The sequence below is a fragment of the Papaver somniferum genome, chromosome 7, assembly GCF_003573695.1.
Source record: "Papaver somniferum cultivar HN1 chromosome 7, ASM357369v1, whole genome shotgun sequence".
Classification (NCBI taxonomy): Eukaryota; Viridiplantae; Streptophyta; class Magnoliopsida; order Ranunculales; family Papaveraceae; genus Papaver; species Papaver somniferum.
Genome location: NC_039364.1, coordinates 63700120 through 63772208, shown reverse-complemented (window position 1 = coordinate 63772208; position 72089 = coordinate 63700120). Strand labels below are relative to the sequence as shown.

The 72089-nt window shown below is 36.8% G+C and overlaps 4 protein-coding genes, 2 non-coding genes and 1 pseudogene across 9 annotated transcripts; 5 read left to right on the top strand and 2 right to left on the bottom strand.

Annotated features, from left to right (window-relative positions):
- The first annotated feature begins 18203 nt into the window (after positions 1-18203).
- Positions 18204-23788, top strand: LOC113294696 (annotated as a pseudogene).
- A 979-nt stretch (positions 23789-24767) lies between these two features.
- On the top strand, positions 24768-27906 carry LOC113297469 (mitochondrial uncoupling protein 1-like). Of its 3 annotated transcripts, none has more exons than XM_026545951.1 (10): positions 24768-24962; positions 25102-25235; positions 25586-25801; positions 25897-25975; positions 26211-26344; positions 26424-26522; positions 26633-26737; positions 27164-27238; positions 27362-27448; positions 27578-27906. In XM_026545951.1, the coding sequence occupies exons 2-10, from the start codon at positions 25152-25154 to the stop codon at positions 27605-27607; spliced, it is 909 nt and encodes a 302-aa protein (XP_026401736.1). In that variant the 5' UTR covers positions 24768-24962; positions 25102-25151; the 3' UTR covers positions 27608-27906. The 3 variants fall into 3 exon arrangements, with proteins under 3 accessions (XP_026401736.1, XP_026401737.1, XP_026401735.1); XM_026545952.1 differs by having other exon boundaries at positions 24774-24957; XM_026545950.1 differs by lacking the exon at positions 24768-24962 and having other exon boundaries at positions 24969-25235.
- Positions 27907-28338: 432 nt separating this feature from the next.
- On the bottom strand, positions 28339-31999 carry LOC113297467 (probable proline transporter 2). Of its 2 annotated transcripts, XM_026545948.1 has the most exons (7): positions 31672-31999; positions 31321-31545; positions 31131-31228; positions 30735-30924; positions 30297-30421; positions 29234-29449; positions 28339-28776 (listed from the first exon to the last, which is right to left on the bottom strand). In XM_026545948.1, the coding sequence occupies exons 2-7, from the start codon at positions 31466-31468 to the stop codon at positions 28396-28398; spliced, it is 1158 nt and encodes a 385-aa protein (XP_026401733.1). In that variant the 5' UTR covers positions 31469-31545; positions 31672-31999; the 3' UTR covers positions 28339-28395. The 2 variants fall into 2 exon arrangements, with proteins under 2 accessions (XP_026401733.1, XP_026401734.1); XM_026545949.1 differs by lacking the exon at positions 31672-31999 and having other exon boundaries at positions 31350-31480.
- A 4113-nt stretch (positions 32000-36112) lies between these two features.
- LOC113294695 lies at positions 36113-37651 on the top strand. The gene is made up of 2 exons (XM_026543074.1): positions 36113-36850; positions 36944-37651. Exons 1-2 carry the CDS (start codon positions 36113-36115, stop codon positions 37649-37651), a joined length of 1446 nt encoding a protein of 481 aa, XP_026398859.1.
- A 12677-nt stretch (positions 37652-50328) lies between these two features.
- LOC113300898 lies at positions 50329-50424 on the top strand. The gene has a single exon (XR_003336002.1). It is a non-coding gene; the product is annotated as a small nucleolar RNA snoR26 (small nucleolar RNA).
- A 301-nt stretch (positions 50425-50725) lies between these two features.
- Positions 50726-50805, top strand: LOC113300897. The gene has a single exon (XR_003336001.1). It is a non-coding gene; the product is annotated as a small nucleolar RNA U31b (small nucleolar RNA).
- A 6799-nt stretch (positions 50806-57604) lies between these two features.
- Positions 57605-60065, bottom strand: LOC113297466. The gene is made up of 4 exons (XM_026545947.1): positions 59557-60065; positions 58927-59105; positions 58036-58390; positions 57605-57813 (listed from the first exon to the last, which is right to left on the bottom strand). The coding sequence occupies exons 1-4, from the start codon at positions 60007-60009 to the stop codon at positions 57724-57726; spliced, it is 1077 nt and encodes a 358-aa protein (XP_026401732.1). The 5' UTR covers positions 60010-60065; the 3' UTR covers positions 57605-57723.
- Between the last annotated feature and the right edge of the window lie 12024 nt (positions 60066-72089).

Genomic DNA, 72089 nt, shown 5'->3' with positions numbered 1-72089 from the left:
CAAATCATCTTTGCTTCAATTGTGTCTTGTGTAGTTACATAAGATTTCCTTGCAATTGAACAACTCTCTTAAGTAGTTCATTTGAGTCAATTGAACTAGTTATGGTGAAGAAGAACATGGTTGGTATGAAACACTCATATGGTTAACCTCTTTGGGTAGACTATTGTTGAACCAACAATGTACACGTTTGAGTGCGGTTAACAAACCTAGAAGCGTACAGTCATTTGTGTATGACAAGCTAAGTTTTCGATCTAACGGTTGAGAAATATTAGCTTGAATCTAAATCCGGTTTTCATCTAACGGTGAATATTGATTGCTTTGTAACTAAGGCAAAACCCTGATTTGAAAGGCTGTATAAAGGAGACATCTAGTATTGTGCAAAACTAATCCCCACACCTTACGTGTGATACTAGTTTGCGTGCTAGAGTCTTTTCTCCTTTAACCTTAGGTTTTCTTCTTCTAAAACCAGGTTAACGACTTAAAGACTTCATTGGGATTGTGAAGCCAGACCGATACTATTTTTATCGTAGTTGTGTGATCTGATCTTGCATCTTCTATCGTAACAGCACAATCATATTAATTGGCTTGAGATTGTTTGATTTCTCCGATAGGCAAGATATAAAGATTAATCACAAACATCTTCGTCTCATCGTTTGTGATTCTGCAACATCTTGTTTCGCTACCATACGATTAAGATTGTTGTGAGGTGATTGTTTAATCTAGGTTGTTTTCCGGGAATATAAGACCAGATTATCAATTGGTTCCTGTTCGCCTTGATTATTATCAAAAGACGGAACAAAAACTTTAGGGTTTTCCTGTGGGAGACAGATTGATCCTTTGATAGACTTGTTTGTGTGAGACAGATTTGTTTATTGTTAAAGCCTGCGATTTTGGGTCGTAGAAACTCTTAGTTGTGGGTGAGATAAACTAAGGGAATCAAGTGCGCAGTATCCTGCTGGGATCAGAGGCGTAGGGAGTATAACTGTACCTTGGATTAGTGGGAGACTGATTGGGGTTCAACTATAGTCCAGTCCGAAGTTAGCTTGGAGTAGGCTAGTGTCTGTAGCGGCTTAACACAGTGTGTATTCAATATGGACTAGGTACCGGGGTTTTTCTGCATCTGCGGTTTCCTCGTTAACAAAATTTCTGGTGTCTGTGTTATTTCAGTTTCCGCATTATATTTTTTATCTTTATAATTGAAATAATACAGGTTGTGCGTTTAGATCATCAATTAGATTAATCCAACCTTTGGTTGTTGATTATCATTGATAGATCCTTGGACATTGGTCTTTGGTACCGTCCAAGTTATTCCTTGTGTTTGATTAGGACTCGCTGATTTCTATTAGCTTGAGTAAATCAAAACAAGAGAGAGATATTAACTCCTTGAGATGCTTTTACCTAGATTGAGTCTGACTGTCTAGTTGATTCTCTAGAAAGTGTTTCGGAGTTAGTCCATACAAATTGATAAGCGAAATATTGGGTGGTGTTGTTAGACCCCCGCTTTTTCAATTGGTATCAGAGCATGCAAACACATTAAGACCTCACAAGTCTGTGTTTATAGCGATCTGACTCTATGGATAAGAGTACTATATCTGATAAACGCAATACCAGAAATACGAGTTATATCTCGTCTAATTCTAAAAAGAAGGGGTCTACTATCTTGTACATAGATAAACCTTCCACACTGACGAGACAGACTAAACGACATGTGTTCTTCCGATAACCTTTCAATTGAACGGGAAACAGCTGAAGAGAGTCAATTGATTCTAAACCATGCTAGAATCCAAGCTGATAGATTTAATCGGTTAAAACATCATGTCGATGTTCTACTTGGTGTAATAAGAGATTGCAAATCCAAAGGAAACTCTGATGTTCAGTCATCGTGTACGTCTCTTGAAGCTAGTCTCAGAAGAGATGCCTTGGAAATTGAACACCGCTTGAGTAAACTCTTTATTCAAGAATGCTCAAAGCAATCCAATATACCAAGTAATTCTGACATAAAAGATGGTTCGTGCTCAGAAACAAAAACAGAAACCCCTTCTGGTAAAACGAATATGCCTGAAGTCACCATCAATCAAAAAGGCTGCACATCAAATGAAGGGATAAAATCTTCTAATGATGTTTTTAAGACTATACTATCTAATCATTCTGATGATCAGAAAGTATGTCTTGTCTGTGAAACAAAGAGTTTGGTGAAACAAAAGGGAACCGCTAAGTTGAAGAAAAACTCCTTGGTTAAACTTCAACACACCTAAAATTTGATTCTTAAAGGTGTAACTGACATTCGTATGTCTAAACCAATTGGTTTTCGTACCCACCCTGTGTATGTTACCAGGAAAGTCAGTTCAATGAGTTCCTCAAACACTCGAGAACAAAACAGACATCTGAATAAACATCGTCTAAAGGAAGATCGTGTGATGATCTCTAAAAATAACTTTGCTCCTGTTGAGAAAGAAAGTTCAGATGAAAGAAGAAAAGTTGATGAAATGAGAGATAATCTGAAGAAGATAATTGAAGGGTATAAAGAATTCTTCAACATGTTGTCTTCCTCATCAAACCTAAATTCTTCTGGTAAGAACTCAAACTATGTCTCCTATTTTGATGACAGTAAGTTTTATGATAATTTCTCACATAACAAGGGATCATTTCCTCGTCTCGGAAGGAAAAAGAAACTTGGCCATAAATACAAATCTCTTGATTAGCATATTGCTCATACTTGTGCTAATTAATCACAAGGTTTAAAGAGCTTACTCATAAAAAATCCTGTTGAGTAAGATGTGTTGATATTCAGGTATACTTTTGGCATGCACATCTATTATGTTGAGCTATCTTCTTATCGTCCATAGCAAAACGATTGCAGACTGGATGTGCTTAGAGTATTATTTTGGTCTAAAGTTGTTTTTTATTTTCTTTAGGAATTCCTCCGTTGAATCTTGTTTCCTGCTACTTCCAGATTCAAAAGTGCTTTTCTGAGTTTATAAAGCCGTGTTTTTATGTAGCATTTTTTTTTGGGGCTCTATTTTTTCTTGGGTCTTGTTGTACTCGAATAGATACCCGTGTTCTGGCATGAGTCAACTGTTAATAAAACCCTAGAATTTCTTCTCTAAGAGACCCTTATATACCAACTTGTGAGTTTCAAAAGTCACGTACGCATACTCTAGGTTGGTTTCTGGGTTATCAAGTATGTCTTCTTCTTCATCTTGCTATGGTGGTTTCGCAAGAGAATTCCTTGTCAAAGAAGTTTTTGTCGAGTCTAAGAAGAAAAGAACTCTTGTAGATGAAGATCATCCCAATGCTTCGTGTTACTTTGCCTATGTCCATGAGGATGCTGAAAAGGATGATATGATTTCTGCTGAAGTTGTTCACGACTTTCTTAAGTATTTTGGAGAAGCAAAACAAGAGCTCATTACTACTCTGAAAAATCTTGATGCTTTGAAAACTGAGTTGGAAAAGGTTATTGTTGACCTTGGTCTCATAAAGTCATGCATCAATGATCTTCGCAAAGAGAATCACCACTCCGATGTTGCAATGAATGTTGTCGTTCACAATCTCAAAAACCCCATGACTCATGAAGTTCCTGAACCGTCCATATGATCTTAGTTCGTGTTCGGAAAGTGTACAGGAGTCTGTTTTCTTTTAGCTTGTTGATTTACTATTTTTTCCTAGTACGTCTTCTTTTTGGTTTAGTTGGAAGAATAACTAGTGCTTTGAATAGCGATGATTGTGATTACACATAGCTATTGTTTTCATCTTCTTGTGTTTTAGGTTTTTTGGTTTAAATTCTAAAACTATTTGGAGGATGATGTTTTGCAATATTTATGATTTGTTATATTGCAATTTGTTATGGGATTTTGGTGTTTACGTCCGTGAACTATGTTGTCCCATATTTTGTCAAAAGTAAAGTCTTTCACGATCGGTATACATGTATTGGTTTGAGGATGAATAGACTTTTGACATTTACAAAAGTTAAGCCTATACTGTCAATCTTTGACGGAAAATAGGTTAAAATCTTTTGTATCCAAGGATTATTGCTATTGTATATGCTTGTGCAAAAGAATGAATCCTTGTGTATTCCACGGTATTGATCTTCATTGATCCATCTTTTTGTATTACCGTGAGGCTCCGTGATGTGTCTTATGTTGAGCACGATATAACTAAGTTGATTATTTTTGATTAGCTTGGTTGGTTGTTCCGTAAGGTACGTTATGTTGAGCATTTAGAACTAAATTAATCATCTTCTTGGTTATTTAATTATTACTGCACAAGTTCTCTTGTGTTGAGTATATGAACGATTAATCCAATCACTCTCTTGTATGGTTATCTTAGTCGTTGCTCCGTAAGTTTACTTATGTTGAGCACAATGAATTAAATTGATTAATTTGTGGTTAATTTGATTATGTATTCCGATTAAATTATTCATGGGTTTACTTTTGAATAATTTGATTGAGTTTTGGATATAAAAATCATTCTCATGGTTTTGGTGTCCAATAAAAATCCTCCGTTTCTCTTGAAATTAAGGTCGCTCATTGTTGTTCTTTCGGGAATGACATCAAATGGGGAGGAGTTCTTTTGAACTTGTGCTTAATGGTCATATCTTGAGGGGTGTGCGGTTGTGGAATTTTAGAGGGGTTATCTTGTATCTTTAAACTCCTTGATGAATACTGTTAGCTTCGGCTATATGATTGCATCTAAATAAGATGATGTGTGTTTCTTTCTCTCAGTCATGAAATGTCTCTTGCGGAAATTTCATTATGATCCCGTTCTTGTACCTTTGCCAATTTTATTGACAAAAAGGGGGAGAATTAATATGTAGTTCACACGACAAATACATATGGTTTTCGGATCATTGTGTAAGGGGGGGTGGTTTTCATGTGAGATGGAGTATTGACTAAGGGGGAGTGATACATATCACCATAGTATTATTGTTGAAGTTGTGATACAATTGGAATTTGACACTGTGTAATAATGCTATGACACTGTATAACAATGATCGAGACCGATGCTTTCTCATTGTTATAGCTACGGATCTTCAACAACGGTGATGCTAAACTTACAACCTTTGGGATCATTGGAGTACTTGGAAGTGATGAAGATTTCGAGGAATGTTGAAGATTAGACATGTGGAATAGGAGCTACTAAAGTTTCATTATCTTTTTTGTATTCCATATGTATTGATAGTTTTGTCACTAAAATTGACAAAGGGGGAGATTGTTAGAGCATTGCTCGGTCAAACTCGCATGCGTTGCTATCTCAAGCATGTTTTTCAATGTTAGTGATCAAAACTATAAGTCTTGATTTCTAGTCTTTTATAGCTAAGTATCGAACTAGGATAGTAAGTGTAGTTGAGCTCAAGGACTTCATGGCGATTCATCATACAAGTAGAAGATCTACTCGAGGAACCGGTGGAACTTCTCGACAAAAAGGTATATGGAGACTTGAACTTATCTGTCACTCAAAAGTCTATCTATTCTATCTCCTACTCTTTGAGACAAAAGTCGTATGCTATATATATATAGACTAGATCATACACATTTGGTATTTCGAGGCGAGTATAACTCACCTATCTATATCTCGAAATGTGTGTTGGTAATCTTTTCGCTTCGACCAAGTTTATCTTTACCTAGTGACCAAAGTCATGAATGTTTCAATCACTTTAAAAATTGCTTTGACGAGAAATAGTGTAACAACTATATAACATCCTCTAAGAATGTTTCAATTATTGGAATGAGAGTTTAGATTACATAACCAATGGATTCCTTGAACCGAAGTTTTCGAACTTTGTTGATCAAGAGAAACGGAAGAATGGTAAGTGCCAAGTCCGCGAACTGCCGAAGTTCTCAAACACGAGAATTTCTGCTGGAGTTGACAAACTACTTGCGTGAGCCAAGTCTGCGAACCCAGTCCGCGAACCGGCGTAGTTCTCGAACCCGAGAATTTCTGCTGGAGTTTGTAAACTCTATCCGGTGTCTTAAGTCCGCGAACCTAGTCTGCGAACTTGAGAAGGTTATATATCTAAAGATGATTTCTGAACTTAATCTTAAAAGACTAAGGAATGCATTTGAAAACTGTGGCTATTAAAGTTCATGAACTGATTCGAGTGAATCAAATCATCTTTGCTTCAATTGTGTCTTGTGTAGTTACATAAGATTTCCTTGCAATTGAACAACTCTCTTAAGTAGTTCATTTGAGTCAATTGAACTAGTTATGGTGAAGAAGAACATGGTTGGCATGAAACGTTCATATGGTTAACCTCTTTGGGTAGGCTATTGTTGAACCAACAATGTACACGTTTGGGTGCGGTTAACAAACCTAGAAGCTTACAGTTATTTGTGTATGAAAAGCTAAGTTTTCGATCTAACGGTTGAGAAATATTATCTTGAATCTAAATCAGGTTTTCATCTAACGGTGAATATTGATTGCTTTGTAACTAGCGCAAAACCCTGATTTGAAAGGTTATATAAAGGAGACATCTAGTATTGTGCAAAACTAATCCCCACACCTTGCGTGTGATACTAGTTTGCGTGCTAGAGTCGTTTCTCCTTTAACCTTAGGTTTTCTTCTTCTAAAACGACTTAAAGACTTCATTGGGATTGTGAAGCCAGACCGATTCTACTTTTATCGTAGTTGTGTGATCTGATCTTGCATCTTCTATCGTAATAGTACAATCATATTGATTGGCTTGAGATTGTTTGATTTCTCCGATAGGCAATGTTAGAGCATAACTCGGTCGACCTCGCATGCGTTGCTATCTCAAGCATGTTTGTCAATGTTAGTGATCAAAACTATGAGTCTTGACTTCTAGCCTACATAGCTAAGTCTCGGACTAGGATAGAAAAGTGTAGTTGAGCTCAAGGACTTCATCACGATTCATCATAAAACGACGAAGATCTACTCAAGGAACCGCGGAACTTCATCAATAAAAAGGTATGTGGAGACTTGAACTTATCTATCACTCAAAAGTCTATCTCTTATATCTCCTACTTCTTATGAGACAAAAGTCGTATGCTATATAGAATGGATCATACACATTTGATATTTCGAGCCGAGTATATCTCGTCTTTCTATATCTCGAAATCATGTGTTGGTAAAGCGTTTTGCTTTGATCAAGTTTATCTTCACCTAGTGACGAAAGTCATGAAAAGTTTCAATTACTTTGGGAATTAATCTGACGCGAAACGGTCTGTAAATAATGGCTATATAACGTCCTCTGAGAATGTTTCAATGATTGGAATGAGAGTTTAGATTACATAACCATGTATTCCTTAATCCGAAGTTTTTGAACTTTGTTGATTGAGAGAAACCGGAGGAATTGGCTTTGCCAAGTCCGCGAACCCAGTCCTCGAACTCAGTCCACGAACTGACGGAAGTTGTCGTACCATGAATTTCTGCTGGGATTTTCCAAAAACTCGTTTGCGTGTAAGTCCGCGAACTGGCGAAAGTCTCTTTGCCGAGATTTTCTGCTGAGTTTGGAAAACTCCACCGGTTGTCTTAAGTCCGCGAACTTGTTTGTGAGCTTAAGTGGTTATGATCTAAAGATGTGCTCTGAACATGAAACTTAAATTACTAAGGAATGATTTATGCAAACCGTGGCTATAAATTTCATGAGCCGATTTAATCGAATCGAATCATCTTTGTTTCAATTGTGTCTTGTGTAGTTACATAAGATCTCATAGCAATTGAACAACTCTCTAACAAGTTCATTTGAGTCAATTGAACTAGCTATGGTGAAGAAGAACAAGGTTAATATGAAATGCTCATATGGTTAACCTTTTGGGTTACTATGTTGAACCAACATACACGTACACGTTTGGGCATGGTTTCCGCAAACCCAGTAAACGTCTACCCAAGTATGTGTGACAAGCTAAGTTTTCGATCTAACAGTTGAGAAATATTAGTTTGAATCTAAATCAGGTTTTCATCTAACGGTGAATATGGATTGCTTTGTAACTAAGGCAAAAATCTGATTTGAAGGCTATATGAAGGAGACATCTAGCATTGTGAAAAACTAATCCCCACACGTCTGTGTGATACTAGTGTGCTCGCTAGAGTCGATTCTCCTTTAACCTTTGGTTTTCTTCTCTAAAACCAGGTTAACGACTTAAAGACTTCATTAGGATTGTGAAGCCAGACCGATACTACTTTTATCGTAGTTGTGTGGTCTGATCTTGCATCTTCTATCGTACGAGTACAATCTTTGATTGGCTTTAGATCGTGAGAGTTCTCCGATAGGCAAGATAAAGAAGTCACAAACATCTTCGTCTCACTGTTTGTGATTCCTCGGCAAACCGCCTGTGTAGTCAGGAAGGATTGTAGAGAGGTGATTGATTAATCTAGGTTGTTCATAGGGAATATAAGACCGGATTATCAATTGGTTCCTGTTCACCTTGATTTCATATCTTAAGACGGAACAAAACCTAGGATTTATCTGTGGGAGACAGATTTATCCTTTGATAGACTTTTCTGTGTGAGACAGATTTGTTTATTATCAAGTCTGCGATTTTGGGTTGAAGCAACTCTTGGTTGTGCGTGAGATCAGCTAAGGGAATCAAGTGCGGAGTATCCTGTTGGGATCCGAGGCGTAGGAGTACAACTGTACCTTGGATCGGTGGGAGACTGATTGGGGTTCAACTATAGTCCAGTACGAAGTTAGCTTGGAGTAGGCTAGTGTCTGTAACGGCTTAATACAATGTGTATTCAATCTGGACTAGGTCCCGAGGTTTTTCTGCATTTGCGGTTTCCTCGTTAGTAAAACTTCTGGTGTCTGTGTTATTTCTTCCGCATTATATTTTATATAATTGAAATAATACAGGTTGTTCGTTCGTGATCATCAATTGGAAATCCAACCTTTGGTTTTTGATTTATATTGATTGATCCTTAGACATTGGTCTTTGGTACCGTCCAAGTTATTCCTTGTATTTGATAAAGACTCGCTATTGTTTTTAGCTTGAGTAAAAATCAAATCAAGAGAGAGATATTAACTCCTTGAGATACTTTTATCTAGATTGAGTCTGACTGTCTAGTTGATTCTCTAGCAAAGTATTTCAGAGTTAGTCCATACATATTGCTAAGCGAAATATTGGGTGGTGTTGTTAGACCCCCGCTTTTTCAGGTAAGATATAAAAAGTAATCACAAGCATCTTCGTCTCGTCGTTTGTGATTCCGAAACATCTTGTTTCGCTACCATACGATTAAGATTGTTGTGAGGTGATTGTTTAATCTAGGCTGTTCTTCGGGAATATAAGACCGGATTATCACTTGCTTCATGTTCGCCTTGATTATTATCAAAAGACGGAATAAAAACTTTAGGATTTTTTTGTGGGAGATAGATTGATCCTTTAATAGACTTGTCTGTGTGAGACAAATTTGTTTATTGTCAAAGCCTGCGATTTTGGGTCGTAGCAACTCTTAGTTGTGGGTGAGATCAGCTAAGGGAATCAAGTGCGCAGTATCCTGCTGGGATCAGAGGCTTAGGGAGTACAACTGTACCTTGGATCAGTGGGAGACTGATTGGGGTTCAACTATAGTCCAGTCCGAAGTTAGATTGGAGTAGGATAGTGTCTGTAGCGGCTTAATACAATGTGTATTCAATCAGGACTAGGTCCCGGGGTTTTTCTGCATCTGCGGTTTCCTCGTTAACAAAATTTCTGGTGTATGTGTTATTTCAGTTTCCGCATTATATTGTTTATCTTTATAATTGAAATAATACAGGTTGTGCGTTTAGATCATCAATTAGATTAATCCAACCGTTGGTTGTTGATTATCATTGATAAATCCTTGGACATTGGTCTTTGGTACCGTCCAAGTTATTCCTTGTGTTTGATTAGGACTCGCTGATTTCTATTAGCTTGAGTAAATCAAAACAAGAGATAGATATAACTCCTTAAGATACTTTTACCTAAATGAGTCTGACTGTCTAGTTGATTCTCTAGAAAGTGTTTCGGAGTTAGTCCATACAGATTGCTAAGCGAAATATTGGGTGGTGTTGTTAGACCCCCGCTTTTTCACGGAGCACATTACTAAATTCTTAAGGAGTTTCTAATAACTCGTATGGGATGTTAGGCTTAAGTTTAGTTTTAGTCTTAAGTTTAGTTTTAATGGATGTTGTCAAGTTTAAGTTTTAATATAATGAAAAAATTACTACAAAGTTTTAATGTAATGAAAAACTAGAACAATTTCATTCACCATAACCGAACTACTACATCTTCATTAAAATTAAAGCTGATACATTAATTAATTAAGTGGCACTACTTCATTGTGATCTTCATCATCCTCATCTTCAGCTTGACCTCCAAATTATTTTTCCAATTTTCTCTTGTTTCGTTTTTCTTCCAACTCCTCTGCTAACCTGTCCATCTACATCTACCGTACCATCACTTTCCTGGGGGTCATTGTTGAGGTGTTTGCATTTAGAATCTTATTCTTGTCATAGTCTGAAACAAATTTCTCTTGATTTTGTCGATGTTTTTTCATCTCCCTAGCTAATCAATAAATACCGGTCTACTGCTCTTTGTTTTTCGACGGTCTTCTGATGATCTATTAAGGTATCCAAAAAACCTTCACTTGCTTCTCCTTCTTGGGCAGCTTTTCTCGCTGCTCTTGTAGTGTTTCTTCCTAATAATTTTCTTTTAATCGCAACATTGACATTCGAGTTGGAATTATTGTCTATTGTGGTTTCTGGTGAAGAAAATGGATTCTCTTGGGGGGGGGGGGGGGGGGGGGAGATGTTTGAGATGGTTGTGAAACTGACGTTGAAGGAGAAGAAGTGTATGGTGAACTTGCAGGTACATTCTGCATGTTTGCTAACATTTCTGGATTATATTTAGGCAACACTTTCAAAATATGATAACAACTTTCATAACCAAAATTTTTCCCATGTTTATGGTGCCAATCATTTCGACACTTTCGTTCGACATCAACATCGACAAGACCGCTCGCTCGAGCACGAACAACTTGCATTATAGCAGCAACATACAAGGCAACTTGGACATGATTACAACGGAGCGACCGGACAATCCATTTGCATCACGATCATTGATGTTCATAGTTTCATCACGAAATTTAGCAAATATGTTATCTCACAACTTGGTAGATTGTTGTTGGGCACCATCAGCACTATCTTGTGTAAAGAACACATAGTTTTTGCAAATGCTTTCATCTTGGGCTAAGGTAAATTTTGGACCTCTAATCTTCCTGCTTCCAACTTGCGCGCAGTTCCTTGCAGGTTATCCTCTTTTTGGTTGAACCTCAGGCCTTAAATCTTCATCTTCGTGGTTAGTCCAATCTTTATTACGACGAGTTTCCTGAATTACCATGTTATGCATAATTATGCAAGTGAGCATAGTTTTATGCATTTCACAAGCAGTTAGGATAAGGCCCACGAATGATGGCGAACTTCCGCTTCAAAATTCCAAAAACCCATGCCACATCCTTTCTCAATTCAATTTGTCTACTATTAAAATACGTGTATGAACGACCCAATTCACCGACAAGGAGCTGAAGGTAACATTGAATTAAAGCTCACCATTTTAGATAGATTCCATCCACAAGATAATACCCATAAGACCATTTACAGTGAAATTTACTTTAAGACTAATTTTATACTTAAAAATCTTCAAAAAAAGGCGACTTGTGCAAAACATTTATGTCATTTTGAGACCCTGGAAATCTAAAAAAAAGCATGCCATATCCAACAATCATAAGAAACAGTAGCTTCAAGGATAATGATAGACATATTTATATGTCTAATATGATCTCCATTGTATGTATTGTTAGTGCTCGATTTTGTATTTATTATGGCTTTTTATGTCTTTGTAGGTGTTTTTCAAAACATAAGCTTTTGCAGCGAAATTGGCTCGGAAAGTGGTATTTGTACTCCAGGAGAAAATACTAAAGGCACCTAGAATATGCGTTAACGACACCCCGGAAATACGTTGGAAGCACCCCCAAAAAAGTGTTGTTGGCACCCAGAAGATATGTTAAAGGAACCTGGATAATTTACTATTGGCACCCCCATTTTGGTTAAGGGGCACTCTAAATGATATGGGCCGCCCACCTATTATTTGCACCCCATCAGAGGATATGTTGCGCCCCCAAAGTTAGCAGCTGACTAATCCAATAGATTGACTAAATACAGAGGCACTAATAATCTAAATCAAATACTTAAGCATTCAATTAAGAAATTCACTACAAAACTTAACCCAAAAACTAGCCCCACTCTGAAATATATATATACAAGAACTCCTTTCAAATGATACACATACAATAGTCATTTGGTTTACAAATAGAATATACAGCATAATAAACATAACCGAAGTTAACCAACTAACGGACTCAACTCCTCGAAGCCTTCGCTGCACAACTCTCATCCCTAAAAGGGGTGACCAGTAGAAATAACATTTAACTTTCAAGAAATCATTGGAATGATTCGAAAAATAATTCATGTTTTATCTAAACATTAGAAGACAACCGATTCACAGAAATAAACAATCATGCATATGAAACTAACTCCTTCTTCAAACAATATATAATATTGAGTGCCAAATTCCACACCTAATAGGTAATATTGATGTTGACCAATTCCATTTACACCCAATAGATATATAATATTGATGTCGAGCAATTCCTTTCACACCTAATAGATAATATCGATGTCGATCAATTCCTTCCACACCTATTAGATATATATGAAGGAGCGTATCATATATACCATAGATGGAAATTCTCATTTCCCAAACAATTCATAAAGACAAACAAAGCATTATAACTCCTTTCCAAGCAATGGAAAGATTAAAAGAATCATCAGTACTTTCGGAATTTAAAATAAAACAATGCACGGAATACACAATTAGATAATGCATGAATTTGTTAAACATAAACTTTTGTAAAAGAAAACAACAATAATCACAAAAGAGTTAAATGTAAATTCCCACCTCTTGATGACTAGCCAGGCCTACCTTGAGATCCACGATCCACTGGTTCATCCTTTGAATCGATCGTTGTTAATAACTAACTGTTAATCACACAAGAACTCTAAGAATCTAGCCACAATGGCTCACACAAGAATCATACAAGTCTATCTAATGGTTCCAAGCACATTTATGGTTCTACCCATTTTCATTCTCTATCTTTAGTATAGAAAAGGTTTACTAATTCAATTATATTGGTTCTATAACTCATTAGATAAGTCTAATGAATATCTACAACTTTGTAGAAGGAACCGAAAGCTAATTCGGACCGTAAGGGGTCCAAACATCAAACTAGGAAATCAAGTCCTAAGCCCAAGTCCACAAACAAGTCCATTAATCCAAGGCCTGGTCCATAAAGAACCATTGTAAAAGCTCGTAGCTTCATTAGTGAACACTTAGCACAAAATAACATGCAACATGCCACTACAAATAGAGTTTGTCGTAGAAATATACATTGGTTTCGTCCACCTATTGATGTTGTTACCATTAACGTATATGGTTTTTATTTGTATTCTAACAACACTAGTGGAATTGGACTAATGGTTCGAAATTGTGCAGGTGAGCAACAAGCAGCAGAGTGCATCTACTTGACGGGGATAAGGAATGTTGTGCAAGCGAAGTGTATGGGTTTGTGGGAAGCCGTGAACTTGGCGCAGAGGTTAAAGCTGGAGAAAGTACACTTTGAACTTGACGCAAAGACAGTGGTGGAAGCAGTCAACAACAAAGCTTCTATCGATTGGCAATTATTTAATTTCGTAAAAGATATTCAGAGTTTTTTTAGTAGATTTCGCTCTTGGAAATGTTCATACATTCCAAAAGAAGGCAATAAAGTTGCAGACATTCTCTCTAAACTAGCTAGAGAAAATGCATTATCAGTAGCTTGGTCTAGTTACTCTCCTGTAGAAATTAGATCACAGCTCGCTCGAGACAATTCTCATGTACTGAACTAATATTTCTATCAATACATCACTTCTTGTTTCAAAATAAATAAAAAAACCAAGGCATGGTATGTCTGATCAACTAACGGTCACTAACGTTCCACGTTTGGTCAGAAGGAGTCAACTAACAGTCAACATCTAAGTCCAGGTCGACGTCAGTCAAAGGTCAAGGTCAAGGTCAGGTTCTGGTCAAATGATCAAAATATAAATCGGTCAAGGTCCACTGAGTTGAGTCTGGTCACTGAGTTAACTCAGTCAGATACACTAAGTCAGATGAGAATAAGATCAGTCAGCCATGAGGTTTGTACGCTCAGTCAGAGATCATGACACGAGGTTTGTACGCTCAGTCCAAATCCTAAATGAATTTCACACGCGCGTCTGAAGCTAGGTCAAAAATATGCACAATTATGATTTAACGATTTTAGCCTTTCGTCAAAAATCCACCATCAACAGATATAAAAATGAAAACAAGTAAAGTCATTTATTACTAACCTCAAGTTGAAGGATGATGTCATCGTTGATGTCGATACGTCTTCGGAATCTTCAGGTCTTCAGAGTAATACTTGTATATCTCAACATTTTTAGACTTCCTATCTAACCTAACCAAGTTAACTCTAGTAATTAATCTAATCAAGCGACTTATGAGTTTTGATACTAGAATATGACAACCAACCTTGACATACCAATGTGAAAAAGCGAGGGTCTAACAACCACATCCAATATTTCGTTAGGCAATCTGTATGGACTAACTCCAATAATTCAAAGAGAATCAACTAGACAGTTAGACTCAATCAAGGAAAATACATCCAAGAGTTATATCTCCGTTTCTCAATGTAATCAGCAAATCAAACATATAGAAATCTGTGAGCCTGATTATTATGAGAAACAACTTGAACGGTACCAAAGACTAATGTTCAAGTGTCAATCAATTTCAATCAACAACCAAAGGTTGGATTTAACGATTGATTGAACTACGCACAACCTGTGGTATTTCAATTATATAAAATATAATGCGGAAAAGAAATAACACAAATACCAGAAATTTTGTTAACGAGGAAACCACAAATGCAGAAAAACCCCGGGACCTAGTCCAGATTTGAACACCACATTGTATTAAGCCGCTACAGACTCTAGCCAACTACAATTTAACTTCGGATTGGAATGTAGTTGAGCCCTAACCAATCTCGCACTGATCAAGGTACAGTCGCATTCCTTACTCCTCTGAATCCCAACAAGACTCTACGCACTTGATTCCCTTAGCTGATCTCACCCACAACTAAGAGTTGTTACGACCCAAAGTCGAAGACTTGATAAACAAATATATCTCACACAAAAAAGTATATTGAATAAATAAATTTGTCTCCTACATAAATACCTACGAGTTTTTGTTCCTTCTTTTGATAAATCAAGGTGAACATGAACCAATTGATACACCAGACTTATATTCACGAAGAACATCCTAGTAATATCAACCACCTCACAATGATCTTAACCGTATGGAAGCGGAACAAGATATTGTGGAATCACAAACGATGAGACGAAGATGTTTGTGACTAATTTTTATCTTACATATCGGAGATTGAATCTCGAGCAAATCTTAGAAAAGATAGTACTCAATACGATAGAAAAAAGTAAGATCTGAACGCACAACTACATAGAAACTAGTTAGGCGTGGCTTCAGAATACCAATGACGTCTTTAAGTCGTTACCTATAATGGTTTTAGAAAAACCTAGGTTAAAGGAGAATCGACTTTAGTCGCAATTAGTATCACACAGGAGGTGTGGGGATTAGGTTTCCCAGTTGCTAGAGTTCTCCGTTATGTAGTCTTCAAATCAGGGTTTGCAATCAATGTTACCTTGGTAACAAAGCATTCAATATTCACTGTTAGATGAAAACCTGATTGGATTCAAGCTAATATATTTCAACTGTTAGATTGAACTTAGTTTGTTACACACAAATGAAATGTGCCTTCATTTAGATATGGGTAACCGTATTTAAACGTGTACACTTGGTTGGATAAACAATAATTAACCGAGGTTATCCATATGAACACTTTCATAAAAATAATCAACCTTGTTCATCTTAATCACAACTAGTTCAAAAGACTCAAATGAAACTAGTTATATAGTTGTTCAATTGTTTATATTCTCATAGAAGTATACAAGATACAATTGAAGCAAAATCGATTTTGATTCATTCGAATCAATTCATGAACATTATAGCCACGGTTTGCAATAGATTGCATTCCTTATTATATAAATGTATTTGTTCACGAATAAACCGATTTTAGAACTTAACCCACTCAGGTATGCAAACGGGTACGCATACCTAGAGTTCCCGAACCTGGTCAGTTCGCTAATATGCAAACGGGTACGCATACTGTCGTTCACGACTAACATCAATTGAATTAGTATGCAAACGAGTGCGCATACTTAATTCCTGGACCTGAACTGTTACACCAGTACGCACACGGGTATGCATACTAAGTTCCCGGACTTCAAAAGTCAAACCAGTACGCATACGGGTATGCATACTATGGTTCCCGGACTTGGAGTAACTTGCAACAGTTAGCATACAAGTATGCATACTGTGCTATATCCAATAATGGTTAATTGTTCTAAACTCCATCTTAATCATTGAAACATTCTTAGAAGACGAGAATAGCTGTCTCACACAAACTATTAGCTTCAAAGCAATTTTCAGTGATTAATAGATCAATACGAAACATTCTGAGTCTACATCAAATGACTGTCTCACACAAATCATGTAAGATGTTACCAGGAAATTTTCACATGATCATCTTTTGACTTTCGTCAAGAATAAAAGATGAACTTGGTTAAAGCGAAAGCTTACCAACACAAATTTCGAGGAATATGTAAGCGGGTTAAACTGAGCTCGAAATATTAAATGTGTATAATATAAAGTCTATATAGCTACATGACTTTTGTCTGAATAGGAGATACAATATAAAAGACTTCTGAGTGATAGATGAGTTCAAGTCTCCACATACCTTTTGTTGATGAAGTTCCACAAGCTCCCCTTAGTAGTTCTTCGTCTACAATCGATGAACGCCGTGAAATCAAAAGCTCGACTACACATTCTATCCTAATCCGAGACACAACTACAAGTAGACAAGAAATCAAGACTTATAGTTTTGACAACTAAACTTGACAAACAAGCTTGAGATAACAACGCTTGCGAGTTTGACCGAGCAGTGCTCTAACAGTCTCAAAATGTTTGTTTTGAGTGAGATCTGACTCATCTGACTCAAAAATATGTGAGTCAGTGACTTGGTCCCATGAGTCGGGGGTATTTCTATACCTGACTCAAGCGAGTCCGATTTAGGGATTAGTTATGAGTCAGAGGTCGAGTCATATCTGACTCAAAATAGAAAACAAAAGGTCTAACATCTGACTCGCATTGATTCAATGGTCGACTTAGATTCAGATCACGAGTCAGATGCAAACAAACATGGTATAAGTTTTCATTTTTGTTTTGTCTTCCGCACTTTATTCAGTAACCGTCGTTCTAAGTTGGGATCTACGGATCTGGAACAATTACCCCATAGCCTAGTTAGCTTAGCGATTCTCCGTATCATTCAAGAATGATTCACGGATTTTTACGAACTGAACAGAAACGAATGGATCAACCGTCTTATTAAAACTGGAAACCAGGTACGTGTATTTTACCAACTTCCCGGTTTATACACGGCATTGCCGTCCCAAACAAGAATTCGTGTGACAAAGTCGTTAGCAAACATTCCAGCGAAGCCCAAACAATCAAGTTAACTTTCAGAAGGTTTTTATAAAAATGTTATTGAAATGGTTCAAACCAACGACCCGAAACTCTCCCTCCATCTGTCCGACCATTATGCCCGATGTTGTTTTTGATTAAAAGTATATATATTTTATATATAATACAATAAAACCAGAAAATTCTTTCACTTCATATACAAAACGTTACATTTTCACCCTAAATATTTACTAGTTTACTATACATATAAGCCGAATATTGTGTGCCGAACTCATATCTCTAAAATTAATTATACACGTACGTATGCCGTTCCGATTTACTGATGAATCACGAACCGTTGACCGGATTTTTGGCCGAATTAAGTTCAATAAATATGAATCCGTATAATACTCATACGTTTGCGGATCCGTATGTATGCCGAACTCTGAATTGCTAAATGGCCCCATAGTAAACAAATGGATAATATTGAGCAACCACCTTTATACACGGGGGGTAATGTACCCCCATCAAAGGCACTAAAATCTTTCTTCTCTGCATCTCCTCCAAGTTTCAATATTCTTCGAACTAGGGCATATAACTTTTGGGGAAAATCTTTTGTTTCAGTACTTCTTGATTTGATCTAAAGGAGCTAGGCTCAAAAATGTCTGTTCAGGAATATCTGGATAAGCATTTGCTTTCTCGTAAAATTGAAGATGCTGTAAATGCTGCTGTTAGAGCTAAGGCTCCAGACCCTGTATTGTTCATCGTAAGTCATTTTAGCCCTAACTATTCACTAATCTTCATCATTATTTATCTGAGATTTTTTAATTTCTTGACTTAGTGTCTTTTATATAATTTTAAAAAATTCTGTTTAGTCGAATCATACGAGGAAAGCAGTTCGTTGTGTGATCACGAAGATTAAAGCTAGGCAAATCCTAGATAGCAGAGGGGTTCCTACTGTAGAAGTTGACCTTTACACGAATAAAGGTATGTTTAGAGCTGCAGCTCCGAGCGGAACTTCTTCTGGAATGTAGGTTTTAGCAATGTTCGCTAGTAATTAAAAAGTACATTTGTTTTTAGATCTTTGTGAAGATTCTTATATACATATGTTAATCTCAGGTATGAGGCTCTTGAGTTACGTGATGGTGACAATGGGAAATATCTTGGAAAAGGTGTTAGCAGAGCTGTTAAAAATATCAACGAGAAGGTCTCTGAAGCTCTAGTTGGAATGGATCCAACACTGCAGTCCCAAATTGACCAGGCTATGATAGACTTGGACAAGACTGAAAATAAGGTATGAGAGTTTACTTTGTACTTGGGTATCTCTTACATCAAAAAAATTTGATATTTAAGTAGTGGGCAACTATACTTAACAAGAAATATAGTGGTGGAGACTGTTGACAATAGCTTCTTGCACACACTTAGCAGCTCTAGGATACAAATGAAAGGATGATTTTGGTGAGGATTGTCTCCAATATATTGAGATCTATTCAGGAAATGCATGTGCCATATGTATGGTTTTGGTGAGGATTGTCTCCAATTCATTAAGATCTCTTCAGGAAATACTTGTGCCATATGTAAACTCCAGCTAGTCGCAACTCGGAAATTGATTACATCAGCAGCCTTTTCATGCTTTAAAGAAGAGTTTTGTGAAATAAGGCTGTTTGCTCCGAGGAGTAACATAGTCTTGTCGGGTGAAAGGCTTAGAGATTCAAAAGATTGAAAACATTGATTTGATAGAAGTGTAAATGATATAATGTCGTAGGTTTTACCTTACACCACGCTGACAACAACCTTGCATCACTGTGAATGGTTAAGCACCGAACCTTGCTTTTATTATTTTTCTTGCAGGGTGAACTTGGCGCAAATGCTATACTAGCCGTTTCAATTGCTGCTTGTAAAGCTGGTGCCACCGAGAAGGAGGCATGAGTGCTACCACAACATTATCTCATTTCTACTCAATTTTGAAGAATAAAATGCTTATTCTAAGAGCTTTCATATGGTCCATTGCAGGTTCCACTTTACAAGCACATAACAGATCTCTCTGGTAAAACCAGCCTCGTTCTTCCTGTCCCTGCCTTCACAGTTATTAGTGGTGTAAAACATGCGGGAAATAATTTGTCCATCCAAGTATGCTCTATATAGATTCAGGTTACAAAGCTTTTGTTTATCTGTTAATATCTGCTCAAAAAATATCATAAATACGTTGAATTTGATGTGAAAATTGGAGCCATCAGAAATTCTAGTGAGACGATTGTGATCATCTAAGCTAGCTATGAGATGAGAAATTCCGGTTTGCATAATGCAATAGCTACTAAGATGCATCCTTCAGACTCACACCCACCATTCAATTGCATCAAATTGTGTCAGTGCGACTCCGCATAAGTTCTTGGTTCATGAATATACATTTGAAACAATGATACATTCAGTTCACTAAACTTTAATCGAATCAAATTTTTATCTTCAGTATATCTAATTCCATTACCTCTTATCTCGTGAGAGAGAAAAGCCTTTTCGAGGTTGGTGATAGATGTAGTATGCCTAGGTGCTCGGTTTACTTTTCAACACCCTTTTGATAGATGATTGTGTAGATATAATATCGGGTTAGACTGGTTGATAGCTATTATAATATTTTAAGTTCACATCCTTCTTGCTTGTACCTCTTAATTTGCATTGTCATGGTATCACTTTTAAGTCTCAAGTAACACGACAAGCTTTCATTTGTTTATGAGAGATATACATAAAAATTGGGCCATTTGGATCTCGAATAGAATGTAACAGCGAGCTCTTATATTGTTATAAAGTTTGGAATCTTTGGATCTCGGATAAGAATGTAACAATGAGCTCTTATATTGTTTTAAAAATGGAATTACCTCTTACCTCTAGGGCATGCATTAGCAAATGAATTATTTAGTGGCTAAACATAACCCCTGAATTTTATGGTTTTTATCTGATTACTATTTCAGTTATAAAATCACAGACATAGTTACTCCCAGATTCTAGTTTCCCTTAACTTCGTTCAATTTGAATTGACAATTGAAATACAATCAGGAAATCATGATTCTCCCTGTTGGTGCAAACTCATTTGAAGAGGCAGTGCAAATGGGCTCCGAAACCTATCATCATCTAAAGGTAATTTCTCTAAAATATCCGTGTCTTTGTTATTTGTATTCTGTATTAAGTTGCTTGAGAGTTTAGATAGATAATGTATGTTTGCCTGTATATTTGATGATACAAATAACTTTTCTAGGTCTTGCATTAGTCGAGATGTCTGTATGGCCTGGTTAACTCAGAAAAGCTGGGCATATAGCCGCCTGTTTATTTATATGATCTGTAATACTAAAATTTGCTCATATGAGTTGTAGCCTTGTTTTTTTTTTTTTTTTTTTTTTTTTTTGTGTGTGGTTAGATCTATTCAAGTTGGTAACAGTCACATCTTTCCGATGAACTAAGAAGCATCACATCTCTGATTCCCATATCACCAAAGTGTAATGGTGTTATATTTTATACCTAATAAAGTTAATGCTCCATAAACATTCAAGTTATTGTTCGTAAGTAATTTTCAAACATCTTCCCTGCTTTTTTAAGCTACAGGATGACCTTTTGGTGCTACTTCACTGAATCCTTCAGTGTTAAAAGTACCTTTACTGGGGTTTGTTATCAGTTGAATCAAGTAACTGTTGGCTGGATCTTCACCTAGTTTCAAGAATCTGAATCCCAAGAATAACCTTCTTGTCCTGTCCCCTACTTGTCATGAATTCTTCATGCAGTGTCTGTGGATGACTTACAACTTTCCAATATAAATGAAGTTTAATAGTCGTTTGTGATTAGTAATTCAATGGGGTCTCTCTCTTTAGAAACCTCTTCATGATAAGCAACATAGTACATGAAAGGTTGGGGGTTATTAGGTGCCACATTGCATAGTGCAAGTACCATCCTGATGAGGGCACTTATTTTCGGTTCAGTGCAGCACATTGTCACGAAACGTTGGGGTTATTAAGTGCCATATTGCATAGCGCAAGTTCCATCCTGATGAAGGCACTTATTTTCAGTTCAGTGCAGCACATTGTCACGAACTATCTGTTTTTCCGTTGAATGTGTCCTATGTTTTTTCTTTCTTCAACTCATGCGTCCTGCTTATTAGATAATTCTAATCCAATCTCAATCAGAGCAGGCTATTATTATCGAAAAGTACAGAAGAAATGGATGCAATGTCGGTGAAGATGGTGGATTTGCTCAAAATATCTCAAGGTAAGACGTGTTAAATCTTGCTGCGCGTGGAAGATAGTTTATGGTGATGATTTGGTTGCTGAGATTTTTGTTCTGCCAGTTTCACTGAAGGCTTGGATCTCGTCAAGCAGGCAATTGACAGAGCAGGTTATAGTGAGCGGATTAAGATAACCATGGATGTTGCGGCTACTGATTTTTGCATAGGTGAGGATTAATTCTTTTCCAATTGATACTGCTAACGTAAAAGCATTTGACTATATGTTAGTTTTTAACTGAAGAAAAAAGATGTGTTAATTCTTAGGTACAAAGTATGATTTAGACTACAAATCTCCCAATAAATCGGGGCAGAATTTCAAGACAGCAGAAGATATGGCCGAGCTGTATACAGAATTCTGTAAAGGTAGTGCTTTCTTAGTTCTGCTGAAGTTTGGGTTACTCTGTTATTTTTATAGAGATCTATCATCCTAAAATTGTTCATTGTTCTTTTATTTGTTTGTTTTTGCCAGTTTACCCAATTGTGTCTATTGAGGATCCGTTTGACAAGGATGACTGGGAACATACAAAGTTATTTACAAGCCTTGGGATTTGCCAGGTCTGTTATCTTTCTGTTGGAGACCATAAGTCAGTAAAATATTTCTACATAAAATGTCCGTTCCATGCAGGCAAGCACCATTTGATATCTCATCTAGGGGATCACCAACAGAACTTATACAATATCCACACAGGAGTCCATTTATTAGATCTATCTCTGCCCTTAGTATAATCACCCCCGTGGTATTGATATTTGGCGCGAATGAGCATCTTTATTTGACCAGTCACTTACTGATGTTTATCAATGATAATCTCTAATTGAAATTTCATTGGGAACATTGTCAGATATAGCTTGTGGTTTGTCTTGCCTTTTTGCCATATTCTGGCCAAGTTTGGTCGATGATGTCATCATATTTCGTGATTTCCTTTCATAGAACTGTATCATGCAAAGTAAAAGCAAAGACAACTTTACAGAATTATTTTTCCAGGTTGCTGGAGATGACTTGTTGATGTCAAACCCGAAACGTACTGAGAAAGCAATAGATGAATTCACTTGCAATGCACTCGTTTTAAAGGTATTCTTACTGATTTTCTTCCTTCTCTTTTCCAAATTTGGTTGTAAATAAGTCCATCTGTAGTGTACCCAAGTCCATCAACCTTCTTTTTTCTTTTTTAGTGTTTTGACTTTTGAAATTCCTCTAGTTGCTTGTTCTCTGTCTGATAATCCCTACCAGTAAAATTTTCTGCTTCTAACCGTAGACGGTTACTTTTATAATTACAAGAAAAGAGGAACAGTCACTTTTCTTGCATAATGATCAGTGCATGTTACTTTTAGCAATGGCCATGTAACCTTGAGGAACAGGGCATCGAAAGTTGTATTCTCAGTGTCTTGTAAAACTGGATTGTATTGGCATCAGCACTACTACTACCATATGTTCTTACAATTTTAGTGTGGGAGGAAACAGGTGAATTAGATTGGAACTGTTACTGAAGCCATTGAAGCTGTGAAGCTAGCTAAGGATGCCAACTGGGGAGTAGTAACTTCCCATAGATGTGGGGAGACTGAAGATTCCTTCATAGCTGATTTAGCTGTTGGCCTGTCCACTGGTCAGATTAAAGCAGGTGCACCTAGCCGGGGTGAACGGCTTGCAAAATATAACCAGGTTCACTTTCTTTCTTCTGATATACTGCATCCGTTCTCAGTTGTCAGCAGATCCTTCTGGTTTACAGCTATTTTTCCTGAGTCAAAACGAACACAAAAGAAACTGGTTTTTGAATGATCATAGATTGAATTCCTGACCTTCCTATTATTATTTTTCCAGTTGCTTCGGATAGAAGAAGAGCTGGGTGATCAAGCAGTTTACGCTGGCGAAAACTGGAGAGTCCAATGATCTGATCACGTTATCTTTTCTTTAGTCTTATTGATCGTCACCCGCTGGGGGATCAAGAGAACAACTTCTTGTGGTGCATATTCTGTTCAATTGGTATTGTTGATAAACTTGTGTGTTTTTTTGGAGGGGCCTTTTTGTTAGTAGGCGGGGATGCTATACCCTCTTTTCTCTAGGATGATCATAATCTCGTATAGAATGGAAAACAACCAACAGATGTATCGGATGCATGGAAGTATAATAGAAGTCACAAATAACAGATAACCAGAAATATAACTTTACCATTTGCCTTTTCAATACTGTTCCTACTTCTGGTATTTTGTTAAAGTTTTTTTTGAACAATGTTGGTACACCGACCGGGAAAAACCCCAAGAGAAATCCTCTGGACGCTTTTTGGGCAAGCGGGATGAGTGCCAAGTGTTTAACCTTCTACCCTTGGATATAGCCTAGGAATTTCCGGCTGTCAATCTGGAATTATTGTTTTCTTTAACACTGTAGCTCAATCACCTGAAGCTGAAGGTACTTTTCTCAGACTTTGATATTTGCAAGTAATTTTCTCTACAACCCCAGGGCAAAAATCGTTTTGATATTTGCAAGTGGTTTTCTCACTAACTGAATTTTGATATTTACAAGTAATTTTTTGTCTACAATCCGAGGGCAAAACTCTCCGATCAGTCCAGAGACCATACTATATGCGGATTTACTTATAAAATGGAGTACAAGGAAGAAAAGTTATTCATCAAATCAAAGTGATTAGTGTACCAAAAAAATAAATAAATGCTTCATCCATCTTGCTAGTTATGGTGGGTGGTGACTGATGACTAAGAATAAAGTTGTCTGAGAATAATAATTGATGGTGAGGCAGAATAACAGAACCCCCAAAACCAATTGGCCAAAAACATGAGTCTCATTTCATCTGTAAACTTGTCAATTCTCAAACAATTGGGAAGAGGAATAAGAAACTTTGGTGGTGCGTTTTTGCGATACCATTGTTCTGTGATAGTGAGTAGTGGCTGGCGAGTTTAATGAGCTCAGCCTCAGCTGGGGTTTGTGGGGCCTTGGCAAGTGGGAAATGAAATAGTTTCACTTTTCCCAAAGAAAGTAAAGAAGAGAATCATTCGTTCCATTTCTATTCGATTTCCCGGTTTCAAAGGGGATTTTAACTCTGCCAGGTCAGGTAAAGGCCAGGCTTTATATTTATTTCTTCTTCTTCTTCTTCTTCTTCTTCTTCTTCTTTCTTCTCGGTTTATAAATAAAAACCCTAACCTCTTCCATTTATCCTTCTAACTTACTACTACTGCTGCTACTACTAGCAGTAAAACAAATTTCAGGAGGGAGTGTTGATATCTCACACACTAAGCTCATAATGGTGGCCGATCTGAAATCCAAGGGCGAAATTTCCTTCGCAGGAACGTTCGCTAGTAGTGCTATGGCTGCTTGTTTCGCTGAGGTATAACAAAAACAAAATTAAACATCGTAATTATTTTTACTTTATCTTCACATCTTCTTTAAATTTGTTTTGAGGAGTCTTATCAGTTGTGACATTAGGACTTGCTTAAACTCCTTTCTCTGCCTTGGATCGATTATGCTTTTAGCTTTACTAACTACCAATTCTTAGATTTAGGGATAATATAAATGACCCAAAACCCCCCAAATAAGAAACAATGGTGGTCGTTCTTCAGTTAACTCTTAACTTTTGGCGGAAGAAAATGAATTACGGCATAGTCCCTTTTTTTTGAGTTCATCCCAGAATAATATTTCTCGACTGCTTTTCATTTACATTATGGTGGTTTCGTGCAGATTTGTACTATCCCATTGGACACTGCTAAAGTCAGGCTTCAGCTTCAAAAGAAACCTGTAGGAGATGGAGCTTCTCTACCTAAATACAGGGGAATGTTGGGTACTGTCGCTACAATTGCAAGGGAAGAAGGCATGGCTTCACTCTGGAAAGGAATTATCCCTGGATTACACCGTCAGTGCATCTATGGAGGTTTAAGGATTGGATTATACGAACCTGTGAGTCCTAGGATTTTATGTTATTACAACACTGTATTTCACTTTCTTTACTTTGCTCTGTTGTTGATTGCTCATCTCTGGTGTGTGTTACGCAGGTCAAGAGCTTATATGTTGGAAGTGACTTTGTTGGAGATGTCCCGTTATCTAAGAAGATTCTTGCTGCACTAACTACTGGTGAGTGTAATTGTGACCTTTCGTTTTAATTTAGTAGAGTAGTTAATCCGATTTAGGATACATTGTCTATTACTGTTTCATTTTATAGGTAATCAACTCCCATAAGACTTATCTCAAAACCAAACAGTTGTGTGTTCCAGTCTGGAACTAGTCTGGCTTGGCAGTAGGCACGCTAGCATCACATTGCGTTGCTTTTGGTTACCAATGTCTGACTACCTTTTATGACATGGAACAGGTGCTCTGGCAATTGCAGTTGCCAATCCTACTGATCTTGTGAAAGTCCGACTTCAATCAGAAGGAAAGTTGCCGCCTGGGGTTCCAAGACGTTATTCTGGAGCATTGAACGCTTACTCCACCATTGTTAAGCAGGTTATGTTTCAAGTTAAATTTATCTCGTTGGTCTTTTTATCTGTGTATCACTTTTACTAAATTTGGTTCCAATATTTAGGAAGGAGTTAAAGCTCTCTGGACTGGCATTGGGCCTAACATAGCTCGGAATGCTATTATAAATGCTGCTGAGCTGGCTAGTTATGATCAAATTAAACAGGTAACACGTAGTACTTAATCTCAATTTTGAGGGGTCAATTCATTTTTATGGCGCCTATCGCATTATCGACATTTGTGTTCCTGTATCTGACTTACTTCATTCCAATCCAGACAATTTTGAAGCTTCCAGGTTTCAAAGATAATGTTATTACTCATCTCCTTGCTGGTCTAGGGGCAGGATTTTTCGCAGTCTGTATTGGTTCTCCAATTGATGTGGTAAGCTTACATGCCACAATGAGATTGAATAATAGTATTGGTGATACATTATGCTGGTAACCTAGCTGACAATGTACTTTATTCGTCAATAAGCTGTACAAGTATTTTTTTAGCGTGCAATTTCATTCTACATTCACCAGTCACCAAGTCAGAATAGTCTAAGTTTGGCAAAGTGATAATCTGATTCTAGGCTTTCTTTTCCTTTTATTGTATCAGTAAGGTAGGTAAATGGCAATTGAACCCACAACCTGGCTTAGATTAAGCTGTAGGCAGGTTTTGGTTCAACTCCCAATGACTTCTCATCTCTACCGAAGGCTTCCACCAGTCTCTTGTTTTTTAACCATCATTAGTATCTTTGATAACACGAGAAGCAGTATGTTCACATGGTAGGAGAAATTTTGATACGAATAATATTGGTGTTTGCAGGTGAAATCAAGAATGATGGGTGACGCAACCTACAAAAGCACCATTGACTGTTTTATCAAGACTTTGAAAAACGATGTAATCTACTATCCCTTCTTTTCAATTTCTTCGCAATGAACAATCGAAGTAGTTTCTGTCATTCCTTCACCTCGTAGTTATAGAAGAGAACAACTTCTTGATATTCTGATTTGCATCTTGCAGGGCCCTCTTGCATTCTACAAAGGGTTCATGCCAAATTTTGGTCGGCTGGGATCGTGGAATGTGATCATGTTTTTGACTTTGGAGCAAGTAAAATTCAAACCTTCTGCTTTGTTGTATTATGTAGTATTAAGTTTTTAATATGAACCTCCCATACAACATGGTTGCCATTAACTTTTTATTTATTTTCTGACAACTTCCCTTTTTCTGCATGACCAGACGAAGAAGTTCTTCACCAGAGAAGCTTGAAAATTCGAAACATGGACCCTTTGTAGGTTTCATGGGTCGCAGTCTCTTAGTCAATATTTGATGGGGTTTGCTTCAGAAACCCTTAAAATTGGTCTCATTAGGAATAATAGCCCTGCCCACGCTATAAATGTTATTTTCTCATTTTCCACATTGACAATGGGAACATCTGAATTTTTTGGATACTCTTATTTGTTTTTAGGGCTCATTTTGGTGTTCCTTCTTTCTATAACTTAAGAATTTTCTTTTCATGGTCTGGTATAGACAAGTTAAATAATAGAAGCAAGAGGTTTTTCCCCCAACATTATTGTTTCTTTGAAATCTTTTGGTACAGTCAGTACTTCAGAACCATAATTTGGGTTCATCCATACAGGGCACAATCGTACAAATGCAAAATACCATCTTTTTCACTTGCCTCGATTCAGCTGGCAAATAACAGTGCTTCTGCTACCCATGTTTTAGATAATCTTATAGTGTTTATATGCCCAGCTCTGATTTACAAGGGAGTACAATATCAGTTGGTCTTCATTCTCGGAAAAATCTCTGTAATATTATACTTGAACTACATACAACATTTACAGGTAGCAAAAAAGCCAAGTTACATTTTCACGGCGTGTGGACAAAGGGTGTTATTGATTTTTCTGGAAGCATACCCCCTTTGGAAGGCCCAAAATTTTGCATAAATTAATGACAACATGTTGAAGGCAGAGCAAGAAGAAAATAAACAAACAAAATGAAGAATCCGAGGCTAGATTCCCTTGAAAACCCAGGTATATTTTTGCAATTAATAATCAGATATCAGCAGAGAAATGATATGTTTTTGAATCAGTCACAATAAGTCTCAAAGCTGCAATTGCAGCTGCAACTGACATGCCACTGAACACACAGACATTAAGGCAGTGCCACGATTTCTGCGACACTGTAAGCTTGTTCTTCTTCGCCGTTAGGTACATGTGGGTTGCAAGGATAAACGTGAGAGGTAATGTACTGAAGGCTCCTGTAAGACTCATGAAGTCTCCTAGAAATGGCAGTAGAGCTGCAACCAGGGTATTTACAGATAGGTAACCACCTCTCACAAGAACTCTGAATGACAAGTTCTGAAATGAGAATGCGCTTCCTTTTGATCTTCCATACCGCGTATCCAAGTACTCATACATTGGACTAGCAAATATCTACAAAGTGCAAAACAAATAATGAAAGAAAGAGCTAAAGGTTAGACAGGTGCGTAAGTTGCAAAAGAGCAGCTAGTGGCAGACCCAAAAGAAAAACTGAAAAAACAAACAAACAAAAGAAGAGCAAGTGGGGTTTTCATGATCCAATAAAGAGTCGAACTTAATCAAACATTACCGCTATTCTCAATTTCTTGAAAAAGGCGCTCAACCCACAGGATCTGTGCATGATATTTCAAAGAAGGAGTTCTCTCCTAAGCCTCAAGATCTCTATACCCATTTCAAAATTCCAAAAGTGAGACTTTGGCATGATAGTCACTCATACCACGTATATATCTACGTATCACGCAAGCATCAAATTTGATTGTTGATGAGGAGACTACTAATTGCAAACACACAGACATCCTTGAGAACATTCTTCAAAAAAAGAAACATAACACACACAAGGTTGGAAAATTACATGCAAAGCGATGACTGTCTGCAGAAAGGCAGCAACATTCGCCATTATCTTCACCCAAATTGGACCAGTTACATTGTTGAGGAGATATGATGATGTTGTAGATCCGTAGGCCCAATACCCCATAAAAGTAACAGCATACATCGGCAAAACTCCAGCAGTAAATTGGAAGTAGAGTGCTTTCAGCATGTTGTCAACAACAGGTTGCTCCACAGTTGCCTGTCATGATTGATGTAACAAACTAAACTCAGAATTTAACATTTACGTTTCTTGATATTTTTACCAAAAACAACCATGTTAATTTCAAATACAAATACAAACCCATCTCTGGCAGATGTGATGTTACTACTGCTTTTATATCCCAAGGTTCAAAGACAGCTGAGCTCTAAAATGCTTTAAGATAATGGAAGCAGATGAGAAGATTTGCTCAGCTGGGGTAATATTTCCAAGTGTTCATGTGATTAAGCCTTTCCAAACCTAGATAATTGACTCAAATATTTAGAAGTCCGAATGAGGCTGAGGGCTAGTTAAACCGCTGGCGCTAAGTCCACATTTTACATATAGGAGCGTGTAAGAGATTATTATAAGGTTGACAATCCATATCCAGTATAAACTCTCAAAGTTTCAAACTGCTTAACGTATAACTGAATAACGCACCCAGGTTAGTTAAGCTAGCCAGGTTCTGAATAAGCCAGAACACCAAGAAAGCATGTTGCTTCGGAACATAACCAAGATGCTATCTGTATAATTCTTGCAAAATATATAGATGCACATACAAACATTGAAAAAGACATTGAGAAGATGTTTTAAAACTCGAAGTTTGAAATGCTTAGAAGTACAGTCGTTGAAAGTTACTCATTACTTTATGCATCCTCGAAATTAAAGGTTTGAATTGTACTTCTGAAAATATGATGAAGTGATCATTCTAGCAGAAACTGGTGATTGACCCTTTTGATACAAACTACTGAGGTAAACTAACTGAACAACCCATGCATCATCTTCATTTCATGCTATGCCTTTTAAACACATGTTTTTCTTGGGATAATCGTGGATAAGTTTAGCTTACCTGTATCTCTGGGAGCATTCCAGTATTAAATGCAAATAGAAGATTTGCAGCTGCCCCAACAGAGCTGAAGATTTTGCTTGCTTTCGATCCGGGAATGCTGTAATCTCTAGCTGGAGCATTCATCCCTATTGTGAAAATAATGCACAATTACATATTACTACTTTAGACTTTTCAGGAGCTGACAATAGTAACGTAAGAATGAAGCAAGTCTGGTTGAGTCCTGTGCAAACCAAGGGTGAACTAAACTGTTTACATATGGGGTACAAAATTGTTTAATTGTACCAAAAGACAAAACCAGCAAGGAAAGTTGGAAGCTAATAATAATCATAACAATACTTGAGCTACCAAATGACTTTCATAGATTAGAGAGAGCCCTGGAAAAAAGTGACTTCGTAAACAGTTTATAACATAATTGCAGTTAGCAGAAGTGATTTGTACCATCTCGAAGTGAAAGAACAAAAGCTGCAATGATGTATATTAAGCTAAAGAAAGTAGAAAATCCCAGCCAAATCCTCAGTGCTGACAAGTAAGGTATCCCAAAAGCAAAGATGGCACAGACTAATCCAGCCATCGCAATGAAGTGAGGAAGCTTCAGAATGTGGTCGTCCCTGAAGAGGACATATATTGCCTGCAGAAGAAAGGAAATATCCAAGGCAAATTTAAGTAAAACCTTGGTAACACAACACTGCTGCTACAGCGATTAAGTCTCAATGGAATGAATTATGAATGGTTAATAAGCTAGAGAGAAATTTTGAAATGTTCAATTATCAATACAAACCAAAAATAGAAGTTGAGTTGGATCCTGGTTTTGCTATTTGGCTTATTAGAAGGTACCTTTAGAGACTGTCCAGCCAAAATGATATAACCAGTGTTAATCATGAATAGGTTTATATACTGGAGTGCCCATGTAAGAGAATAAACTTTCCTACTGCCTGAAATATGTAAATAAATGTAAGAAGGCATGGGCATAAATCAAAATCAAGCATTCAATAGATATAAGTAGGACGATAGAATGATATAATACCGTAAATGTGTGCAGCGAGATCCCTGTACCTAATATGCCTCCTTCCCCAGAACTCGTGGAGTTTGGCGATGAGTGCATTGGCATAAAGGGATATTGCAGCAGCTAAAATGAAACCAATAGAGCCAGCAAACCAACCAAGTGGAACCATGACGGTGCCAGAGTATCCAAGTGCATATGCACTGTTGATACCAGTAGTAAGGACAAATCCTACTTGAAACCATGAATCTGATACATGCACATATTCAATCCAAATATTATTTTATTATTTATTTACTGCAGAAGTGAAAAAAAGTAAATGTAAATTGGGGAAATGAACGAATTGGATAGAAGAAAGAAGTGACCGTTGCTGACCTGATGAGCTGTGTCTGGAGCTCCTTCTTCTTTTTCCTCTTCCCACAGGAGAGACGTTGTTGCTGCTGCTGCTGTGTCATCATCGTGGGTAGTGCGAGTCACAGCCAGGATTCATTTCTTTCTTGCTTGAGATGAATTTGTTAATGACTACCTCCTTGATTTTCTTCTTCTTCTTCTTCCTCGATTTAATTATCTACAGAGAAGAAGGGCAACCAATTATCAGTTTCCTTTCTTAAATTTATCTCCTCACAGACACCCTTTTCACTAACTCTTCTTCGTGATGGTCTAGGGAGAGAGAAATTTTGATTGGAGATGGAGAGTGATTTGATTGATTATTATTAACAACTCTGTTTCGTCACATAGAAAAGAAAAATGAAAACAACCTTGGTACACGGGCGGCATGATTTAGTAGAGGGGCGGCGATGCGATAGTAATGTCCCTTTATTTGGTTAGGAGATATCTTAAAGGGGATGTAAATTGATTAGATTACTCTTTTCATCTTAAATCAACCAAAATCAAGTCAATTTTTTTTAAACCTAATGAATCAGAAAAAATCAAATCAGTTCTTTTTTCATCTTCTTCTTCATCTTCTCTTCTCCATCAACCGTAACCTCCATTAAAACTGGAAATTTCATCGTCTTCGATTAATCAGCGATTCGAAAATTAATCAAGTGTAATGACTTACATGAGGTATATTATGAAAAACCCAGTTAGGGTTTATTTATTTTTTTCGATTTAAGTTTAATTTCTATCAGAAATTAGGGTTTTAGGTGAAAATTGAAATTGAAATTTCTGGGTTTATGTGAGCTACGGTTGATTTTAACTCTATTACGAACCGTAATTGGAGAATTTGATGTTATTACGGTTGGTAATAGTTCAATCACCAACCATATGTTCTTATATCTAAAAATTTTCTTCAGTTACGGTTGGTAACCATTTTTATTTACCAAACGTAACTCAGTTACGGTTGGTATCGAGCATTTGGTTACCAAGCGTAACTGAGTTACAGTTGGTATCGAGCATTTAGTTACCAACCGTAACTGGTTTTACAATTGGGTGTTCCCCAAATTTAACTTACGGTTGGTAATTCATCTTTTATGAACCGTAACTATGAATTACGGTTGGTTACGAACGAAATGACAACCGTAATTAGCTCTGAAAATGTAAGAAATTGTATTTTTTTACGTATTTGAGCAACAAAAAGCTAGTTGGGACTAATTTAGAAGTATACCTTGTCATTTTCAGGCATTGGGTTTTCACTTTGTTGGTTAATTTCTTCAATTGATTGAGATTGACCTTCACTTTGGGTTAAAACTTCGCTACCATCTCCAAACTTTTTTTTTAAACTCTAAAATCTGATTTTGTTTTGATTTTGAGTTAATATAAGTGAATTTAATCATTAACGTTAAACTTGATTATCATCACTAAACTAGGTTATCAATTATGAGGGTTGATTTGTCATTTCCAATTTTTTTTATAAGGGACATCTTGAATGATCATGTAATGAACCTTTTTGTCTTATTAGAATGCCGCCCCTATACCAAGGTTGTTTAAAAAAATAACAAATAAACAAACAAAAAATAGTACGCGACTCTTTCAGAAAAAAATAGTACGCGACGGTCTCATTCCCCATTCGCTCATTTTTCTATTGTTCTCACAAATTTCACTCGACAGAGACTTCCGTTTTAATAAGGGCCATCCTTTTAGGTGCACTTTACACCAAACAACACCTTATATTTATCTTTACTAGAGCCTGACGTGGGATGGTACGGTTTTGGTATTAACCGGAATAAACCGTGAAAAACGGGTAGCAAGGCCTATTCCTTTTTACTCACAAGGTTAAAAAAAACTTATTTAATATACCAGGTGTCATGGAAAATGAGTTGTGCCACTATGGAAAAACCCCTGAGCGACGGAGTTTCTAGCAACAGTTACTCATTAAAGCGCAAACGATAATGTGAATATCGTCGGTGTCATGGTTATCATCGCTCGGTTTTCTTTATATCGCTCGTTTGACACACTATCCCGCTTAACAACTACTTTATAACGACTATTTCCTCCCTCTTTTCTTATATATATACACCCATATACAGAAATATTACTTCTCCTGGTGACTTAAATATTACTACTTCTTCTAAAGAAAGAAATACCTCCAGCCAACATACTTCTTCTGAAGTTCTCACTTTAATTAGAGACTCTGGCTTATCAAACTTAGGCTTTAGTGGTAATCCTTTCACCTGGACTAGTAATAAACATGGTACATGAAAAACCAAATCTAGATTAGATAGAGCCATGGTCAATAATGAATGATGTTTAGCTTTTCCTGATTTTATTCTGTCACATTTACCTCAAAATGGCTCAGATCACTCACCTATCTTGTTAAATCTATATAAAGTTAATAGGATAGTTGGAAGAACCTGGAAGTTTTTTGAACACTGGTTACTGCATGAAAATTGTAGTGAAGAAATCAAGCATGCTTGGTCTGTAGAATTTACTGGCTCTAATGGCTTTATTCTTGTTAACAAGTTGTTTCATACATGAAATATTCTATCAAAGTGGAGTAAATCTATCTTGTTAAATCTATATAAAGATAATAGGATAGCTGGAAGAACCTGGAAGTTTTTTGAACACCGGTTACTGCATGAAAATTGTAGTGAAGAAATCAAGCATGCTTGGTCTGTAGAATTTACTGGCTCTAATGGCTTTATTCTTGTTAACAAGCTGTCTCATACAAGAAATATTCTATCAAAGTGGAGTAAATCTACCCTTGGTAATGTTCAGAACAGAATACTCCAGTTACAGGAAGACATGACTCATCTTCAATCTACGGATATTAATGGTAATAACACTGATGATGTCATTATTCTTGAAAAGGAAATAAGTGCTCTAAATGATGTTCTATCCAGTTCATACAGACAGAAGGCTCGAGACCACTTCTTTAATGATATGGACAAAAACTCCAAATACTTTCATATTCGAGCTAACAGAAGAAGAGCACGAAACATAATTGACTCTTTTATTTCGCCAGATGGGTCTTGGTGTAACGACAAAGATTTCATTGCCAATCTTCTTCAGAATCACTTCCAGGAAATTATGAGTTCAGCTTCACCAGCAAATAGTCAGCACTTCATATAGTATATCCCAACTTGTATTACAGACGAAGATAATCAACAACTTGAAGCAATCCCAACTGATGAAGAAATCCACAATGTTCTCAAAACCATGGACCTCTCCAGGACCCGATGGTTTTCCACCGGGTTTTTACCAATCTCAATGGAAACTAGTTAAAGAAGACGTCTGTAACATGGTTAAGTCCTCCTTCCACTCTGATTTTCTTCTCAAGCAACTAAACAATACTAGGATTTCTTTGATTTCTAAGTCCCAGACTCCTCATAAGCCAGAAGACTTTAGGCCTACAGTCTACAAAATTATTTCTAAAGTTATATCTTTGAGGATGGAGAAGCACTTGCCCAACATTATTTCTCCCATGCAGTCTGCCTACGTTCCTGGGAGATTAATCTCAAAAAATATCTGTATTGCTCAAGAGATAGTCCAAGTTATGAAAAAGAAAGAAGGGAAAAAGGGTCATCTAGCCCTGAAAATGGACATGTCTAAGGCCTTCGATAGGTTAGAATGGAGCTTTCTAATAGATGTTCTCAAAAAAATTGGTTTTGGAGCCAGCTGATTCACCAGTGCATAAGTACTACTCAGATCGAAATCATGTTGAATGGTTCACCAACTGTAGCTTTTTATCCTACTCGGGGGATTCGTCAAGGTGACTTGTCTCACCTTATTTTTTCATACTGGCCATGGAGTCGTTTTCAAGACATCTTGCACATTGTGAAAGTAATGGTTCTCTTACTGACATGAAGATTTCGAGATAGGCACCAAAAATCAACCATCCACTCTTCGCAGATGACTGTATCTTATTTTGCAAAGCTAATCAGGTTCAAACAAGTAAGCTACTTCAAGTTATTGAGCAGTTCAGCTTTTGCTCTGGGCAACTTATTAATTTTAACAAATATGCAGTATTTTTCACTTCTAATATGGAACCAGCAAATTGTCAAGACCTAAGTGGATTTCTACAAGTATGACAACTAAATATTAAAGAATAAAAAGTATTTGGGTCTCCCTTTTTTTTGTGGGGAGAAATAAAAGGATTCCTTTTTCTACCCTTGTTAACAAGATGGATTACAAGTTCTCAAAGTGGAGTGCCAGCAACATGTCAGAAGCGACTAGGTATGTGATGATTAGGAAAGTCTCAAACGTTATTCCTATCCACCATATGACTTGTTTCAAATTTCCAGATGTTAAAATAAAGAAGTTAGATTCTTCCTAACAATCTTTCTGGAGAAATAAAAAAACTAATAAAGGAAGACATATTGTTACTTGGAGAAGAGACAATCATCCAAAGGCTGAAGGAGGTCTGGGTTTTCGAGATATGCATATTATAAACAGGGCATTACTTGTTAAATTAGCCTGGAAGCTCTGTTCTGACAAGACATCTATTATGTTTATATATTTACAAGCAAAGTATTTTCCTGATGGTGAGATTTTCGATCCAGAGAAAAAATATAACTCCACTTGGTCATGGAACAGTATTAATTCTGAACTCCAGTTCGTGCAAAAATTCAGTTGTTCGTATACTGGTAACGGTGAAAGTATCTATATTTGGAAACATATGTGGATTTCAGAGATACGAGGTCCTCCACAGCCCAAGATAGTTTGTCTCATTAATCACAACTATACTTTCGTTAAGCAGCTGATTAATGATGATAATGCAACCTGGAACATAAATCTTCTTAAGGAGTTGTTTGATCCGCCTATAGTTGAACTCATTCTTCATATTTTTATTCACCAGAACTGTGATGATAAGCTTGTCTGGTTGCTTGAGAAGAACGAATGTTTTTATGTTAAATCCTGCTACAGAAAGATGTATGAAGAGATTCATATTCCCCAATCAGTTGGCCCTCGTCTTCAGAAAATTTACACTAAGCTGTGGAAAGTTCCAATCTTACCAAGAATACTTCAATTCATATGGAAAGCAATATCTGGTCTTCTTCCTACAAGAATGGCTCTGGGACAAGCAGTTGTTGGTGACAATGATTTACGTGCTCTATGTGACCAACACTCAGAATCTGCAACTCATCTTATTATGGAATGTTCTTTCTTTAGACTTGTATGGTTTGCAATCGCAGGATGGACTTGTAATAACCAATCTGAACTCACGGATTGGATTGGCAGTTAGTTTTATAGTTTTCATAATATGCAGATTTCTGAACAGGAAGTGGTAAAGAGAAGCATTATATCTTGGTGCATATGGACTGTCAGATGTGAAAAAGTTTTCCAACAGTCCAATCCGAACCCTGAGAGAACTATTCAAAAATGCAGGTTACTTATTGAAGAGCACGCTTCCAGAAAGTCTTATATGCCTAAGACGATGCAGGGTGTCAATCGTAGAAACTTGTATTGGATTCCTCCTCCGCTTAATTATGTTACTATAAACTGTGATGGCTCTTTTCTAGATCATAATAAATATGGAGGCATTGGACTAATAATCCGTAACTATGCAGGTGAACAACAAGGAGCGCGGTGCATCCACTTAAAGAACATCAGAAGCGCAGAGAAAGCTGAATGCATTAGATTATGGGAAGCTGTGAAATGGGTTAAAGATTTACAGTTGGAGAATGTGCAGTTCGATCTTGATGCCAAGGTGGTGGTGGAAGCTGTCAATAAAGACAATAACTATGTTGATTGGATATTGCTTAATTACATCAAAAACATTAAGTCATTTTTTTCTAGTTATAGCTCTTGGAAGTGTTACTACATTCCCAAAGAAAGAAATAAAGTTGTAGATATCCTTTCTAAACTATCTAGGAAGGAAGAATTATCTATGTCATGGACTGAATCTACACCTGTTGTGATCAGATCCCAATTGCTTTTAGATTCCACTCATGTAACAGATGATCAAATGCAATAACAATCTTCTTTTTCGTTTCAAAAAAAAAATAAAAAAATACACCCATATACTTCTTCAAATTACTCATACCTACTTCTACATATATTTTACCAATTTCTTTATTTGTATCCCCAATTTTAAATTTCATAATCATCAGTGGCGAGATCCAATGAATATAGGAATGTTATTTTGAATCGGTTTAGATTACAGAAAGAAATGCATCAAAGGAGGTTGCAAGAACTTGACGATGAGAGAGGTGAAGATAATAAACTAATCGACACTCTAATGCTTGTACATTCGGACAAAATAACTAGAGTTTCAGAGCCAAAAGAAGTATTCTCAAGAAGAGATATGTATCGAGGGAGGGAATTTTACCACCAGAAGCTGATGCACGTTTATTTTCTTCCCAATTGTGTGTACTCTTATCAAAATTTTCAAGATCGATTTCGCATGCCTCGGCATATGGTAAAAAATACTACTGCAGAGCTTTGTCGAGTAGAACCTCAATTTAATTATCAGTTTGATTCACTGAATATTAAAGGTCATAGTCCTGAACAAAAAGTTATTTCGGCTTTAAGAATTCTAGGTTATGACAAACCAGCTGATGCGATCGATGAGTACCTTTGTATGGGGAAAACAACTTCATTCACTTACCTTTCATTATTTTGCGAAGTAATAATTAATCATTTTGGTCCAACATATTTACGAAAACCAACCAAGGAAGATGTTAGACAAATATTGAGGGAGAATGAGGATATGGGATTCCCAGGAATGCTAGGTAGTCTAGGTATGGCAAGGATGCCCTGTTTATTGGGTCAGTTAATATAAGGGTCATTATCGAAACCAACTGTTATCCTTGAAGCTTATTCTTCTTATGATTGTTGGATATGACGCACTTTTTTTTTTGTCTTTCAGGTTCACAAAATGATATTAATGTTTTGCACAAATCGACTCTGTTTGAAGATCTGAAATATGGAGTTTGTCCCTAGGTCCGTTTCATAATCAACTGCCATCAGGGGACTCATGGGTATTATCTTGATGATGGTATTTACCCTAAATGGTCAACCTTGGTTCAATGTTACCATTGCCCCCCTGCCGGTGCATTGGGCCATTCATACCGGCATTTTAAGGAACGCCAAATGACGGTGAGGAAGGATGTGGAACGCACTTTTGGAATTTTGAAGAGGAAGTTCGCTATCATTTGTGGGCCATATAGTGGGTTAAGTTCTCGTGAAATGCACAATACTATGCTCTCTTGCATGATTCTTCATAACATGATAATTCAGGAAAACCCGTCACGATAAGGAATGGACTAACTGTGAAGATGAAGATTCGAGGCCTGAGATTCAATCACAAAGAGGCATGTCTGCAAGAAATTATGGGCAAATAACTAATTACATTCAGAACCAGAATTTGTATGACAATTTAAGAGAAAATCTGATAGTGAATCTTTGGGAAGAGTATGGAAGAGCGGGTGGGCGTAATTATTAAGTTATGTATTTTAGTTTAAACTGTTAATTTGTTTGTAGTTTGTTTTATTGTATATTAAGTTAATGAGTGAAACTTATTTAAGTAGACTGCAACAACATTTCAAATTAATCAACTTTTCATTTCAAACTAATATTAAGTAGAATGCAACAACAACAACATATCAAATTAAAACGTAACACTTCAAATTAAAACTTAAATTAATACATCGAACACTTAAATTATCTAAAGGTTCTACTACATCGAACTCATCATCCTAATCCTCATCATCATCACCACCGGGTTGGTTGTTATTAAATGCAGCTTGTTGTTTAATCCGTGCTTGAATCCTGTCAAATTCTTTATAATTGAACTATCAGCTTGAAGAATGTCATGCTTGTTATAGTCATTCACAATTTTTTCTTGAGAAAGGCGACTTTTTTTAGTCTCCCTGTTTTGAAATTTCCTATCAACCACTCTTTGCTTCTCGACGGTCTTCTGATGTTTCATAAACTCTGTCATATTAAATCCATCGGAGCTTCTACATTCTTGAGCCAATTTTATAACAAGTCTTGCTATGTTTCTTCCTATAAGATTTTTATTAGCATCATCGTTATTGAGAACTAAGTTGACATTTGCGTTTCTTGGGGTATCTAGTGAAACATTTGATGGACCTGGTGAAAATGGTGAAAAATTTGGTGTTGAGGGAGAACAATTGTATGGTGACCTTTCTGGTACTTGTAGATTAGATGCTAACACTTTTAGATTATATTTGTTCAACACCTTCAAAATATGATAACAACTTTCGAAAGAAATTTTTTTGCCATTTTTTCGCTGCCATTCTGTACGAACTTGTCTTTCAACATCACCATCGATAAGGCCACTCTCCCGGCTTCTATTGGCTTGCATTATCGCAACAACATATAAGGAGACTCCCCTATTAATTACAATGAAGCATTCTGACAACCCTTTTTGCACCATGACTATTAATATTCATGGTTTGTTTTTCATATTTACGATATATGTTATCCCACATGGTGTTACCATATTGTTGTGCACCATCAATACAATATTGGGTAAAATAAACATAATTATAGCAAATGCATTTATCTTCTGTGATGTTGAATTTTACATCTCGGACTTTGTTCTTTTTACCTTACCTTTGCCTTGACTTTGAGATTGTGAATTCATATTATAAGAAATTAAGAAGTGTGAAGAAGGTGTGATTGTTTTAGATTTTTGAAGAAGATTGAGAGATTTAGAAATTCTGGTGTGGATTGAAATGAGTTTGAAATTGGGTATTTATAGAGGGGGGAAATTGTAGCCGTTGGATGAGGAACTGTTGAGTGTTGATGTTTGCAGCGAGCGACATCATGACTAACGTTGGTGCTGGAATGACCATCGAGCGATCTTATGATCATATAGCGTTGGAAACTCTATCGCTCGGTAGACACTCTGTTGTGTATGCCTAAGTAGTATATTTGAAACTTAGACAGATACATTTGCCACTTTGGGATACCCACAATGGGTTCTAAAGTGGCAAAATCAGCTGTTTGACATGTGCATAGGAATAGGCCTAACATGTAGGAATCTAAAACTGTATCAAACCATTTGGTGCAATACCGAACCAACTCGTATTTTTTTCTCCAAATAGTCTAGGTCTATAAAAAAAGGGGGGGGGGGTTCAATGTTACCTCCTACTAAATGATATTCTGGGGTTGCCCTCACTCTCTACAAAAACATTGGGGTTGCCCCTATCGCCATATTTCGTCCATCATCTGTTAATGGCATGTGTGCTATTTACACAGTTGTTCGAGGGTGAAAACGGTTTCTGCTGATTTTGGTAATTTCGGGTGTGTGAGTGAGAAACGAATTTAAATCCTAAACAATGTACTGCAAGGGAGTACTTTAGATTCGAGAGATCAATCTGTACAAATCCGGCCTAAACCAAGAAATTGCCGTTCCAGACTTGCTTCGGTCACAAAGTGAAGCAGAAGGGTTGGTTTTGGGGAGGGAAGCGAAGAAAGTGTTGAGACCAGAATAGTTAATCCTGGAAGAGTAGTTGTTTTCTACGACTTGTATCAGAAAGTGGGAAGCTAACAGATGGAAAGCTAGCAAATGTTTTCTGAGTGTTGTATGCTCCTGACCTGAACTTGTTGTTCGGTGGAAATAGGTAATGCCTATTTATACAAGTCGAAGTGAAACGTACTCTGGTCTCATTAAGAAATGGAAAACGGGTGAGTAAATGAGAGGAGGTGGTAACCGGTAACGCCTGGAGTTGATGTTCCATAAAAAAAAGCGTTTCACCATTACTCCTTGTATTTACTAACCGCCTCATCCTTATGATACTTTCTTATAACGGGCGTAGTGTACGCCACAGGCTGTAAACCGCCAAACCAATACCCAATGAGCATCTCCCAGTTTGTGACATGCGTTGATGTCTCGAATGTTTTCATGGAAAACATGTAGCATGTTGTTGTCGTCTGGCAAGTCGAGTTTGGGAGACTTGCCGGCTCGGTGACCTTCGACGGTCGAGATTTTGCATCTTAAGAGGAAAGGTAGCCGTTGATTATTGCAACCCTTCGTTTGGTATCTAGTGGCATGAAAGCATGCTCGGTATGGCTTTTATATGGCCTGGTTTAGGAGCGTCCAAAAGTTAGGGTTTTGGCTTTGTTTAGACGCGACCAAACTAGGGCCAAAAGTTGCCATGCGTTAGCTGGTAACCTTGGACGGCTAAGATCTGCATCTTAGATGAAAAGGTGGTCGTTGATCGTTGCATGCCTTCATTTTGGCATCCGCATAGGGAAGGCCGGTATGGCGTGGCGCGACAAGGTGGTTGGCATGCCATTGGAACATGTGGCATGGCATGCCTTGGCACGGTTTGGCGTGGCCAAAACTAGGATTTTGGGCCAAAAGTTACCATGCGTTGTCTGGCGACCTTGGATGGCTAGGATTTGCATCTAGGATTGACGGGTGGTCGTTGATTGTCGCACGCCTTCATTTTGGTAGCCGCATAGGGAAGGCTGGTATGGCGTGGCGCGACAAGGTGGTTGGCATGCCATGGCACGGTTTGGCGTGGCCAAAACTAGGGTTTTGGGCCAAAGGTTACCATGCGTTGTCTGGCGACCTTGGACGGCTAGGATTTGCATCTAGGATTGAAGGGTGGTCGTTGATTGTCACACGCCTTCGTTTTGGTAGACACATAGGGAAGGCCGGCATGGTATGGCGTGACAAGGTGGTTGGCATGCCTTGGCGCGGTTAACGTGGCTGGCATGGTTTTCCATTGGCACAATGGTGCGGCTGGCATGGTTGGCATGCCTTAGCGCGAAGTTGTGTCTGGCATGGTTTGCCATTGGCGCAGTGGTGCGGCTGGCATGGTTGGCATGCCTTGGCGCGATGATGTGGCTGGCATGGTTTGCCATCGGCGCAGTGGTGCGGCTGGCATGCCTTGGCGCGGTAACATGAGAATTAGGGTTTGGCATGGATGATGTTAGTCAATGTTAAGGGTTTTGCCTTGGAACATGACTCATGTAAAAAAAAAAAAAAAGGTACCCCGGTAATTCTTACGTAGGCATGCTGATTGATCCAATAAATGTGCTAATGGTCATAGTGACATCATGTCGGATGTACAGTTTTACGATTTTAACCCTAAGCTAAAAACCACCATCAACATTAAGTCCCCTGCTTAGCTCGGAAGCCAAAGGTTATCATGCGTTGTCTGGCGACCTTGGACGGCGAGGATTTGCATCTAGGATTGAAGGAAGGTCGTTGATCGTCGCACACCTTCGTTTTGTTAGCCGCATAGGGAAGGCCGGTATGGCGTGACGCAGCAAGGTGGTTGGCATGCCATTGACACATGTGGCATGGCATGCCTTGGTACGGTTTGGCGTGGCCAAAACTAGGGTTTTGGGCCAAAGGTTACCATGCGTTGTCTGGCGACCTTGGACGGCTAGGATTTGCATCTAGGATTGAAGGGTGGTCGTTGATCGTCGCACGCCTTCGTTTTAGTAGCCGCATAGGGAAGGTCGGCATGGTATGGCGTGGCAAGGTGGTTGGCATGCCATTGGCACATGTGGCGTGGCATGCCTTGACGCGGTTAACGTGGCTGGCATGGTTTTCCATTGGCACAGTGGTGCGGCTGGCATGGTTGGCATGCCTTGGTGCGAAGATGTGGCTGACATGGTTTGCCATTGGCACAGTGGTGCGGCTGGCATGGTTGGCATGCATTGGCGTGGTGATGTGGTTGGCATGGTTGGCATGCCTTGGCGCGGAGATGTGGCTGGCATGGTTTGCCATTGGCACGGTGGTGCGGCTGGCATGGTTGGCATGCCTTGGCGCGGTAGCATGAGAATTAGGGTTTGACATGGATGATGTTAGTCAATGTTAAGGGTTTTGCCGTGGAACATGACTCATATAAAAAAAAAAAAAAAAGGTTCCCCGATAATTCTTACTTAGGCATGCTGATTGATTCAATAAATGTGCTAATGGTCATAGTAACATCATGTCGGATGTACAATTTTACGATTTTAACCCTAAACTAAAAATCACCATCAACAACAGTTTATAGAAATCTATTTGAAACGTTCAAAGTTAAAATCTAAAATAAAATAAAGCAATAAAAGATACTAAGCTTCAAAGCCAAATTGATTAATTGACCATTATTATTATTCTTGTACATGAAGGATCTTTTCCCGTGTTCATCTTACGTCAAATTAAAAATATTTTAGTCACATGAATATCAAAATCATTGAGAGCTTTCTTTTAAACAAATCATCCAGCATCATCTAAACAAGATAAATATAGGGAATATCGATAAAATACACCTTATGGAATTAGTAGTTATAAGAATATTGATAAAATACACCTTATGGGATTAGTAGTTATAAAAATACACGATTTATTTTCATAATCGCTAAAATACACCCACCATCCATAAAACTGTTTAGGGCCATCATGTCTGCATCTAACCGTACAACTATCGAATTAATGAACGATTGAGATTTATCTGAAATGCGAAACTTACCTGTATACATGTAACTGGAAAACAAAATGGATATGAAAACCCATTAACACTTGCAAAAGCATTTCATTTCTTCTCACCTCACTCGACTGACTCTTCCACAAAACTTACCACAGTCTAACCTAACTATTGCACCACCACCCTGCTACTAACACCATCACCTCTGCCACCTGCTCTTTATTCTTTTACTAACACTACCATCAGGCGAAGAATCTTATGATCTACCAAGCCTAGAAACATTTACAACACATTTTGACAACATTTTTTTTATCAAATTCTATTGATATCTTCATTACAAAGGTATGCTATATATGTTATCATGTTTTTCTCGTTATTCTTCTTTGATTGTGATAATTAGGGTTTTATAGAATTTTGATTTTGATAATCACCCCATTTCAGAGACTTAAAAATTAAGGATTTTTAAAATTTAATTTTTGGGTATTTTCAAAATTAGGGTTTATGAGGTTGATTGAGATAGGAATATGAATTAGGTTTTAGTTTGATTTCGATTTTTGATGATATATATGTTGTAATTAAGATGGTAATATGAATTGGGTTTAAGTTCGATTTTTTATTTTGATTTTGATGATATATACTCTTTGACAGTTTAGTCTTAGTGATTGGGTCCTTGTATAGCGTGCCATGTGAATTGGGTTTAAGTTTGATTTTGATTGTTTGAAGATGGTGTTGTAATCCTTGTCGTACACTTATCTTAAAACTGGTAGTAAAATTGTTGTAGGCTTGTAGCCATTTGTCTGAAGATGATGACAGAGATGAAGAGGAAGATGAAACAACAGGGAAGTAATGCTGTCAAAACTAATGAAAAACCTGAAGTGGTTCAAAAAACTTTCATATAATCTGTTCAAACATAGGGGAATGCTTACCATTTCAGTGTTAATTTGGATTGAATAACAACTAGGCACTAGCTAGTTTATTAATTCAACTCTGATCCAGGGGCCATTCAGTCATTTCCAATTTAATTCAACTCGGGATGAATTGGCATTTAATAGTCGTTAAATGTTTTATTAAAAAAACGGAATTGAAAAGTAAAACCGAGTGTATTTTAGCAATAACTAAGGGGCTAATGAATAACCTCTCTAAATGAATAAATTTTCTTGAATCCTTAGAGCAACTGCAGTGGTGCGATCAAAACCAAAGATCAAAGATCAAAAAAAAGATCAAAATTTGGGTTTAGTCCGTGTTGTGACGCAACGGTACATGATTAAAATTTCGTCAGGCGGACTTTAAAAGTCCGTCCCAATTTTTTTTTGTAAAATTTCATCAGGCGGACTTTAAAAGTCCGCCCCATTTTTTGTAAATTTCATCAGGCGGACTTTAAAAGTCCGCCCCATTAAAATTTCATCAGACGGACTTTAAAAGTCCGCCCCATTCTTTATAACTTTCATCAGGCGAACTTTAAAAGTCCGCCTCATTCTTTTTTTTTTTATTTAATTAAAATTTCATCGGACGTAATTTAAATCTCCGCCCGTTAACAAGCGTACTTTAAATTTACGCCCAGCAACAAGCGTACTTTAAATTTACGCCCGACTATATTAGAATTTGGGATTTGGTCGCGACCATATTTGGTCTGGAATTTGATCTTTGGTTGGGATTTGATCTTTACTCCGTCCCACTGTGTTACGATCTCATCCCAAATTTTTGGTTATACTCGCCCACTGTGGATGCTCTTAAAGGCCTTAAGAATATAAAAGAATAACTACCAAATTTCACACAAAAAATATATATATAATAAACCAAAATACTTCATCCAATCAACAATGTTCGTACAAGATTCCGGAGATACAATTAAAGTATTGTTTTTATTGTTATTTTTAATTAAGATCCAGCTTGGCTAAGCTTGAGTTGTACAAGGATATGAACTAATAAAGAGTACCACATCATCAATGATACAAACCCCTAGGTGATGATTGTGATGATTTGTTTTTCCTTTACCAAATTTTTTTTTTAATAAATCTGGACCGTTTTCCAAATTAGACAATAATAAAAAATAATATAAATATGTGTTGGTCCCAAATATCCAACAATTCAAATATTTATATAACAGACAATAGTAAACCAGTTTTAGCGCTACTCTATTTCAAATGAGGCCTATAACAGGGGCTCCAAGTTTTTTGTTTTGAGGGCTCATAAAAAGACAAATTCGGGTCATAAAATAGTAATCTTCAAAACTCCTTATCCTCCTAATTTTGCTAATGGCTAGAACACCATCGATTAATTAGTGCTAATGATTAGATGAACAAAACTATGTAAGTTTATAATTAGTGTTAGAAAATCAAAGACTAAAAATGTTTGTTTTTTTTTCGAGAGAATTGAACCTATGGTTAGGACCTAACCGTAAATAAAATATACGGTTGGGAGTTCATATTTTCCCAACCGTACAGAAATCCAGGGTAAAATTTTTTTTTTGAAAATCTAAAATACAGTTGGGTTTCTAACCGTAAACCATAAATACGGTTGGGAGTTAATGTTTTCCAAATCGTAAAAAATATCTAATGTGATATGAAAACATGAACTCCCAACCGTAAATCATGTTCAGAGTAAACTGTAAAATTGGTTTACGGTTGGGAGTTCATGTTTTCCCAACCGTAAATCATCTCTACGGCTTAGAAAACACGAACTCACTCCCAATCGTACACAATTATGAAACCAATCTTAAATACCTAATGTGATCAAATCTAACATATCCATGCAATCAAAAAGTTGAGTTTTTTTATTCTTACCTTATTGAAGTCATATTGATTGATTGTTCAATTCTTTTTTTTTTTTTGGGATTTATCATAATAATTAGTTATAAAAGGGTAATTAAATTAATTTATCAAAGGGTAATTTTGTACTTTGAATATAAATTAGGTCAATCGTTATCTACAAATAGGATATTTGAATCCATAGAGCCCTCAAAACCAAAAACCTGGAGCCCCTATGAGATAGGCTTCTTTCAAATACGTGGGAACCTGCAATTCTATGAAGTAGGAATTACTTATAGGTACTATTATAGTGGTATTAGTTAGTAGCAGGTCCACCCACTGAAGCCCAGTAACCGGAGGTCCATAATTAAAAGAAAAAAGAAAAATGGACCCAATTTTTTAAGCCCAGGTCCTGCACACGTGTGAGATATATTATGCATAATTTTGAAATTCCCAAAACATCCTTATGTATATAAAAGCAGGATAACTAAATTCTCATTTCATTTCTGTTTTCATTTCAACTTCTCATATCCAATTCGGGAAAGCTGCTAGAAGAGATTTTTTTCTTGGGTTTTTATCGCCGAACGCGAGATTAGTTTTTACGATTTTTTTTGTTCAACTGAGATTCAATAGAGATACATATATGAAGTTGTTGTTACCTACGGATCAAGATAATCAACAAAGAATCAGTCAAGGTCTGTGGTTTATGTTTGATTCTTAGGTTGATTTTTCAATTCGTCTCAATATGTTTTTGGAGATCTTATATTTAGTTCAGATCTACATAAATAATCATGTTTTATGTACATTTTGTTATTAGATCTGATATATTAGTTTCAATTTGGTTGTTTTTGATATGCTTTTGAGTTTACTTTTGTGTATTAATCATCGGTACGTATATGATATACTGGTGGATTTTGATGAAACAAGTTCAGATCTAAATAAAAAATCATGTTTTATATTTATTTCATTAGTAGATCTGATATTCTTATGGTTTTTGGTTTGTTCTTCAGTTTTCTTTTGTGTATTAACCATCAGTACATATATGACGTACTATTTTCTTTTTGTGTTTACTATGAATCTATAGGTTTCTCTTATTTTTTTGGTTTAATCCAGGAGTATATATATGGAGTACTGAAATATGTGCTTTGATTTGGTTATATTTTATGGATTCATCACTTCTTCTTGACATGCAGTTGAGTTTTAGTTCATGAATTTCACAGTACATATATGTCGTACTGGTTGAAACTGGTTCTGATTCTGTTTTTGTTCATGAATACGCAGTACGTATATGGCGTACTGATAAAAACTTATTCTGATTTTGTTTTGTTCATAGTTTTGCCATTGTTTTTGGGTTCGATCCATGAGTAGTATGTGTAATAATGAAATATGTGCTTCGATTATGTTATATTCATCAATTCTTCTTTACATGCAATTGATTTTTAGTTCATGAATACGCAATATGTATATGGTGTACTGATTCTGATTCTGTTTTATTCAGAGTTTTGCCACTTTTTTTGGTAAATACTGAAATATGTGCTTTGATTCGGTTATATTCATGGATTCATCACTTCTTGACATGCAATTGAGTTTTTAGTTTATGAATCCGCAGTACGTATACGTCGTACTGATAGAAACTTCTTTTGATTCTGTTTTATTCATAGTTTTGCCACTTTACTTTGGTTTGATCCATGAGTGCGTATGCGAAATACTGAAATAGATGTTAGTTTTGTTGTTGTGTTTTAATATTGTTATATTCTGGTCACATTTACAGGTTCAATATGTCCAACGGATACATACTCTATATGTAAGCAGTGCGGCAGATATATAATAAGATTTGTAAGTAGTGTAGCAGATATGTACTCAGATTTGTAAGCAGTGTAGCAGCTATGTACTCAGATTTGTAAGCAGTGTGGCAGATATGTACTCAAATTTGTAAACAGTGTAGCAGATATGTACTCAAATTTGTGGTCCTTTTATATGTTTTAATTAAATTTGGACCTCCAGTTAAAATAAAATACCGATTTGCTAGAAGTATGTTATTTCACACGTATTTAAACAGTAGGGTATATTAGTCATTTTCATGTTTTCAAAGAACTTTGGACCCTACTATAAAATCCGGTTGGACCCTACTATAAATAACCTTATGGGCTTAGGACCAAACAAAAAATTTTCCTTCTATGAATGGCTTAGGTTAGGTCAAAATCTAAAGATTATAAATGAGAGACTTAAACATATTAAACGGTTTAACCCGTTAATTTTCGATTTGGTTTGAGATTCTATCAAGATTCACCAGAAACTTTAACTTTTTTTTTATGGAAAAGGTATCACCTCGTAATTTCATTAATACGAAATTTTGCTTACATTGATCAATTACATCTAAAAACAAACAAAAACAATCCGTACAAAAATTACATAGTTCAGATTCGAAAATAGACAATTGTATAAAAGTTTTACAACACATTGGAGAAATTGACATTCTTCTAATGGTTTCAAACCATTTTGTTTGTTGATCTTTTGTTTCTAGATCATCATCACCATTGATGTAAGATGCTTCCATAAAAAGGAAGTAATATTCCCTTATTGATATCATTGCATTCCATATCGGTCTTAATTGATTTGCCGAAATAAATCGTCTCCACCAAAAAACGCCATAATGACTATGAAATAACAAGTCTTGATAGCACAAAAATACCATCAGACCGATGAGAAAATAAGTAGGAAACCCTAAAAATTGTTGAAACAACAATTTATTTTAGTTAAATATGTAATAGTATCTACAAGTCTACCCGAATCTTAAAATAATTCAAAATCCGGGCAGAAAATTGAAGAAAATACTGAGAAAAACAATGTAGAAGATGAAAAAAACCATCAATATGACTTGTAGTTGAAGAAGATAACTGCTTTTATTTCAAGATAGAATTGCAGAGCGAAAAAGGGGAGAGAGAGAGATTGTCAAGGCGGTCAAAAGAACAGTAGTGCTGAAAAGGCCCAAAAAACTTTAACTGTTTAAGGTCCGGTGCGGTTCAGTTTGGAATTGGTTTGACTTGGTTACTTTTGGTGCGGTTTCATGGATTGGATTCTTTGGAATGGTTTTTACAACCCGTATAAGGTACCCAACGAAGGAATTAGGGCAAATCTGGTGCTGGGGTTGTTGGCTATATAAGCACTTGTTCTCGTCATTCCTATCGGTATCCTAATAGTTGTTACATGTCGGCCTTGGTTATGGAGCCTATGCCTCTCTTGTTTTAGGGTTTTAAGCAAATTGCTAACCTGTATTGTTAACTGTTTCTATGGTTTGATCACATCGAAGTTACTTTCTTTGCATCTGTTTTTTTTTTTTTTTTTTTCTTTTTCTTTAAACTATTACTATTAGATCTATTGCTGGTGTTTTTTTCTCTTTTCCTGCAACTGCAATGTTTTTTCTTTCCTTCCGATTATTAGATCTAAACAACACTTGTTCTTAGTTGTTAGAATCTTGTTATTCCTTAAGGTAAGAAAGTTATAAGACAGCATCAGTGATGACAAAAACCTTGTAATCATCCTTGCACTTTGAATTTTTATAGTGAAGAAAACTAATGGGGAAATATTAGTCTGAGATGCTTCTTTGTTTTCTTTTCGGCGTTGTGATTTTTGTATGAAAAGGAATTTTTTGTCTCCGAACTTTTTAGTTTTATCAGGATCAGTGATGTTTAAATACTGCGTTATCTTCCTGAAAAAATTCCTCCAATGAGGAATTTTGTTAGATGACAAAAAGCCTACTGAGGTCCTTCCTAAAACAGGTTTTGCTTTGTTTTCATGATTTTATTTAGGATTTCTTTAATTTTGGAGTTCGCTGATTTAGAAAGAGTGTCTATTTGTTTTTAATTGTAATTGTCCAAACAACTTTGGACAGTGTATGGAGTTGAATATGATGATAGGTATTGTCGCCCCAGTCTTACATGCATCAATGGTGCAGTATGGTGATTGACTTCAATTCCTGATTCAAATAAATTACATAAGGATGTTATTATATACTGTATGTTTCTAATCTTTTATGTTCGCATAATTTATTCTGAAACCAAACTTTCTTGCACACTACATTGTGTTGAATTTCTAATGGATGGAGGAAATCAGAATCAATGTTACTGGATGTATCCGATTTTTTTGATTTACCAAAGATAGAATGGAGTGGAGTTTTAGTTTATTAACTCACTCAGAAATCAGAATCTATGTTGTTGAATCTATTCCAACTTTTCTAGTTGATCAATCCTGCGTTCGTTGTAACAACAATTTATGGAGCTGCCCTTGATTGGTAACAATCAGATATGTGGGTTCAACCATCACAGTGCCCAAAATGGCCAAAGCAGGCAAATTCTAAATCATGCAAAGACTGGGCCATTACATAATTGCTTTATAGAATTAAGGTTGTATCAAACAAGATGTTAAATCATGCAACTGTGGACCTTTCTAGGCTAACTAGTACTGTATGTTCAGGTATTGGAAGGATTTAGGAACCTAGACCTAGAGGAAAACCAGAAGGTAGTTGTGTCAAAGGTGTTGGGGGTGATCAAAATGTCACCAGAATAGTGACATTAAGGTGAAAACCAAAAATGCAAAGCGCAGTAGCTGTTAATATTACAATCCTGTTAAAGGGGCGGGTGGTTCCATTGGAGTGGCGGCAAGGGTGATAGCAATATCCCTATTATTGGTTAGGGGGTGTCTTATAGGGGTTGTTAATTGACTAGATTACCCTTTTCACCTCAAATGGACTAATTTACCCTTACTTTTTTGGTTGAAAAGACTGAATTATCCTTCCCCATTATTAACCCAATTGAATCTGAAAATCAAAACAGTTTTTTTTTTCAACTTTACTTCTTTTATTCTCCTCCTCTTTACCATTAAAACTGATTTTTCGTCGTCCTTTTCGATTAATCGGCGATTTGAAAAATTAATAATCGTTGATTGGAAACTATATTAGAGATGCAAAAGAAGAAGGTTGACGAAGATTGTAGCCGTTCTAATGAACCAAATCCTCCATTAGGTCAAGAACATCAATTTGAAACTCCTCAACCGTCAAAATCAAGCACAATGACTTATTTGAGGTATGTTTCGAAAAACCCAGTTAGGGTTTAGTATATTGTTTGATTTAAGTTAGTTTTGAAAAAAAAATTAGGGTTTTGGATCGAAATTGAAACTGAAATTTGTGTGTTGCATGTGAGTTATGGTTGATAATTACTCCAATTTCAACTGTAACTATGGTTTTTGTTGATGATACGGTTCGTAATAACTGAAATACCAACCGTAAGTTCTTGAATTTATGAGAAATTGTTCAGTTACGTTTTTTTTTTTGCAACCGTAAGTAGCTTACGGTTGGTCTCGTGTGTTGAGTTACGAACCGTACATTGTTCTGTAACTTTCATTTGGTTTCTACGGTTTGTAATTCCATCAATGTTATCAACCGTATTTGAGTTACGACTTGTAACTCAACATCCATTACCAACCGTAGAACATCCTGTATGTTAGTATTTGGCCAAAGAAAACTTACGGTTGAAAACTAAGATAAAATACCAACCGTAGTTTAGTTACGGTTGGTCTCGATTCACTATTTACCAACCGTGTGAGTGGTACGGTTGGTCTTTGTTCATTGGTTACAAACCGTAACTATGCAGGCTCATCATTTTTTTTTTGTCTATATTATTTGTTTTACCCTTAGTAAATCAATCAATTGTAATGCTTGTGTAGGAAGAAAAAGAGAGGAAATGACTTAACCCCGATTGATCATACGCCTACCCCTCGCGGTGACAAGCATTTAGATGTAGATAATAGAGGCATCCACAAGAATGAGAAGGAGAAGAAGAAGAAGAATAGGTTTGAAATTAAGTTGAGGGAACAACCTGTGGCTGAATCTGGAGTTGAGCTAGAAGGAGTGGAACATAATGATCAAGAAGAGGTCGGAGTCGAAACTAACCGTGAAGGCAACGAAAATGAAATTGTGGAGGAAGAAACTAATAATGATGAAGATGAAGAAGAATTTAAAGGAACTGATGATGATGGAGGGGATGAAGAGGAACAAAATGATGAAGAGGAGGCCGATGAAGAAAATGATGAAGAAAAGGAAGATGAAGAAAATGATGAAGAAAAGGAAGAGGAAGAAAATGATGAAGAGGTAGAAAATGATGAAGAGGTAGAAAATACCAAGGAAAAAGAGGTAGTTGTAGCTGCACCTCCAAGGCAAAAGAAAGAAAAGAAGTCGAGAAAGGAGCCCGCACCGAAAGGGATGCATATTCCTAAAGGCAAAGATTTTTTGTTGCCACCGAAGAAAAATAAAATACCTTGGGGCGAGACCGCAGATAAGTCTTCAATCTTATTTGGTTATACCGGTTCCTGGTCCGCAAAAGTCTGTCAGACAAGGGTATGTATTTTGTTACTTTTCTTAAAACATTCATTATTTTGATACATTTTGTTTGTTTATTTCAGTTCACCATAATATGCTTATATTTTTGTATATTTGTTTTCTTAGGACCACGCAAGATGCATTAAATTGCTCAAGCGTCAAAGGGGTAAACATTGTCCATTAAGTCAAGAATGTGCTTTGGTTCGCAATGTAGTGGCTAGTACAAGACTAGGGCCTGGAATTCTTCACCTTCAATCGGAGTATGATAGTGTTGTGGTCTCTGCCTTCAGGGAACGATATTAGCTTGAAACCGATATGTTTCATCTTCCATTTGGAGAGATGGCAATAACACCGAACGATGTGAAGCAAATTACTGACCTTGAAGTTGAAGGACAATCTGTGTTTGAAGGTTTCAACAACAACATGTCTTGGACTGACCTTTATATCCTTGTTCAAGAAACACTTGGGTGGGAGAAAGATGAAACTGAGATGGAGTTTCAGTTGGCTGGTGGTTATGACCCTGCTGAACCACATAAACCAAAAATCATCAAAAAGCTATTGTTGAAGAATCTGAGGACCAAGTTTGAAGGAACAACAACAAAGGAAAGGGAAGGTCAGGTGATGGATGAAACAACAGTTAGGCGTACAGCCACATCGTATTTGTTGTATTCTCTTGGGATCGTATTCTTTCCCGATAACTCGGGAAATAGGGTCAATGTGCATTACCTACAACTGTTGAAGAATTTGGACAACATCAAAAACTATGAAGTTTCTTCTTCAACCGGTTCTGAGATGACTCCGCCGTACTTGTAGCTTGGTTGTCATAGTGCTTATATTGGTTAGTGAACGCCGATACGAACTTCTCTTTGTGCGGATCCAACCAATTATCCAACAAATACTTCACAACACTTGGATAACCTATTTTCCAATGAGCCACTAACATACGAGCTCTATTCTCATATTCATCCACGGTGATAGAATAGGTCAAGGCTCTCCACTCCGTTTTGAAACTTTCCCATTTTAGTTCCGCCAACTTGTCATCCTTCTTAAATTTCTCTTTGGCATCCTTTTGTTGATGTAACGGTAGTTTCTTTATTCTATCCATTTCGCTTTTTTTGGTTGGACGGACAAGGCGCATGCACTTAGTTTCAATAATTTTCCACAAGTGGAACGTGCAAAGAAGGTTATGAGCTTCCGGGAAAACCCTCCTTATTGCATTCAACAAAGCTTGTTCCTTGTCGGTAATAATCACCTTTGGAGTATATCCCTCTACGTAGAATAGATTCACTTGGTTTAATGCCCACACATAGCTCTCTTCGAGCTCATCTTTCAAGAAGCAAAAACCAACACTAAAAGGAGCATTGGTAGAAGTTTGCCCGACAAAGTTCAACAACGGCATCTCAAACTTGTTGGTTTTGTATGTGCAATCCATTAGAAGGATTTGATGAGAGCACCGTGCCAACTTCACAAACTCAGGATTATCCAACAAAAGATGTCTTATTCGTCCTTTCTCATCATCATCGTGGAAAACCGAGTAATTATTCGCCTCCCCCAAATGCCTTAACTGTTGCATTTCGTTCCTTTGTTCTCATTTCTTAGCCTTCAATTTTGTTCTTGTGTTGTAGATGTTAGCCAAAGTAGAAGCATTTTGTGGGTTTCTTTCCTTTAAGTGAGCGAGGATATCAACGGGCTTCATACGAATTTGTGTCAGTGACTCTACGATCTTCTCTTCTTCTTCGGTAAGGCGTCCAACATATGAATGTGATAGCAAACTCTCCGGTATAGCGTGGTTATGACTACCGCATACAACTTTCTCCAAAAACCACCTTTTTGTCGCGTTCCTTTTAAATTGAAGCTTGAAGGGGCATCGGGTCTTCTTAGTGAACGTAGTTTGCTTCCTCTTTTCCTTTGCTACTTGCACGGTACCCTTTTTTGCATGACTTCTATGTTGTCCACTACACTCGCAAACCATTTGAAAGGCACTTTCACTAGTGGTACCATTACAAACTATGATACACATAATCAACTTGCCTCTTTCTCTAGCCCAATGCTTTGCATCATCTTTTTCCTCCCATGTCTCCTCGGTTAAATAGTGACAGCTAGAATCTTGGGTGAGAAGTTGATTTGCTAAAGGTTGTTCATCCATTAGGGGAGGTACACTCACTATCTGGACAACAATACACCCACATTAGTCTAAACAAGAACAAAACGAAAATATATATAAAGTTACGGTTGGACACGACAAGGAAATACAAACCGTAACAGAGATACGGTTCGTAATTACAATCACTTACAAACCGTAACACAACCACGGTTGGTAGTGGTCCTCCCGTAACAAACCGTAAGTAGGGTGAAATGAAAATGAAAACATACAGATCATTATACGATCGGTAAAAAACACAGATCACAAACCGTAACACAACTATGGCTGGTAGGTATTTACATATTACCAACCGCAATAAGTGCAGTAAATACTGCCATGCACATGATGAGTTACGGTTGGTAACTACTGAAAAACGTAACCAACCGTACTGAAATTACGGTTCGACTCGAAAATTTTATACTAACCGTAACTGGTATTACGATTGAGTTTTTCCCCAAATTGAACCAGTTACGGTTGGTATTGGAAACTTTACGAACCGTAACATTCAATTACGGTTGATAACTAGCTAATTACCAACCGTAAGTTCTTCTGAATTTTTTTAAAATTTGATTTTTTACGTACTTTAGAGAATTTTAAGCAACAAAAAACTAATGAGAACTAGTTTAGAAGTATACCTGGTCATTTTCAGTTGTTGGTTCTTCACCTTGTTGGCTAATTTCTTCAATTGGTTGAGATTGACCTTCACTACGGGTTAAAACATCTCTACCATTTAAGAAATACTCCATATCAGGATCTCCATCAAGGGGTATGTAGTATTTGTTTTCTCTATCGTATAGAGATTCACCCATCTCAAATTTGCCACTAGAATCACTCATTTTGATTGAGGGAATCAAAATCTAGGGTTTCACAAATATCACATAAGTTTTCTTTTTCTTCTTCTCTAATATTTTTTTTATAACTCTAAAAATCTGATTTTAGAGTTATTATAAGTGAAAATTAATTAACAACACTAATCTTGATTATCATCACTAATCTTGATTATTAATAATAAGGGTTAATTGGCCATTTCCATATTTTTTGATAAGGGGCACTTGAATTACCACCTAATGACCCTTTTTGTCTTATTAGGTTTGCCGTCCCTCCAATGGAACCACCCGCCCCTTTAACAGGATTGTAATATTAGTAGGAAGAGAAGAGCCCAAGTATAAAATCTACATTTCACGCAACATATCTTCTCACAATCTTCCTGCTATTCTTATTACTCCACTCCCAGTCCCAGTCTCCCATCCCATATACTAGCCCTTATGTTGCTTGTCACTCCAAAACTCCAAAACTGTGAAGAAATAACCCCACAACTTTCTAGTTTCTTTGCAATGCAATGCAGAAAAAGGTTTGTCTTTGTTTCCTGCTATCTTTGCAATGCAATGCAGAAATAACCCTACAACAGAAAAAAGTTTGTCTTTGTAATGCAATGCAGAAAAAAGGTTTGTCTTTATTTCCTGCTATCCATCTTGCAATGCAATGCAGAAATAACCCCACAGCAGGCAAATGTTTGAAACATTATTAGCTGTTCTTGAGATAAAATCTAACGTTGGGGCCCTATTATCCATACAGAAAACGAACGAGACAGTAAATGAGATAAACTCATCGAAATCCAGTGATTCATAAGCACTAGCCACAGAGATATCAGCTCCACCAGAAGTTACGCGGAATCAGCTGAACAAGTTTTTTTTTCTATGTTTTCAAATTAACACAATTAATATTTTGGAACCGTTTTCTGAGCACTGTAGAACTAGTTACTGAAATAAGGTTATTAGTGAATCCTCTTGTATGTCTCAACTATGAGTGAAATAAGATGACATACAACTATGAGTGAAATAAGGTGTTGGATATTTGTGAGTCTTGTGACTAAAGTGAACAGTATATGTGGACAAACAGTATCACTACCACCATGTGTTGAAAAATATTATTGCTCTTTTATATGTGGGATTATATGACTAAATAGTTCAGACAGTAACCATGAACTCTTTCTGCCTTCCTTCTTCTACTAGTCTATGCATGAAACTACATCTATGAGCTCTTTCGCCTTCCTTCTTCTACCAGTCTACTCATGAAATTACAACTATGAACTCTTTCGCCTTCCTTCTTCTACCAGTCTACTCATGAAAACCAGAGGTCCCTGAAATAATTTCTTTCACCCTGGCTGGATAAAAACTTCTTCTACCAGTCTACTCATGAAAACCAGGGGTCCCTGAAATAATTTCTTTCACCCTGGCTGGATAAAAAATGTAAAAAGTACTAAAGCTAGCAGCAAATGAGGATGCTTGAACCTTGAAGGCGAATAACCACAAATTTTTACATCAATATAAAGAACTAGTTTTCACCAAAAAAAACTTCTAATTTTACAAAATGTGAAACCTGTCGTTATGATGCCTCAAGGCCCTCAACGGCAATTTGATTTGCATCAACATCCACTAAGCTTTCCTTTCCAAATAGCATAAATCCCACAATGGCCTGCAATAAGACATGAATCTTTCTCAAATGACTTCTGCTCATATGCTTCTCCATGTTATAGATAACTTTGATTATACTTTTCAAAAGAAAAATATAATTTTTTGCACCTTTAGCTTTCAGTGTTTGCGTGTATAGTCATTTTAGAAAACTCATCAGCGAAGGTTATCCATTATCTATGTTTAATCATTTTAGAAAACTCATAGAAAATCGTAACAAGTATACCTTTCCAGTCTTTCGATCCAGCTTCTTAAGGTTGCCTGTAAACTCCATAAAAGGCCCAGACACTATTCGAACACTTGAACCCGGGACAAGCAACTTATGATCCTGTTGCAGTGATGTGTTTTCCACAGCAGGCTTTGCACCCTTCTTTGTTCTGTTTTTCCTTTTAGCATCCGCCGTCACAGATTTTTTAACAACTTTGGGTTTTGGATTTGGTTCTCCCTCGTTAGCAAGTGCCTGTACCTTCTGTTCTTCCTCGAATGCTTGGTCAGTTTGTACTTGTTCTTCTTTTGCTCGCCGAAAGATTGCTTCCATATCGTTAGAAGACACAGGCTTGGGCCTATTGATCTGCTTTTTCCTAGAAAGAATGTAAATAATAGTTATAATTGTAACAACATATAGCCTCATGTGAATTTTCAGAAGCATTAGGAATTTGATGAACTGCTCAAATGTAGGATTTCGATATATGGCCAGTTAAAATCATCATAAATCACATTATGATTTTACTAAAGTCATTTACTATGACAATCCAAGTTTACTCAGTACTCATTTTCAGGTCACAAACTAATCGCGACAAAATGTTATTGTGATGTTGAAAAACCTAACCTGGCCAGCTAATGTTTCGGTTTATTTGATAAGATAGTAAGACTGCGACATCATTATATGTGTTCAATGGTGCAATATGAAGCTCCCTAGGATTTGAACCATGATCAAGTAAACCACAGAAAGGATGTTAATCCTATTCCTTTTTCCCTGACAGAGTTCACTCTACTGAGAAGCTACACAACAAGAAGTCAAATAGAACTTGCAGTTCAATGACCAAACCAGCAGAACATGCTTATCACAGATGTAACAATCAAAATTAAAATAAATAAAAACAACACGGTTTCTTACGTATTTCCAACTGTAGAGCCGATAAAGCCACCAACCCCAGGTGTATCTCTGATGAAGTCATGTATCTCCTTATTCAACACACACCATAAAAAGACACATCCAGGAAATAGGGGCTTTGGTTTAACTGTAATAGAACCATTCTTTAACTTCCGCTTCACCCGTACAGCAGGAGCATAGATCTGAAAATAAACAAATTAGCATAGTACAACTGATTCATCGTGAGTCCTGTCTGCCAATACATAATTGATAACAAATATAAACCATAGCAAGTCATGGCTGCCAAAGTCCAACTGACCACATCTGTGTTCTTGCAATTTCATGCTACAGCTTCTTTAATCCTAATTGATAAAAATGGACTATCGCTAAACAGGACATGAATGAGCAATGACAGGAAAAACAGCGCATTATGAAGGCCAGTTCATGCACATAATGCTTATCATCGTCTCATATCCAAGGTTTAAGCAGATAAAACTCAGTGCATACATCCCAAATGAAGACAATGATCCCAAAACAGCACAGATTGCATGCCAATTAGAAATTACTCCAACTTATTTAAGGTTCACCAGACAAAACAAGGTGATATGGTTAAAATAAACAAGGAAAATTGATAATATACATTTCAGTGAGTACCTTAAAATCAATATTGGGAAATTTTCTATTGAGAGTTCGACCAATAACATCAGCAGTTTCTTGACCAGAAACACGAGAAACACGAACAACCCACCATTGAGGACCAAGTAAAGCAAGATTATCAAGGTTAAGCTCTTCAGTCCAAGTAGCAAATCTCTTCCTCGAAAACTTAGTCCCGAGTAGCTTATCCTCCACTTCTTCTCTCCAGTTGTTTGTTGTTGATGCTCTTCTTTCATTTCTCAACTGTCTCCTCTCTCTACCAGTCAAGAATTCACCATCACCACCAGACTCCTCCTCCTCCTCCTGGAGAATTGCAGATGATACCTTCAAATTTATTTTCTTTTTCCTGTTTAAAACTGATAAGCAAGGAATTGGGTATAATCTAGAGAGAGAAGATGAGGTAGAAGAGGAGTGGGAGAGTGATAGGTGGCCAATCCCCATGGATAACTCCATATTTGAAGAAAGTCTACCAGGAGAAGAAAACTTACACTCCCTCCTCTTCCCCTTTGCTTCAGTGTTCAAACTCAACCTCATCTTCTTTTGTTGTTACACTTTATATCGGCAACTATCCGCAGGTTACGGGGTAGACCCTAATGAAATCCAGCTTGGCAAAGCATTCCTTGAGGGACTTGTTTATTATGAGTGGAAATGGGGAGAAACCATCCTGACTGATCAGGGTACTTAGAGCAACTGCAATGGTGGGGGTATAACCAAAGACCAAAGAGAAAAAGAAAGACCAAAGTTTGAATTTAGTCCGTGTTATGACACTCCGGTACAAGACTAAATTTGATGGAGCATAGATATAATGTTCGTTTGATGAGGGACGGTGGTATACTGCACGCCTGAATGGAGCGGAGGTATTATGCACACCCGACAACGGGCGGAGACTTTACATGGGCCGGTTTTGGGGAGAACGTATAACATACGCCCCATAACGAGACGGAGATATAGTGTTCGCCTTGTGGGGTAGTAGAAATAGACAAACTTCTAGAAATCGATATCTTTATGCAGCCAATCAGGCTGACCTTCTTTACCTGTAGTGTTGTGAATGATGGATAATATACATGCACGCAATTTAGTTACTTGACAATGAAACATCTTTTTTTTTATTTTAAGGATAAACTTCACAATCAAATATGGGATGCGTTGTATGCTCGATTATTAATGTTAGATGTGCGATTCCAAACAATTGGTGACAGGTGATGCCATGTAACCAACACCGACTAGGTTGGAGTTTACAACAGTCTCAATGGGGCGGCGTGTATATCAACGCCTGATGCCAGGTGTAAACTTCAGCAAACGCCCAATCGGGCATACATTTCAGCAATGTTTCATTGGGGTGTAGTTTATATGCACGCCTCTTCATGGGGCGAAGACTATACATGCGCTTCATGTCAAGCGTAGTTTATATAATCACCCAATGACAAACGAACATTATACCATCACTCGATTATATTTAGTTTTAGTCTTGGTCCCAGACCAAATATAGTCTGGGATTTGGTTTTATTCCGGTTTTTAGTCGATAGTCTGTCCCGCTGTGTCTCGTTTTTTTACCAAATATATAGGTTTACTCGCCCACTGTGGTTGCTCTTACACCCTACAACCTTTTTTCCCCTTAGAGGTAGCTTTATTAATCAAAGGAAACGAAAAACGGAAAGAATGAAGGTATGAAATCGAGCTCCAAAAAAAAGAAAGAAAAAAGCATTAAAAAAAAATCTAAATTCTAATCTTTATTTTTTTTTGGTAAGTTAAGTGCATTCAAAAGACTAACTTAGGGAGTTAGTAACCCTTACATCAAGATGAGTAGAGCCATTGAATGTTAGGCTATTAGATTCAACCCTAACATTTGATTTATCTACTTCTAAAGCAAATTTTATACAAGATGGAGGTTCATTCCTCCAATTAAGGATATTTCTGAAAGATTTGACTTCCTTTACTAATAAATCAGCTACATTGTTTGTTGTTCTTGGCACATAATAAAAACCCAAAAAAATGACAGAGATTAAGCTCTCTTTTTACTTCATCCATTATAGTTCGGTTCTGCCAGGAAATTTGAGACGCTTTCCCATTCAGATAATCAAAAAGATTCTTACAATCACCTTCCATAGTAAAGTTGGACAATCCTCTTTCTACTGCTCATTTAGCTCCCTGCAACAGTCCTAAGGCTTCCGCTTCTTCAGAGGTAGTAGCGGGGAATGGTCCTGCTCTTCCTTGTTTAAAGTCTCCTGCATCATTCCTAAGAATTAAAGAGAAACTTGCAGGCATATTCACAGAAATCCAAGCAGCATCTATATTGAGTTTCAGCTGTGTTCTCGTAGGAGGAGACCATTTATGTATCTCATATTTTGTCTGTTGATATTTGTCTAATTGAGATGTTATCCTTCTACCAGAAATCTAAAAATCTTTGTATTTCTAAACCTAATTGAGCACTAGTTTGCTGTTTTTTTTCAAAGACTCTGTTACATCTTTCCTTTTATATGAACCAGGCTTTTGTCAAGATTATTTCTATGGGTATAGTAGGGTCTTTTTTCCCTATCCACTCCTTACAGATATCCAAGAATGTTATGGATCTGTCAAAGTGAAGCTCTATAGGAAATGGCTTTGTAGCCCAGACAGACTTGGCAAATGGACAAAAAAGCAATAAATGTTCTATGGATTCTACTACATTACAACCATAAGAGCAATTAGGATGAATATCTTCCATAAATTTAGATAGTTTCAGATTTGTAGAAATAGCATTATGTAAACACTTCCAAGCAAAAATTTTAATTCTTTGAGACACATTTAGATTCCATAAATTGTTCCAAAAGGAATCTGGCTGTTCCAAGTTGTAATGATTCACAGTTCTTTCAGTAAGTTTGTTATACGTGGACTTCACAGTAAAAACACCAGATTTTGTAAGAAGCCATCTAAGAGTATCTGGTTTGTCTCTGGCTATTCTAGTATTTTTTATCTTCCTAGCAATATGTTCATGAAGCATTTCAAAAATTAGTGTTGAGTTCTGAAAAAGCGGGGGTACAACAACCACACCCAATATTTCACTTAGCAATGTGTATGGACAAACTCCAATATACTTTCTAGAGAATCAACTATACAGTCAGACTCAATCTAGATAAAAAGTATATCAAAGAGTTTATATCTCAATCTCTCGATTTGATATATACTCAAGCAAATAGAAATCTGCGAGTCTTTATCAAATACTAGAGAGATAACTTGGATGGTACCAAAGACCAATATCCAAGTGTCAATCAATTTAAATCAACAACCAAAAGGTCGGATATTCTAATTGATTGAACAACGCACAACCTGTGATATTTCAATTACATAACAAAATATAATGCGGAAAAGAAATAACACAAACACCAGAATTTTGTTAACGAGGAAACCGTAAATGCAGAAAAACCCTGCGACCTAGTCCAGATTGAACACACACTGTATTAAGCCGCTACATACACTAGCCTACTCCAAATTAACTTCGGTCTGGACTGTAGTTGAACCCCAATCAATCTCACACTGATCCAAGGTACAGTTATGCTCCTACGTCTCTGATCCCAGCAGGATACTACGTACTTGATTCCCTTAGCTGATCTCACCCACAACTAAGAGTTGCTACGACCCAAAGTCAAAGACTTTAATAAACAAATCTGTATCACACAGAAAAGTCTACAGTAATAGATAAATCCGTCTCCCACGAATATACTGTATGGGCTGTCGTAGGCTCAACAAATTATTAAATATATTTCCCACTAATTAACTGGTAATATAACGGTAGTAAGAGATCGTTCCCACATAGAGCTGTGTAATTGATAGGTTATTTGTATTAGCAAAACAAAGTAAATAACAAAGGGGGATTTTGGTTTTAAGATTAATAAAAATATAATAATAAAAGAAAGATGATCAAGGAATCCTTCGCCGTTACCAAGCGATAACTGGATTAATATACTTATCTATCGTTCATAAGAACCATTCATCACCAACCGTATAATAACAACTAGCTCAGTGTTATCCCCAAAAATCCTTTTACCACAGATACAAAAGCTCTCCAATATCAGATTCTATTCAACTGAACCACCAAGTAGTAGCTCACTCAAAGTGTAATCCAATCGAACGCTTTAAGCTTTGTGAATTAGGTTGATCCCAGTAGTTAAAATCTTAGCTCAAGGTTTACTTGCTGGTGTTATCTTCACACACGATTGCTACACATAATCCCTCTGTAAGGTCTCGCGATTTCTACTTGTGTAGAGAGTTAATCGACAATTACTTTTCTCATAACTTCCACTAGCAATACAATAATCAATATACTGATCTAGTAGGCCTCCCAAATCAATATAAGAATCACTCATAAACCCTAGATATGGTAAAGACAAACGATGATGATAAAAACTCCCAATAGATTTGTATTAATAAAGCTTCTTGCTTAGAACATTGAATTCATCCTTAATCAACAAAGGATTTAGCTACTCATATTACAAAGAAGATGAAGAATGGTGGTTTCCCCCTAAAGGGGTAAACCCTAGGTTTTTGATGTAAAACTTGTGATATGAGATTCAATGATATTTTTACATAACCTAATATCTTTTTATAGGTTTACATTGCTTGGTCTCCAAGTATTTAGTTAGGTTTAGGAACCCGACCAGAAAATATGACCTAACGACTTCAAACGTGACCGTAGGCCTTCCAAGGTGTGAATACACGTTTCCCATTTGATAAGTTCGCGTACCCAGTTCGGAAACTTCAAATTCCATCAGATATTTTCGGAAATAAGTCTGCGAACTCGGTTCGCAAACCCAGTTTGCGGACTTCACTGTCTTCGGTATTCAATGAAAACTGTTTTGGCCACAACTTTTTCATCCGAACTCGGAATGTCCTAATTCTTTTTGCATTCTTTTTATATTTCAATTATATTCAAGATGATGATGAGAAATACTTAATTTGAGTGAGTTAAGATCGGTCTTTGGCCTGTGTCTTGATTATGAACGTTTTGCTCCTTTTCGTCGCACTTCTTCCACTTCTCTTGGAATTGGGCGCTTGGATACTTGGGATACTTCTCTTCTTATCTCTTTTCAGCACTTTGTAGCTCCTTTTTGGATGATTCACCTAATAGAGACAAATAAGAGAAAGCAATGGTAATAATAAGAATACATGCAAGAATAATAGCTAAAACAAGTATGGAATGAACACTAAAATCATATGAATTATGCACTTATCAAATTCCCCCACACTTAGGTTTTGCTAGTCCTCGAGCAAACTAAATAAAACTAATCATAAATACAACAACTCCATGTCGCGAGGATACGGTTACTCTTAGCATGAATAAAAGACCTTTAAACCCCTAGTGTCCCTAGTGGACGAGTTATAGTCTCGTGAGGGTTTACAAGAGGTATACCCACAAAACCTACTCCAATCTCTCGCCTTGGAAGAACCACTAAGGATAGACACAAAGTAGAAAGCCAAATAATTAGCTTGCATATGTTCTTTAGCTGCAAACATCCCACATACATTCCAATCATCATATATTAGCAATTACTTATGTGTGACATTCAACCTGATTGCAAAACTCTACTAAGATAGTCATCGTACTTGTTTCAACGTTTGTCACAACACTCGTATACTGAAATCACATGGATAGATAAGAAAATGGAAATAGAAAAGTGAAGCGTGCAAATGTTGACTTAAGTGAAAGATGTTACCCACAATACTTGTATGAATGTCGTCAAACGATTCTTATTTATAGCACAATAGTTGATAGAAACACCCATTTAACTTGACCACATGATTATATACTCTAAGCGCATGTTTCCCTTCAGTAAGTACATGATAGTTGCCTTAGATCCTGCACTCCATGCTTGCTTAGGCGACGAAGACAGGGACAACATTTCACACATACTGCTATCAAAGTGTCAAGAACCTCATCAATAGTCTCTTTGACTTGCTATATAATGATGATATGATTTTTTTTTCATCGACTATGATTAGTCCGAAATTCCGGACCTATCATTTATTAGTAATGTCGATAAAAGAAGAGGAGCCTTATTTATATATAATTTTTTTTTCGGCTCACTCTTTACTCTTTACGAGTGTAAGACAATTGTCTTATGGGGATTTTATATAAACTCAACCAATGATTACCGTGCTACAACATCCACGGCAGTATTTGGATCCCACCAAATCACTTTAGAGAAACATATAACTGGAAAAGCAAAAAGAAAGTGATTGAATAATGATTAATTGCGAGGATGACTCTTTCAAAAGACTACCATAGCTTAGTTTTGAATTCAATTATGAACGTGTATATTTAAGGATTGTAGAATGATAAAGTGGAACTTAATCTATAGCCGTTAGAACTGTTTCAACCTTAAAAGGTTTCGAGTGTCATCCTAAATAGCTCATAATTAACTCCAAAAGACGAAGTCTCAAGAATGAAAGAAATCAAAGAGTATTATTATTATGTGTATATGCAAATAGTAGATACTAAATGCTCCCCCACACTTAAACTCAACATTGTCCTCAATGTTCAAAACCGAAAATTCTGATTTCTGACATAACATCCGTGAAAAACTCGAAAACTGTACAAATGGGTAGGGAACTAGGAAAAACATTCTAAATGAAAGTTGTTAGCCTACGTCTTTTCTATAATGTTTAAAAATTTCACAGTGTTTCGATAAACGGTCGTACTTTTATGGCCTCCGGACTGACTGACATGCAGTCTGAAAAAGTTCTGAAAAAATACCAAAACTCAAATGTCCAGGCCTATCTCTCAAACTAAACAGACTCCTAATTCATATTTTCTTTTTTGAAAAGAAAGGTATGTCTGTCCTTTTTAAAATTTGGTGTCAACCATTCAAATCGGACTTCGTATGAAATCTCGAGAGCTATTTTCGTAACAAGTGCGCAGTCAGAATTTTCTGGCGAGAATTCGTCAAAACTTTCATTATAGATATTGTACTTTGTAAAATCTAAGATGGGAATGCAAGATATGATATGAAAAACTAAGAAAATTAAAAACAAAATGGATAAAGATACAAAACCGATGGGTTGCCTCCCATTTAGCGCTTGGTTTAACGTCGTCAAAGCCCGACATTATTGTTATCGTCCGTACACCCAATAATCTGAAAATTTGGTAATCCTTACAAATAACAATCTGCAATTCCATCAATAACTTCAAAATAACATTAGCACAAAATATAAATATTGAATCTATCACTTTATTGAAGTTTCCCCCACACTTAGTCCTTTCTACACTCGGAAGTGGATAGAGAACATAAAATTCGGGAACTTCAAAAGGTTCCTCAGCTTGGTGAACCTGCACAATACTTGAACCAAACACATCAAGTGGTGGATACTTAGAAGAAAATAATCCGTTAAAACTTTACAAGCACACAACTCCAATCCTAAGTGAGGTATTTTCTTAAAAGTTGGGTTAACAACTCTTTGAGAAGCTACTTCGATTAGAGGAAAAGGATCAATAGGTATAGAATTATGCAAAGGATTAGACAAACCTTGTTACGTATCCTCATTAGTTATCTCCAGTGAATTATTTACCTCAAGTATATCGTGGTCCTCTATTGAATTATTATTAACTAGCTCAATTGGGTCTTCCACGACTTTAATCAATTTGGTTTCATTCTCAATCTTCATCTCTTGAGCAACCTCGTCATCGGAATCGGAATCCTCTCCTACAACGTCCAGTTCATTGATGCAACTCCTAATTTCTTCGTTTGAGTACGTTACACCATTTATAACAATAGATATGTCATACCCAATCTCCTCCTTTTGAATAGGCGAATGATCTTTATTATGATCCGGAGTTGGAATAATCGTATCATTGTTGAAAGGACTTTCAAAAGGTTTCTCATCTTCATCAGAATCTTCGTCAATCTCATCATCTTCCATATCCCAACGTCGTTGAAGTTCGGTTCGTATGGCTCTTTCAATTTCTTGAAGAGTCTCTTCGGATGCTCCAGTTTCTTTCAGGTGATTGTATCGCCTATATAGTTTTCTAATGTTAACACGCCTAATCCGTATCTTTTTTTTGGAAAGAGTGAAGGAAAAACACGATAAAGAGGAGTGGGTGTTGATTCAGTATCATAACTCCATCTTGTCTGCACATTACTAGAAAACGATTGATCAGAAGCATAACTATCCTTCCATCCTTGTGATTGTTCACTTACATGCCCGTCATAAGGTTGTTGACATGTATGAGAATATCCATAAGGTTCCTGGGATATTGATCATGGCCAAAAGATTGGTTTTGATTATACCCATAGGATGGTTGGTAGTTATCATATAAATGAGATTGAAAACCATATTGATTACCACTTTTGTATGTGTAATCTTGTGCTCCGTACATGTTATTTCCGTAAGGAAACATGACGACACACAAGAAAGAGAAAATCAAAACAAAAATAAGAACAAGCTAAACAAATAACAAATCAATTAGCGAATGCTCCCCGGCAGCGGCGCCAAAATTTGTTATTTGTTTAGCTTGTTCTTATTTTTGTTTTGATTTTATCTTTCTTGTGTGTCGTCATGTTTCCTTACGGAAATAACATGTACGGAGCACAAGATTACACGTACAAAAGTGGTAATCAATATGGTTTTCAATCTCATTTATATGATAACTACCAACCATTCTATGGGTATAATCAAAACCAATCTTTTGGCCATGATCATTATCCCACGGAACCTTATGGATATCTCATACATGTCAACAACACAAGAAAAATATGAGATTCTATTCAACTAAATATGATGAATATCCCACAGAAGCTCTCCAATATCAGATTCTATTCAACTGAACCACCAAGTAGTAGCTCACTCAAGGTGTAATCCAATCGAACGCTTTATGCTTTGTGAATAAGGTTGATCCTAATAGTTAAACTCTTAGCTCAATGTTTACTTTCTGGTGTTATCTTCACACACGATTGCTATACAGAATCCCTCTGTAAGGTCTCGCGATTTCTACTTGTGTAGAGAGTTAATCGACGATTACTTATCTCATAACTTCCACTAGCAATAGAACAATCAATATACTGATCTAGTAGGCCTCCCAAATCAATATAAGAATCACTCATAAACCCTAGATATGGTAAAGACAAACGATGATGATAAAAACTCGCAATAGATTTGTATTATTAATAAAGCTTCATGCTTAGAACATTGAATTCATCCTTAATCAACAAAGGATTTAGCTACTCATATTACAAAGAAGATGAAGAATGGTGGTTTCCCCCTAAAGGGGTAAACCCTAGGTTTTTGACGTAAAACTTGTGATATGAGATTCGATGATATTTTTACATAACCTAATATCTTTTTATAGGTTTACATTGCTTGGTCTCCAAGTATTTAGTCAGGTTTAGGAACCCGACCAGAAAATATGACATAACGACTTCAAACGTGACCTTAGGCCTTCCAAGGTGTGAATACACGTTTCCCATTTGATAAGTTCGCGTACCCAGTCCGAAAACTTCAAATTCCAGCAGATATTTTCGGAAATAAGTCTGCGAACTCGGTTCGCAAACCCAGTTTGCGGACTTCACTGTCTTCGGTATTCAATGAAAACTGTTTTGGCCACAACTTCTTCATCTGAACTCGGAATGTCTTCATTCTTTTTGCATTCTTTTTTATCTTTCAATTCTCTTAAATATGATGATGAGAAATACTTAATTTGAATGAGTTAAGATCGGTCTTTGGCCTGTGTCTTGATTATGAGCGTTTTGCTCCTTTTCGTCGCACTTCTTCCACTTCTCTTGGACTTGGGCGCTTGGATACTTGGGATACTTCTCTTCTTAGCTCTTTTCAGCACTTTTTAGCTCCTTTTTGGATGATTCACCTAATAGAGACAAATAAGAGAAAGCAATGGTAATAATACGAATACATGCAATAATAATAGCTAAAACAAGTATGGAATGGACACTAAAATCATATGAATTATGCACTTGTCATATACCTACAAGTTTTGTTCCGTCTTTTGATAAATCAAGGTGAACATGAACCAATTGATAAACCATACTTATATTCCCGAAGAACAACCTAGTTTTATTAATCACCTCACAATAATCCTAATCGACGCAACAAAAAAAGATATTGTGGAATCACAAACGATGAGACAAAGTGTTTGTGATTACTTTTATATCTTGCGTATCGGATATATCAATCTCAAGCCAATTATTACAATTGTACTCGTACGATAGAAACAACAAGATCAGATCACACAACTGCGAGAAAATAGTATCGGTCTGGTTTCACAATCCCAATGAAGTCTTTAAGCCGTTAACCTGGCTTAGAAGAAGAAACCAAAGGTTAAAGGAGAATCAACTCTAGCTTAGCACAACTAGTATCACATAGAAGGTGTGCGGATTAGGTTTCGCAGTTGCTAGAGTGCTCCCTTATATAGTCTTTCAAATCAGGGTTTGCAATCAATGTTAGCTTGGTAACAAAGCATTCAATATTCATCGTTAGATGAAAACCTGATTTAGATTCAAGCTAATATCTTTCAACCGTTAGATCGAAAACTAGCTTGTTACACACAAATGAAATGCACGTTTCTAGGCTTGTGTGACCGTACTCAAACTTGTATATTTGTTGGTTCAATAATAGTCAACCAAATGGTTAGCCATATGATCACTTTTCATATCAACCATATTCTTCTTCACCATAACTAGTTCAAGTGACTCAAATGAACTAGTTAGAGAGTTGTTCAATTGCAAAGAAATCTTATGTAACTACACAAGATATAATCAAAGCAAAAACGATTTGATTCACTCGAATCGGTTCATGAACTATATAGCCACTGATGAGTGCTAAAAAGTGCATATTTCTATATATTTTTCTTGGCATTTAACTCATCTTTTGTGCATTAATTCTACATTTTATCCCATATTCTGTATTTTCTTTGTTTTCAAGAATAAATATTTTTATTAATTAATTTTGCATTTTTAGGTTGTAAATAAAGTTTGGATGAATTCCGGAGCGAAAAGAGAAGAAAAGTAATGAAAAGTCGGGAGGAGTTACACAAGGAAGCCGCGAAGAATGTCGTGCACAAGACCAAAAGGCTAGAAGTGGGCTTGAAGAGGAAGAATTGTTCTTAAAGAAGATATGGGCTTGGCATACCCAAGGCCCAAAACCCTTACCCAAACCCATTTTCTATATCCAAGCCCGTCTCGGATTTCAGCCGTCAGATCGAAGCATTTCAGCATCCTACGGTCGCTCCATCATCGCACATCAAACTCCGAAGCCCCCGCTTTACATCGCAACTCCCATCTCCATCTTGGGTCGTCCGTTTTGCTACATCCCTTCATCCGACGGTCGCTCCACGCTTACCTCCGTATCGCCGTTGGATCCACCTACCATCTTCCCATCCATCGCTCCTTGTCGCAGATCATCAAACCTCGCTGAACCCGCCTAACACCCAAGTATCTAACACCCTATACCCAACCAAACGCACCTTTCTTCCCAAAACCATCGACTCCATCTTCTCCATTCCTCTACAGACGCCATACCACCACCATCTCCACCACCTGCTCTCCCAACTGCTCCGCCATCACCACCATAATCACCACAGCGTCAAACAATGATAACCCATCATTGTTCCCCTCTCCCTAGTCCCTCTACTTTACTTATTTCACACATTTTCAACCGAAACCCTAAAGTGTGAAATAGGTAAATTAGGTCGATCTAGAGGCAAATTGACGGTATGGGAAGCAAGAGAAGACTAATTCTAAGCATGGGTCGAAGTTTGATTGGAGTCAGAGATTAGGTAAATTTCTAATTTTAATTTCTAAAACCCTAATTTTTCTGATTTGGGAACTTTTGGGGGGAAATCAATTGTACGTCTAATTGAAGCATGGGTTGGTTGATTGGGTTGTTATCAGTGTGTTAGGTGAGTGAATTTTGGATTTTTTTGGGAAGAACCCTAACTTGTAATTGGGTATAAATATGACTGTGGGTGTAATGTAAAAGCTTATGCTGGAATAGCCAGTGTCCAGAACTTTGATGTTCTGCATATGTTCTATGTTTGGTTTTGTGTAATGTTCATGATGTTTTAATTCCATTTGCTAGGGATTTGATGAAACCTTAGTGTACTATTGAATGATGAATTGCTAGGAAGGCCTGTTTTTCTTGAGTAATGGGAAGAGGTTGGTGCTCTGATATGCCTGTGATTGACTGTGCTTTCAAAAGACAGTCAATGCTAGGGGAAAATCAGTGAGCAAGCTGATTTTCTTCCCATTCTAGTTGGATGCTTAAGTTTTTAAACCTAGAATTGCATTGTTTAGCTAGGACACAAGGTGGATTCTAAGCCTTAGCTTAGCCACAGCTGCAAACTCCTCCCTGCCCTTGGCTAACAGCCTTGGTTTATTTGGCTTTGTTTCCTGTTAACTGCCACTGTTACCTTTGCTTCATTGTCTTTATTCTACTTCACTGTCACATTTACTTCACTGCCTTGCACTTAGAGAACTAGCTTAGGAAAACATAAAGCTTCAACTATACACCCTAGTCCCTGTGGAGATGACCTGTTCTTGCACATACACACT

What these genes read in the sequence shown, in the direction of transcription:
- LOC113297469 (XM_026545951.1), top strand. Translation starts at nt 25,152, where the DNA reads ATGGTGGCCGATCTGAAATCCAAGGGCGAAATTTCCTTCGCAGGAACG. An exon ending in GGATTGGATTATACGAACCT is followed by an intron (nt 25,802 to 25,896) that starts GTGAGTCCTAGG and finishes TGTGTTACGCAG; the next exon opens with GTCAAGAGCTTATATGTTGG. An exon ending in TGTTTTTGACTTTGGAGCAA is followed by an intron (nt 27,449 to 27,577) that starts GTAAAATTCAAA and finishes CTGCATGACCAG; the next exon opens with ACGAAGAAGTTCTTCACCAG.
- LOC113297467 (XM_026545948.1), bottom strand. Translation starts at nt 31,468, where the DNA reads ATGGTTCCACTTGGTTGGTTTGCTGGCTCTATTGGTTTCATTTTAGCT. An exon ending in TCTCGCTGCACACATTTACG is followed by an intron (nt 31,229 to 31,320) that starts GTATTATATCAT and finishes TACATATTTCAG; the next exon opens with GCAGTAGGAAAGTTTATTCT. An exon ending in GAATGCTCCCAGAGATACAG is followed by an intron (nt 29,450 to 30,296) that starts GTAAGCTAAACT and finishes CAATCATGACAG; the next exon opens with GCAACTGTGGAGCAACCTGT.
- LOC113294695 (XM_026543074.1), top strand. Translation starts at nt 36,113, where the DNA reads ATGCATATTATAAACAGGGCATTACTTGTTAAATTAGCCTGGAAGCTC. An exon ending in AATGTTCTTTCTTTAGACTT is followed by an intron (nt 36,851 to 36,943) that starts GTATGGTTTGCA and finishes CATAATATGCAG; the next exon opens with ATTTCTGAACAGGAAGTGGT.
- LOC113297466 (XM_026545947.1), bottom strand. Translation starts at nt 60,009, where the DNA reads ATGGAGTTATCCATGGGGATTGGCCACCTATCACTCTCCCACTCCTCT. An exon ending in GGCTCTACAGTTGGAAATAC is followed by an intron (nt 58,391 to 58,926) that starts GTAAGAAACCGT and finishes CATTCTTTCTAG; the next exon opens with GAAAAAGCAGATCAATAGGC. An exon ending in TGGATCGAAAGACTGGAAAG is followed by an intron (nt 57,814 to 58,035) that starts GTATACTTGTTA and finishes GTCTTATTGCAG; the next exon opens with GCCATTGTGGGATTTATGCT.